At 32.4% G+C, this 72,089-nt stretch overlaps 1 protein-coding gene across 4 annotated transcripts; it reads left to right on the top strand.

The window, feature by feature from the left end:
• Nucleotides 1–37,995: 37,995 nt before the first annotated feature.
• Nucleotides 37,996–71,414, top strand: LOC149410686 (serine proteinase stubble-like). 4 transcript variants are annotated; one of them, XM_089647841.1, is made up of 6 exons: nucleotides 37,996–38,014; nucleotides 58,795–58,972; nucleotides 62,414–62,566; nucleotides 63,689–63,804; nucleotides 65,916–66,071; nucleotides 69,086–71,414. In XM_089647841.1, the coding sequence occupies exons 1-6, from the start codon at nucleotides 37,996–37,998 to the stop codon at nucleotides 69,244–69,246; spliced, it is 783 nt and encodes a 260-aa protein (XP_089503967.1). In that variant the 3' UTR covers nucleotides 69,247–71,414. The 4 variants fall into 4 exon arrangements, with proteins under 4 accessions (XP_089503967.1, XP_089503965.1, XP_089503964.1 ...); XM_089647839.1 differs by lacking the exon at nucleotides 37,996–38,014 and adding an exon at nucleotides 46,761–46,929 and having other exon boundaries at nucleotides 57,791–58,972; XM_089647838.1 differs by lacking the exon at nucleotides 37,996–38,014 and adding an exon at nucleotides 46,761–46,960 and having other exon boundaries at nucleotides 57,791–58,972.
• The last annotated feature ends 675 nt before the right edge of the window (nucleotides 71,415–72,089 follow it).

The following is a 72,089-nucleotide window of genomic DNA, read 5'->3' as shown; positions in this document are numbered from 1 at the left end:
CACACATCGCCGACTCTTTAAGAACCCACCTATGCATCATGTGGGCACAGTAGCTGTAGGACGAACTTATCCGTATTGATAAATCACTTATTATCGACCCTACCTTAACGCGGCGCACTATGCTACATCGTCTCAGTTATTCTGACTCTTGACATGACCTGACTCAAGTATTTGATTGACTAAATTCAAGTAAATGAAAATGTCATTACTTATTCAAATAATTGGGTATTTCCACTGTTTTCCATATATCATAGCATCATTGTAGCATGTCTGTGGAAGGTAGTTGGCTGGCTGTACCGCGGCAGGCATCTCCGGCAGAGGTCAGTGCTCTCAGGAACTAACGGGACTTCGAGGCATCATATCTCTGGCCTGAGAGGCTGCAGTTCACTACGCAGTCCACCGCGCAGATTGTATTTTGTGATATAACTTATTGATATCAGCGGTATGTAATAAAAAAGATGGAATGCAGGAGAAGTTCTTGCTTATCCCAATTCAATTCAAAATTGCCAACAACTGTAAAAGTCGCTGAGTAAAAGCTGAAAATAAATGTTACTATTATTTATATATTTATTTTGTAAGAAACAAACAGCTTTTATATAATATACAATGATAGATATAAATATACAAGTTAACTGAAGTCAAGCCACAGAAGTTTCTTATGTCAAAGTGCATTAGAAATGAAGTTTTAGTATCTTAAAATTAATATGGTGTTAAAGGAAGGGGAGATGAAGAGGAAAATAGGAAGAGGATAGGAGATGCTGCCGATACATTCCAAACTCTCATATTAATAATCGATCATACGCATTACTTCATATCGATATTTCTTTAGGTTATTACCAAAAATGTCAATGCTGTATAATTTTGTATTATATTGTGCACATATACGAGTAATTGGGGAATTTCTTCGAATGTTTGTTCTACACAAGGGTAGATAAAATAAATCAGATTGTCGGGTTTATTATATTTGACGTACATCTCAATAATTAACAAATAATTCCAGGTTACGAATAAAATTACAATATTTGATTTTATTAATAATTCACTTTTTAGGGACTTTTACGCTGGAATACATAGCAAATATTATACGTGTACAATACATAACTGATCTGCATCAGAAATAATGTTTTGTATTTATTTTGTGATAAATTGTCAAATTATTATTTTTATATTTTTAACCCCACTTAAGAGGCTCAGAAGGAAATAATTTCCCTCGGGGCCTATGTTATCTTTTGAGATGCTGTGTGTGAGGTCTTTTTTAAGGAAAAGAAGAAGAGGAAGTTTTGGGAAGGTAAATGGTATGAGTTTTGAGAGGTCAAAAGGTCTCCCTAAAGGGCCTCAGCTTCACGCAGCTGCCGAATACATCTCACCCGATGAAGCCAGGCACCTCTGCTAAGTGACCAAACATAACGAACCACTTGGGGTGACCTATGGCAGAGGTGTTGGTTATCCAATAAATGATTCCCTGGGCGGCGGTACCCATACCCGCCTCCCAAATCGCAAATGTTGTTATTAATTAGAAGGTTGAATAATTGAATAACGCACATATTAAAGGTCCCCATAAAGACATCAACACCAGAAATCTGACAAAGAATCGAACACGTCACATGATCATACAACCAGAGCAAAGTATCAAACAAATTAAAACACAAAAAACTACATTAAGTACATCAAATCTTGACTCAAAATATTATTGGAAAAATAAGTGATTGGTATTTTGAAAAACGTCGACATAGAAGTTACTGAAAAAAATTTACCCAAACTATGAAATCGTACCATAGTCAGTCACTGAAAACCCTACATCCAAAACCTGGCCCTCAGCACAGGTTTTCCTTATAAGAAGGATAATCAACTTTTTTATGCGTGAATTTAATATTTATTTATTTATATATACGCCTAAAAAGGCTTTTCAATAAAAGTGATACATAATGCAGTGTACATAGGAGAATATCTGTATTATACAGGAGATACTGACAGTAAATAGATGTAATCCATTGTAAAGAAAAACAAATTCTTCTTTAAATATCAAAACTATAATAAAGTATGAAATACTTTATAACTGTCCAGGAGGAATGGGATTATGGCACCCCAACTGGAGCTATTGTAAAGCTGGGAAAGTTTGGGAAGTGCCTGACTTTTCAGATCTAGTCCATTAACATGGTTTTTACAATCTAAAGCATACGGAGAAAACTTATTGCTATAAAATATTATTGGTTTATTAAAAATCTGGTCAAATTTTCGTTTTCCTGTTAAAAATTGGGCTAAAACAACTGATGATTTAACAAATTTGTGATGAAGTCGGGACACGGGTTCTTAAAATAAATTATAATAGTTTTCCACTTTCGTGGACACATGCTCAAATATATTCTGAATGACTATTTTTTTACTGGGAAATATTTATACACTCACAATGATGATCTTGAAAAAAAAAGCCGTACTCTTTTTTCTCCGTGCACTGATTCTAAACGAATTCTTCCACCGAGGCGATGCCCAGAATAAATTAAATAACTACTAGCGCAAACCCGTGAAATATCACGGATAATCTGAATTCTCGACAAAATAGTTTCAATTTTTTTTCAATGTCATATTTTAGGTGAGTACTTTATGGGATGTTTAAATTCTCCAAACAAACACTTCTAATTTTAAAAATGATACTTAAATTCAAAGCAAAAGTTCTATATATATTTAAGTTACAGACAGATAGATTTAATCACAACCAAAATTATTATTTTTATTATTTTTAGAGAGATCATTATTCGGCTGTGAAAACATTTTCAATGGGTTCTTTAAAGTTATTTGTGTATCGTTGTCAAGCTGTAGATACCCATGAAATGCTTGTAATGTGTATGTTTTACGTTGTCTTGACAACTGGCAAGAACATTTTTTCCCTGTTTATGTACGTGTATTATATTGGACCCTGCAATACATGAACAAAAAAATAACCAACGTAATCGTTGAAAGACTGTGAAAGCGTACTAGGGAATAATTAGTATGTTTTATAATCTAGTTTAGTAAAACAGAAATCATGCTGGTACAAAACATAAGTACTTGAAAACATGATGTAGCATGATTTGTGAAGTAGGTATTCAGTTAAAAGGAATAAAATAAGGAATATTAAAAAAATGGTTAAACTTTTTTTTTTCTTGAATACCGCACAAGAGTTCAACCAGAGTAAAAACAACTGTCCGGAGATAGTCCGACTATAACACTCCTTACTGGGATATATTTTGAGGCTGAAATACTCGTAAGAGGAGAGGGGAAGTCTTGGTAAAAAAATATACAATTTATTGATGAATATTTGCAGGTTTCGCGCTTGACCTAACACACAAGTATTTTAGTGCATTTTTTATGGAATTGAAACGTTTAGTATATTTTTATTGCTATTTACCAGTTTCTTCATATTAACTGTAATAAGATATTTTTCAACCGAATCTCTTTCCATAAAAACCTCTACAAGAACAAATTTACAACATTTCCTCTACATACGAAATAATAAAAGTTTTCTTAATGTTTTTTTTTCTTTTTTTTCAGATATCTTAATCCTGTGATGTCCGTCTCAATGCACTAAGAACATCTTAGTCAAACATTACCATAAAGATGTATTATTGACACAATAATATAATCAATCACATAATCTACCCTTCAATAAGGGTGCCAGAAGACATCATGGAAAAACAACGACTGATGAGTGACGAAGAGGAACACTTTTTAGTTAGAAACGACATGAACATGAGAACGAGAAGTGAGAAATCAAAGGAAACGAATAGACAATGCGAAAGAAAAAACAATCAAAATGAAAATAGTCATAGTTCATTCTTAGAAGGAAAATCATTAACTCCTGAACATCAAAAGCAGCAGAATAAATCAAGTAATTTTATGAGTGCATTTAGTGACTTTTTCGGGCTGAAATCGTCCGCTAGCAAAACCAACGGTTCTAGTAATTGCAGTAGTTTGGTAGTCAGTGTTTTGATGGCTTTCCTATACGTGACTAGTGCAGTGTTTCTGTCTAATGGGTGTGAAAGTTCAGTGGTGAGTGCCACTCCAGTCAGTTCTGGGCGGCAGCCTTCTATGTTTCATTGTAAGTATTTTTTGTTATACTAATTGTTTCTTTTTTAAATCTCATAATATGTAGTAGGGCTATCGTTGCTGGAGATTTTTACTTCTCATAATCTGTTGTACGTATCATTCCAATCGAATTCCGACACAGAGAAAGACATATTTTCTTTCACTGATTTCGATATTTCAACAATTTGTAAGAAGCAAATAAGCCATTCATTAAAAGCTCTTTCTTGTATTAACAAAGGAAACGTTCATCATTAGAGATAAATAATTACAATGAATGCATTTCTTAAGAATATGTCAGTACCGCTAATAACTTATCTTTAATGAAAAGCTCTTCCTTCTATTTAGAATGGAAATATTTATCAGTAGAGATAAACGATGACGTTAAATACGTTACTTAAGGATATGTCATTACCGCGGAAGAGCAACTGCCTGGAACCATGGCATCACCATTAAGAATATGTTGTAAGATTAAGGGAGTTGCGGAAGAGTAAAAATAGGTTAGATTAAATTAGCCTGGCTATTCAATTCTTGTCAATAAACATGGCTGAAGCCGTTTTTGAGTGGCGTTTCAATAATTATAAATGATGGTCTTTCAGCAAGGCGATGCTGCGAATATCTAACACTCTTAGTATTTGTAAATGTTTAATAACTTAGTGAAAACCCTCAAATTGTGATGTTTAATTATTGAAGAGAATATTAGCGGGTTTTCAACAAAAAATTTAAAAATAAAAATTAGGATAATATACGGTCGCATGAACCCAGGACCTTTGCATTGCGGGGGTGCTGCTATAACAAGGCTAACCTGAACTAATATATCCTATTTCCTTCGGTCATGTTAAACTGTATCAGACTTCGAATAAGAACTACCAACATTATCTAAGATACTGCTCAAAGCAAATTATTCAACACACTTGTTGTTTAATCGCAGGATCTCTGCTAAAATGGAAGCTTTGTGAGAAAATACAAGTAATCAAAACAGTGTCAGTTCCCTACAATAATCGATGCTTGCATGCTCTTAAGCAAACCTGTTCAGACATGCTAAGAGTAGGCCCCCTTGCACCCGCTCCTCAGAAGGCATGCTACCGTTAGCATGCTCACAAACTAACCGACTATGGATTTGTGAATTCTAGTTGATTCTAGCAATGCTTTACATACACATGCTACTAAGCAGCAATTACTCTACAATAGCAAGCTTTCGTGCTACTAATGAGCATATCTGTCCGTACCATTAAGCATACTCCTGATTAAACATGCTCAAAGCAAACAATTAAACACACATGCTTTTTAAAAGCGGCTTGGCCAAAATGGAAGCTTTACAAGAAAATACAAGCGAGGAAAAAGAGTGTCAGTTCCCTACAATAATCGATACCGATATACGATAAGCAAACCTATTCAGACATGCTAAGGCTGGCCGCATACATACGTTTTCCATATTCAATTTCCGAATTCGTTTTCCGTATTCGGACATCCGAATGCACGGAATCAGTAGAAAATACATTAACTGCCGCACACGTTCGTTTTAGTTCCGAACGGAACAAATTCCTTACGCACGTTCCGAATGCGAGCCGGCGCGTTCGGAGAAACCGAATGGAAAAAACCTAATGACGTCATGTGGAACGCAGCTATTGCATACATTTTGTTTGTGCCGACGCAAACGTTCCGAAATTTCCGTTCAGTAATTCAGTGTTGCCAACGGATCTTGACCTAATATCGCCGTTTCTCTTACATAAGGTAGCGTAAAGTAGCCGAATTTGCTGTTAGGTGGGACATGTTTAAAATTGATGTTTTTACGTGAAAATAAAAATTTCGTGGGGGGGGTGGCTAGAGAATTTCAAAAAAATAAAATTTTTCCCCAGAAAATAAAAAAAAATCATGGGGGGGTGGCTAGAGAATTTCAAGAAAATATAATTTGTGAGTAGCCTAAATGGCGATATATCGCCCTTGTTGGCAACACTGGTACTGACGTTTATACATTCCGAATGAAGAAAAACGAACGTTTGCGCTAGTCTCACGGAATTCCGAATACGGAAAACGAATTCGGAAATCGAATACGGAAAAAGTATGTATGCAGCCAGCCTAAGACTCGCACCTTAAATAGCATGCTTAATACCAGCAATTTTTATACTAAGTATCAATTGCTCAAAACAAACATGCTATCATGTTACCAATAAGCATGACTGTCCGTAGTTTTTCTTCAAATTCTGAAACAAATAAATTAATTAGATAACGGAATATTTTTTCTTTTAGGATCTTCGTTTTAAACAATAATTTATACAAACTTTGACCTAAAACATTGATTTATCCATCTAGCCACATTTAAAGCAACAATGCAAAACAGTAGTTGTGATATAAAGTTTAAAATTTTAAAAAATATATATTTATCACCAAGAAATGCAAAACATATTTTTAATACGACTTAAGACAATAATAACGGGGATTTGCTCGACGCTCAATTTTTTTTTTTTTTTTTTGATGAACGTATTACTAAAATCTCAAATGTTTCTAAAGGGACCCCCTACGGATTTAGAATATTTATATTTAGATTAACGGTTTTATTTTTTCTAGACGATGAAAATACTTACCTATCGGTTATTATTTACCTATTTTATTTAGTTAATTTATTATTGATACTATACATATTGTAATTGTTAGTATGGTTACCCTATGCTTGTGTTTGATAAGCCAGCACAGGTACCTTGTACTTTAGTTAACGGAAGAATATTATTGTTGCCAACTTACTTACCAATGCTTCTTTTTTTGAAATTTTCGTTTTTATTTTTCGTACATTTGTTACTAAAATTTTGTTTTTTTGTCTACCGGTCTCGAAACGACCGTGTCATAAACTTTTCTTTTTTGGGTTAAAATTTAATATTATTATTATATTAAGTTTACATATATGTATTTTTTTAAATTATTTAACTGTAAAGCTGCACATCTTGATACAGGAATGCCCTAGTGAGATGTGCAGAGTATGTTTTTTTATGTTGAAAACTGTTTTTTTAATAAATAAATAAATAAATAAATTAAAGAAACTCCTCGAGAGATCCCTCCAGAAACCTTTTAAATTTTAGTAACATGTTCATTAGAAATAATTAAAATAAACACGGTAAAATGTTTTTTTTTGTTTTCTGAAGCCAAACTGCATCATTAAATATAAATTATTGCATATTTTATTATCAAAACGTTAATGGTGAATTTAACGGTTAATAAAACCTGATCTTAATTATTTATATTTTTTGAGTTCGTACATTAAACCAGTGTCGTTAATTTTTAAATCGAGTAATATAATCAGAAGCCTTAAAGAAATTCGCATAGTATAATTCACGATACGGATTTTATACCTCAATTTTCAACATTACCGGTTTTTAAGAACGATTTTGATGGCTCCCGTGCTCAAATTTTATTTGATTAATTTGTGTTATTTCACAAATTATTGATTTAAAATAAAATTTAGGATATTTGCGGCACATTCCAAAGTGTAAGATACTTTCATTATCGGCCTTGTTTAAGACCACCATTCAGAATTGAAATGGCTCTAACCGTGTTTGGTGACCATAATAGCCGGGTACTTTCCCACCTTCCTCTCCCACATCTCCACCCCCCCTCTCTCACTACCTTCAGCCTTACAACATACCCCAATTGGGGATGCCATAGTCTCAATGGCTTCAGACGGTTGGGAGCAGTTGGGACTCTTTTCCGGTTTCACAATAAAAAAATAATAATTCTAAACGAGTGTATGAACTGCTCCCTGTACGACTATTTCATCTCAAATAGGGAAATATTGTCATGTTTAAGAGTGTGAGAAAGGGAAGGAGATGGGGTGAAGATGAATATGTAGAAGTACCTACTATTATTCTAGTCATAAAGCACTGCAAAAACCATTTCAATGCAGCAAAAACACTAATTTTTGTCCCAATGGTCGAGTGGTTAAGACCCTGTCCCGGTGAGAAAAAAGATCGAGAGTTCGATTTTGTTTTTCAATCGTATTTTTTTATTTTCTTTGTCTTGTTCTGTTTCACGTTTCGTTTAGATTTGATATTATTTGATCATCTTCAATAAAAAAATATACATTTTCGCCCGCCAGGACTTGAACCCGCAAACTCCGAATTACTTGTTTTGATTTTTAAAAATGCCTTGAAAAAATCCCTATTGTTTTAAGACAAATGCTAGTTTTTTTTACGAAAAAATATTACTGTGTTTGAACAACTATATTTTTTAATATTATTGTACTTGCCAATTTCGTAACATTAAATATTATTTTTATTATTAGTACTATTTTTTTCTCTTTTATGAAGCAAGAAAATAACAGGAATAAATAGTTAAAGTTGTCTTTGTTACTTTACATATCTTATACCATGAGTTAAGAACAGGTTCTGGTATTTGAAATAAACATAGATATTTTTTCCCGTTTCATAATCAACACACCTTACAATAATAAATCGGCTTGCGTTTCATAAAATCTTAAATTAATATCGACGCTGAATCATGAGTCCTCCCACGCTGGTGACACACTAACCTAACCACATCCTCGCTACACTATTGTCTGCGGAAACTGTGTCGAATAACATGACATGTTACATGCCTATGATATTTTAAAACCCATTCCCAAATTTAACGCACTTGAATAAGTGTTTTAAAGGTTAGATTTGCAAAATACCTTCCTTAATATCTCTGTTAAATTGCTATCAATTCGATTCTGTTCTCTCGAGCGATGGGTAATAATATATTTTCTCAAAATAAAATTACGGAAACATTTAAAATAAATAATGCAGTTTAAATCCAATGACCTACCGTTTTATCGTGTATCCCATGTTTTAGGTTATTTTTAAATTTGGAAAATTATGGCCAGTGATCACTTAAGACGTTTTGCAATCTTGCCATAATATGCCCACAATCTTTCGAGTGGATACAGGAGACAACGAGAAAAATAATTTCTTTAATGGCCTATTTCATCTTTGTGAAATTAAAGAGAGGGTTTTGAGAAGGAAAGGGGTATAAGGGCGAGTAGGAATATATTGTTCGGTGTTTTCAGGAGTGACGGATGTATGAATTCATCTCTCTGAGAGATGGGTCGAGAGAGACCAGCTGCTCCAAGCAGTTGGTGGGCAGTCCGCTCCCAAGACCTGAACACACCTCACCTTATGAACATGAGCAACCCTGCTAACCAAACGTCAACAGACGTATCGCACAACTTGGGGTTACTTACGGCAGAGGTGTTGGTCATCTAACAAATTACCAGAAAGAGGATGAAATAATTTAATAAAAAGAAATATTTGGGAATCCAGCAGTGTTTGCACACCTGTGCTGTTGCTGTATTCCCAAATATTTTGGAATCCTAAATATTTTGGTTATTCCAATTCTTAATGAATCATTTTTGAACATTATAGAAATTTAAATGGGTGGGGATAAATAAAATCATATAAATAAATCGTCGCCGTGTGGACATATCCACAGTTTGATAATGGCCTCAAAAGCCGAAAAAGCTGTCACATTAAAAAACTGTAAAAATAACAGAAATACTTGCAGAACTTAATAATTATTATAAAATTATTAAATTTGATTTATTTTAAATTTATTTAAAAAAATTAAATGGAGTTCTACGAATTAAACACCAAAACAATAAATAATAAATTTTGCTTACTTCGTACAATAATTTACTAATTAATTATGAATACTGTTGTAACTGTGGATTTGTCTAACAACTCTTTAAATAAAACTCCGGGTCAGTAAAATCTTTGGAAGTTATTGTGATAGATACAATGAGCTTTGATGGCTTATTTAGCAGGCAGTGGAAATAATTCTGGACCTCGACCTAGAGGTTCCAATGGTATTTATTATAGACTCAATTCCTGCATTATCGACAGCTATGTGCCATCTAAGAGTAAGCTCTTAAACTACTCTGTATGATATCACAAATACCATTCTCTGTTGTTCGTACTGTTAAGTACATTGCGGATTATAGAAATGCTTTTTTGATGCAAGTCTAAATAATTGAAGTCAAGTCATTAATTTTTTCGGACTTTATGTCCGGGTTAAATCTTCCCCACAGGAAAAACTAAACCCTTACACACACTTTTCCATAAATGATCATCTATTCAATCCACATTATGCAAGTGCATTACAAGAACAACACGTCAAATCACCAGAGATCAAATGGGAAAATAATTCACCGACTCCAGATATTTTCATATCAGAGGTTTCGGCTCGCTAGACCTCCTAACTGGACCTATCAATCCTACTGATCCCTCAATATAAATATTTAAAAAATCTTTCGTAATCCTACATGTATTTAAAATGAGTGATTTTTGTATTTTATATGTATAAATTATTTGACATTTGACATTTTGAATGAGGTATAATAATATTTATATCAAAGAAGTTAATAATATTTTAACAATAGCCATCTTTTAATATGACTTATACCATGGACCCTGTCAAAACCTAACGTGAATAAACCTTTCATACCAGCGACCAAATAATTGTGAAAGTTTAATATAAACAGATTTAAAAAAAAAACAATCCAAGATTTTCAAAAAGACAACCCGTTAAACAGAGTGTTTTTTTAATTATTTGAATCTTCCTCCCCAGAGACTGAAGTCAACGACGCTAACACCTGAGCCAAATTCTAAATGGACAGTGCCAACATTAATTTAGTATATTAACCGCTGTAAATTTTTTTTTACTCTCATGCAATATCATAAAAATGCGTGTTTGCATGAGTGCCACCAAGACACGGAGAAAAATGAGTAATGCTGATTTATTGAAAATCTCTTCAAAATATTAGTCATCCTGATAAAAACGGGAATGTAAGCCGCTTCCTAATAAAGTGTTAAATTCGTAATAATATCGGACCACGTCTACGTTAACTAATACTTAATAATATATTAAGAACTTTTATGAACACGTGTATGGACATCGTGACAAAACATTGGTATTTTACTTTGGGATACCTGTCACTTCATTTGTTAATGGCCTTGCCTCCCATTTTTAACAGAAAATTAAGAAATTTTTAAAAAATTTGCAATATTCTTTATCCTGGAGTTTTCTCCGTGCAGTTGATGAAGAAGTAGGTATTTAGCAAATATAAATCAGTATTTAAAACATAAAAATCTATAAAAGATATCTGCTAGAAAAGATTGCATTTCGTTGCCCTGGACACAACACCAGATCGAACGACTTATTTATAACACCACACTGTAAAGCCAAATATGCGCAAAACTCTTTAACAGGACGTATCTGTAAAACTCACAAAGCCTTTAGAGATGTAGACATTTTCAAGTGTAACTTGAAAACATTTAAAATGCAACTCACTAAACTTAATTTTTTATTTTGTGAAATAATCCTATCATCTTAGTTTATTTTATTGTTTTTAATATATTCATTCGCAAATTGTATTACTACTAACTGTCTTTAATTGTTTTTATAACATTTTGTAATTCCTTATAATGTTAATTGTTTATATTTCTTTGTCATTTATAAATATATTTTAAAGGTGCAAATATTGAATCAACGACTAGAATTAATGGAACATTATTGGTCTAACATTGTAAATAATTGCTGTTTATGCTAAATATATAAATGACTATTTGTTTCCTAAATAAAATAAAAAATACAAATTCATGTAAGGCAAACAAATTTTTTGGTCGACTTTTTTACGATTTGTAATACCTACTTAAAAAATAATTCGCCCGCTGGTATGGAGGGCCGTTGAAAGCCCCGATGATGAACATTCAATAATAAATAACATTATCTATATCTTCTACCTATTTCCAACGTTTACATTCCGTGTATCGTGAATCACCGCAGATTTGTGGATGAAAACGGGCTCTAACAGTTGATAGAGACAGAACAATTTATTTGCATAAAGCCAAAACATTATAACGGTACTACTGGTTTGATTTGACATTCACGATAGACGAATTGTATTCTTTAGCTAATAGTGTTCCTACTTACACGCCAAAAAGTTTAAATAATGTGAACAAAGGCCACATGAAATAATGAGTTTCGTGATGGCATTGTCGGGATTGTGGGTTGTTTTCGTGATCCTATTGTACCGAGTGGAGCTACACGGGTTTTTTCAGGAATATTGCTTTCTATATACACACTCAAGCGATTTTTGGCACATTATGGCTCAAGTTTGAAAAAACGTTTTAAGCGACCACTTGTATGTACATAATATGCCAAATTTATAAAACCTAAAACTATTGGATTGGATAATTCTATTTAAAAATATATTCCAAATGGTTGAGTTAAATTCTAACTGGATTCTAATCTTAATGTATTAAAATTCAGTCAGCCGTATGCTTTTTTTTCATTATTTCTGGCTTTCGCCTTTCAAGGGTGTTCTTGGCAATCATTTAAAATTATTGAGAAATGAAAGGTGAATTTAAATATTAATTTTATTTAAATAGGCAAATTTCAAAATTATAATGAAAATTGGAGTCGAGTTCAGATTTAGAAGAGATGAGATGTTGAATGGAGGGGAGGCAATTTTAGATAAGGCTTAATAGAAGAGAGGATATTTGTTTAGAGAGGGACAACCAAAAAATATATGATCTAAAATTTATTTTAGTTCATACAGCCGAATGTTTGTTCTCGCAAATTTCTAATAGCAGTCAAAGTTTGTTGTTATTAGTGCCAGAAATGTTTAGAGATGTTTAATTGATAAAAGAAGTCAGGTAGGCCTGAGGAATACTTAATACGCTATATCTCTGCACTGTCATTACATTATCTCATTAGATATGAAGTTGAATTAAAGTCGATGTAATGTAGTTTTTTAACAGTAACATTGTGGTGTAAAGTAGTGAATGGTGGAAGAAGTAGGAGGCGCCCGAGAAAGATATTAACAATAGCGAAGCATTGCGAGGGAACATATATACAACAAATCGCTCGAGTAAATATGCTTCGACATTTTATATTATTTTTTGCTGAATTTTCGTATGTAAAACTTACACAATCTAATTTAACTGGCCATAATTCTTAATTTAATTTTTTTATTAGTATTTAAATATATCTTGTATAAGTTTCCAAATTGTTTTGATGATTTTATCAATGTCCGGAAAAAAGGGTTTCGCTGCCCCGGGAACTATTTTTTGGATAACCAAAACCTATGCTATAGGTCATCTTAAGGGTTCGCTACGTTTGGTGACTTTGTAGAGGTGTCCGGGCTCATGGGGTGAGGTTTGTTTAGATCTTTGCGGCGTATGTGTCTACCTACTTACTGCGTGGCGGCCCAGATTGGGAGAAACTGATTGAGGGAGACCTTTTTACCCAGCAGGACTCTCTCGACCCATCGCCCTGCACCGCAGTGGGAGGGATGGATTCATATATACGTCACTCTTGGACACACTTTGAACTCCAGATTCTTACCTATCTCTCTTAACTTTTTTCTTCCCAGAACTTCCTCCCTTTCCTGTCCTCTTCAATTTAAAAAATATGTCTGTTTTATTTATGACGTAGCTAGGTGTTGTTGTTCGTATTTCGATTAAAAACGGGACTGCAGGTATTTAACGAATGTATTGACAGATTTCGTAACAATGTTAAAGCACGAATATGTTATGAGGAAGTAGAAACACGTGTTATAATATTAATATTTTCGCATCTCGTCCATTATACTTATTCTGACAAAGCCATATTCAAAAAAAATAAAGTTCAGACATATTCTGAATGACTAATAATTTATAAGAAAATAGTCATGCAGTCAAATTTTTAACAGAATCTTGATATAAAAAAGCCGTACTCATTTTTCTTCTGCTCTAAATAGTATAAAATAACGTAATTGTGAAAAGCATTCACTTTGTGGCTCATCATAATTTACAATAAAAAACACATAAATTTGTTTTTGACCACTATAGTTTTATCTTCACTCTACCGGTTTCGGAAGAACCCTTCCTTCGTCAGGAGAATATTAAAAACTCAGTTTTGTGTAAGTATTAAATAATTTTGCTATCCCCGTCTGTCTGTTTGTGCGCTTAGTTCTTCTAAACTAGACAGCGTATTTTATAGGGTTGTCACTATCATTTTGATAATTTTATACGTAAGGTTTATATATATAATACATGCATATTATATTTATAGAAAGTAGAAAAAAGTCGATGTTTTTTAATCGATTCGTAAAAAAATATTTTCGGGCACTACATTGCTAACACTGGCTAAACCTTATGAGATACATCAGAATGATTTACTACGGAAATGTATATCTTAAAAAGGCCTACAGAAAAGTAGACCAAGGTATATGTCTATCTCCTAAGATAACCCCAGCAACGCCGGGTTCACGAAGCTGGTACTGATGTAAAATATTGCTATTTTTATAAAAAAACCTGGTCAAATTATTCGTGTTTCGGTTAAAACAGGACTGCAGGTCTTCAACTAATTAATTGATAGATTTCCTAACAAACAATCAGCATAACACGAATGTGTTATGATAAGAGCAGCTGCCTGAATACGTATTTCAGAATGTACTAATATTTTGTTAGGAAATGATCTGCTATCATGAATTTAACAGGATTTTATAAAATCAGCCATAGTCATTTCTCTCCGTATGTCTAAAGCTTAAGTATCGAGAGATGTTGGTTTTCTTACATTGTTGTAGTTGGTTTTCATACACTTCTAGGGATTTTCTGTTCACCCATCATTGGATACTTTCTAGTCCTTATCAAAATACAGTCAACTTGACCTCGATACGAAACGGTAACGGGTCAATATTTGTCAATCGTAGCTATTGAATAGAACTAACTACTGTTACTCGGTTGGGGACCGAACCGCGGATCAAAGCCATTATTGCCGGCACGTTACCAGTTACCACGCAAGGTCGTGATTGTGAGTATAAATCGTGATTTAACTTACAAGTAGTTATTATCTATAGTCCTGAAGGCTTAACTGGAGTTTAAGTTAACTCTCTGATAGCTGGGCGTTAGTTATTTAACTGTCGGATAAGCAATAACCGTTTCGGTCGGTGTTTAATCTTGAGATTTAATTATTCATAAACTCGAGGGTTATAGATGACGCTAATTTAATTGTTTTAAGAAAAAAAGAATTTTGCAAGTTATGCTTCAAAATATTCAATTGAATAATTGTTTGTTTGTGCCTGTACATACGAAAAATAAATAAATAGTTTGGTTCATATTCTTTCAAAAACATAATATTGTACAGGTGATTCAACCCAATATTGTATTTGTATGTCTTTCTTGAAAGAATTGAGTTTATATAAAGACAAAACTATTTTATATTAAAAATCAAACAATTCATCTTAATATTAAAGTATAATTTACGAATAGTGTTTTTCCCAAAATAATTAAATAATTAGATCATCTCTGAATGCGTAGATTGTAACGTACCTAAAGTTTACCCTTAATCTTTCATACAGATCTAGTCACTGAACACAGCTGAAGCCATTTCAATCAACCTTGTGATACTGAGAGTATATTCCACTCTGTATAGTATCTCAAGCTGACGCCATTAAAGCAATTATCATGTATTGTTTCATAACGCCTATAAACAAACGATGTTAGAGAAAAGGAGATTTGTCATTTGTGTCATTTGGTAACTGAACTATTATTATAATTAGTAACTTCATTTTCTATAACTTAACAACTCGGGCTATGTAGTGCTATTTTCAGTTACCAAATGACACAAATGACAAATCTCCTTTTCTCTAACATCGTTTGTTTATAGGCGTTATGAAACAATACATGATAATTGCTTTAATGGTATAATTAGTAACTTCATTTTCTATATAATAATAATTAGTAACTTCATTTTCTATAACTTAACGTTACTAATTATTATTATATAGAAAATGAAGTTACTAATTATAATAATAATTAGTAACTATAGAAAATGAAGTTACTAATTATTATTTTTTTTTATTATTATTAAATTAAGTAATAGTTTTATGAAGACGTGTTATTTGATAACGTGTATACGACTACATGGTCCGAGTGGTTTTATGTTATAGAAAAGGAATATGACGAGTTTTATGAAGACGGTTATTTGGTAACATGTATATTAGGGTGTATCGATTTTTAACTTTTTTTTTGTTTTCAAATTCTAAGTTGAGAAAGAGTTGCTACTAGGTACCACAACTTACCACAAAAAGTTTAGGATTTTTTAAAAAATGTTTAGGTCTCCCGCACAAGGCTTAAAGTTTTAATTTTTTTCAAAAAATATTTAAAAAAAAATTTAATTTAAAAAAATAAAATCGTAATTTTTGTGTTTTGAACTCATTTTATGCCTTCTGTAAGAAAATTAAAATTAATTCCGGTGGTTTAAACTTTAAAAAAAAACATGGTTCATATATGTACACAAAATTACAAAATTTCATCAAAATTAACAAACTTTAGGGCTTGTGCGGGAGACCTAAAATCCATTTTTTATAAAAAAAAATCGTTTCCGACTTATTTTTATGCCCTAATATTACTGTTTTTTAACTTGGAATAAACACAAAAGTTACGATTTTATTTTTTTAAATTTAAAAAAATTGGATAAAAATTAAAACTTTAGGCCTTGTGCGGGAGACCTAAACATTTTTTTAAAAATCCAAAACTTTTTGTGGTAAGTTGTGGTACCTAGCAACAACTTTTTCTCAACTTGGAATTTGAAAACAAAAAAAAAGTTAAAAATCGATACACCCTAGTATACTACTACATGGTCCGAGTGGTTTTAAATTATAGAAAATGAGATATAATCAGTTTTATGAAGACGTGTTATTTGGTAACATATATAGAAACATGGTCCGAGTTGTTTTAAGTTATAGAAAATGATATATAATGAGTTTTAAGAAGACGTGTTATTTGGTAACATATAAAGGACTAATGGTTTTAAGTTAAAGAAAATGTGATATAATGAGTTTTATGAGCACATGTCATTTGGTAACTAATAATAGCACTACATGGCCCGAGTTGTTTTAAGTTATAGAAAAGGAGATATAACGAGTTTTATGAAGAGGTGTTATTTGGTAACATGTATAGGAACATGGCCCGAGTTGTTTTAAGTTATAGAAAATGAGTTCTATGAAGACATTTTGTTTGGTGACAAACATCACGAACATCAACATCAAACATCAGAAAAGAATATGAACGAGTTATATAAGGACATCCTTTGTTCACTTGGTTCATTTGTCATTTGGTGACAGATATAGCACTACGTGGTCAGAATGGTTTTAAGTTTTAACCTAACTTGGTAATGTCTACATAGGCCGTTTATATAGACTATGCATGTACAGTTAAAATCATTTTAATTGTGATTTTATGATTATTATATACCAGTGTATTGTAATTACTCTGCCGGCGACACGGAAGGCCTGGATAGCTGGAAGTGACTAGTAATGTACCGCTAGGTTTGCTGACCCATTGCTTCATTTCTGGATTGCATAATGCGCAAGTATAAGCAAGGCGCACACAAGTTTACGGGCAAGGCCGGACCGGTAGAGCTAATAACAAGTCTAACATATCTATCTAACTTGAATCAAGTTATATTATTTCTATTCAGTTCTGTTTGGTATAACCACAGACCATAACTGATATTGTAATTCGATGGGTACTCCTATTTATTATTGGATAACGTGGGTTATGTTATTTCTTGTTGTTTCTTAACTTATTTAAATTGTTCTTATGATGTGTCTTAATTTAATTAGACTGTTATTATATTGTGTCTTAATTGTTAACTAAATTAAACTCCCCGAAGGCTGTGTCTTAGCTGCAATTAACCTGTTCTAACTTGATTGAACTGTTATAATGCTGTGTCTTAGGTATTAACTAAATGAAAGTCTTCTAATGCTGTGTCTGAGGAATTAACTAAATGGAAGTCTTCTAATGCTGTGTCTGAGATATTAACTAAACGGAAGTCTTCTAATGCTGTGTCTTGGGTATTAACGAAATGGAAGTCTTCTAATCCTGTGTCTGAGGTCTTAACTAAATAGAAGTCTTCTAATGCTGTGTCTGAGTTATTAACTAAATGGAAGTCTTCTAATGATGCGTCTTGGGTATTAACTAAATGGAAGTCTTTTAATGCTGTGTCTGAGGTATTAACTAAATGGAAGTCTTCTAATGCTGTGTCTGAGGTATTAACTAAATGGAAGTCTCCTAATGCTGTGTCTCGGGTATAAACTAAATGGAAGTCTTCTAATGCTGTGTCTTGGGTATTAACTAAATGGAAGTCTTCTAATGCTGTGTCTTGGGTATTAACTAAATGGAAGTCTTCTAATGCTGTGTCTGAGTTATTAACTAAATGGAAAACTTCTAATGCTGCGTCTTGGGTATTAACTAAATGGAAGTCTTTTAATGCTGTGCCTGAGGAATTAACTAAATGGAAGTTTTCTAATGCTGCGTCGTAGCCGAATTTATCTGTTCGAATATTGTGTTATCTTCATTTGACTGTTCTAAGGCTGTGTCAAGTTTTAACTAAATTAAATTCCTCTAAGGCTGTTTCCTAGCCGAATTTAACTGGTCTAATGTTGTAAGACTTTTCTATGGTTGTTTCTTAAGGCTCTGTAGTAAGTTTTTAAAAGAAAAAAATATGCTTTGAAATTTAATGCTGGAACTTTCCACAAAAACCACTTAATTTTATTTTAATAATTTTATAGTGAAATACAACACATGCCAATAAAATAAAATAATTTTTTAGTGAAATACAACACATGCCAATAAAATAAAATATTTTTTTTTTGAAATACAACACATGCCAATAAAATAAAATAATTTTATAGTGAAATAGAACACAGGCCAATAAAATTTAATTTAATTATTTAATCATTGAAGACAATAGTAACGACTCTCAAACGAAAAATGTGAATCGGAGAAGACAGAAAAAGATTCAGTCGCATCTAGGAATTGAACACGGACCCATCTCTTGCCATGAAGTGCTCTGACATCTGAGCTAATTCGACCATATCAACTTTCGTCATTCTTAACTGTTTTTTTACTTTGACTGTGAGTTAATATTAAACTTCCGATTTTATTGTCCGGGTTAAATCTTCCCCATTGGAAAAACTAAACCCTTCCAAACACTTTTCCACAAATGATCATCTAGTCAATCAACATTATGCAAGTGCATTATATAAGCAAAATAAATACAAAACAATACAAGAACAATACGTCAACCCACCAGAGATCAAATGGGAAAATAATTCACCGACTCCAGATATTCTCATATCAGAGGGTTCGGCTCGGTAGAACTTCTAACAGGCCTATAAATCCTACTGATCCCTCAATATAAATATTTAAAAAATCTTTCGTTATCCTATCCTATCCTACATGTATTCAAAATGACCGACTTTTGCATTATTATATATAAATTTTTTGATGGATCTAATACGCCTAAATGTTTAATGAGAGAGCTAGGTATAATGCCAGTAGCAGAAATAACGAATGGTAATATTTTTATAGTCTGAGAATGCCAAATTCTTTTATTTCATTTCCTAAATCTGTGTATTTTCTTATTTTTTCATTAACAGATTTTTGAATATTACAGGAATTTGGAATAGCCACATCAATGATATAAGTTTTTTTTTTAAATTTTGTTATGTAAAACTATATCGGGTCTATTATGACTAATCGTTCGGTCTGTTAGTACAGTTTTATCATAATATATTTTATAAAATTCGTTTTCTAAAAATGAATTTGGTTCGTATTCATAATATGGTACTATATTACGGCAGTCAATCAAGTTATGTTTAATTACCAAATTTTGGTGAATTATTTTTAAAACTTGATTATGCCTAAATGTATACTCAGACGGTGCTAATATAGAACATCCCGATATAATATGTTCTATAGTTTCCGGGAAAGCCAAACATTTTCTACACAAATCATCAATTTGATTTGTATCTTTGATTATATGCTTCCTATAATTTTTAGTATTAATGACTCTATCCTGAATGGCAAGTATAAATCCTTCTATTTCTGCGCTCAACTCTCCAATACTCAATCATTTGTGTGTCGAAAATTTGTCAACATACGTTTGGTTGAGATAATTGTATAAATATATATAATAATATAAAATATTATCTTCATTTTCTCACATATTTTTATTGGCAGCAGTATTTATGTATGATTGCAAGATTTTTAGTTGTTTGAGAGTAGTTAATATTTTCTTCAATGGTTAAATATTAAGTCGAGGTTTTAATCATTAGGTCAAATAAAAAAATACATATATTTGCGCAGCCCGGTTCCAAACGCACAATCTTTAGGTCCGAAGCCAACCGAATCTCAATTGCTCAACCACGGAGTGATCAATAAGGATAAACAACCTTGAAAGCCGGACAAAGTCGGGTATTACCTAAAACCATTTAAGGTGATACCCGACCTAATAACCTATATTTACTAGAGAGAAACGTCTTGGTATATCGCAGGTATATTAGGTACAGTATGTAATTAAAGCATTAGTAGGTTAATGATTTTCCATTTACATTACTGTCTCCTTTGAGGAGTAGACGAAATAACACGATGAGAACTTATTAATTCTTATCTTCAATATATCAACATGGAGGTTGAGCTGGTTACCTGAATCCAGACAGGTATGCTCATCAAGCGGTGTTGTCTTATCGTGTCGAAAATACTTAAAGAAAATTGCCAGTTCTTAATTATAGTGATTACTTGTTATTATTTTTTTTAAATTTTATTTTAAATTAAATAACTAATTTTGGATAACTGCACCAATATATAGTCAAAATAATCGATGTTTCAAAACCAATGTTTTTTGTCAGGATTATTTAAATTATCGTAAGTGAGAACTTTCGATTATTTTGATTAAACAGTATTGTGTACAAAGTTCTTTATTTAATTTAAATTGAATTGCTCTGTGCCGCCCTGGTTTAAGGCCTCCCTTCAGAATTGAATCATTACTTGAGATGGCTTTAGCTGTGTTTAGTTACCAGATTTGAATTGCTAGGTACTTCCTTACCTTCCTAGTCACTATTTCCTTCTCTTCCCCACCACCCTGAGCCTCCAAACATACCCCAATAATTGGGGATGCCATAGGGATGACAAATATGTTGTATAACCCCGCTAAAACGGCTCTATTGGTCATAAGATATGGGCAAGGCCCGAAAAATATTCCTCCAGCTACCTTGAACGGTGTGAACTTGATGGTGACCGAAGGAACTAAATACCTTGGACACATAATCACCAGTAATCTGATGGACGATGATGATATTGATAGACAAAGACGAGCTCTCAGCGTTAAAGCAAACATGCTCAGTAGAAGATTTCGCCTTTGCAGTACCGCAGTAAAAAGGACGCTCTTCCTTTCGTTCTGCGCAACGTTGTACACGTGCGAACTATGGGCAAACTACAAAAAGAGTAGTATAGAAAGACTACGGGTCCAATACAACAATGCCTTCCGCACATTGTTTTGTCTCCCCAGATACTGCAGCGCTTCCCGTATGTTCACGGAGGGGCGTGTTTCCGGATATGCAGCCATTATTAGATCCAGGGTGGCAGGAATGAGGGAAAGGATAAGAAGCTCTGGAAATATCCTCACGATGGAAGCCTGCCTCACTCCATCCTCCAGCATTGACGCACACTGGAGAAACTAGCGCCTAATATAGTCACGGCTCCCTAAAGGCTTCAACTTTCTATTATTCTATTTATTTTATAAATTTATTCGATTTAATTTTCAATTTATTCTGTTTTCTTTTCTTTGTTTTTCTGTTCTATCTTTTTGTTTTTGATTATATTTTTTTTGTTTCTCTATATGGAATGTGTGGGACTGCACTAACCTCCCCACATACCGGAATAAAACCTTTTATTATTATTATTATAGTCTTACTGTCTCCTGACGGTTAGGAGCAGCTTGTACCAATCTTGTGCGGTATTTACTTTTCATCCACCCACCATCCCCTTCCCACTACCTTTTGCCTCACAACATACCCTATTGGGGATGCCATAGTCTCACTGGCTCTAGACGGTTGGGAGCAGATCGGACTCCTGTCCGGTTTTACATAAAAACAAAACCAAAAAAATTATGATTCAGTTGAGGATGAATTGACGTAAATGCGTTTAGATTTGTTTGTTTGTTCAACTAGCGAATATATGTAAATTTGATTAACAAAAGAAATGTAAGGGTAAGTGAGCTTCATTTAAAAAAATTGCAATTAATATCTTAGATCTTTGATTAAATTGAATTTGATCGCTATTGTGTCGCATCAGTTCTAGTCAACTCATGCGCATAGGTCATTACATCAGGCTATAAACTATTGACTTAAATTTCACTTATTTTCTTGTCTTGTCAGTCTGACCGACATATTCCAACAGTAAACAAATAAACGTCCGACTATCGTAAAAATGAGTCACCAGAACTGTAAAGAGCGCTCGTGTCGTGTCTCGGTTTTATTGTGTTTAGTGCTTAGGTCACTTTCTCAACGGTTCGACTGAATTCCATAATATGTGTTAAGCGTTGAATCTGAAAACCATAATATTTAATTGTTCTAAAATTCTGAGGGACCAATTCTTCGGACGCTTTCTATTTTCATTGTTTTCTTTATCATTATTTTTTTTATTGAAAAATTACGTTTGAGATGTCCATTTTGTTTTATTATTACGTTAAGGCATAATTTTTTTTTAAATTTAATTGACGTTACACCGTTACGTTAGTGACAGTTGTCTTACCAGACATTGGCGTGTTCTATTTCATAATGACGTTGTGGCCACTTGGAACCTGCGGTTTTAGATCGTTTCTGAAATCCATCATTCTTAATAAATGTTTAAATTACATTATTGCAGTGTGACAATCATAATCAGAAAATAAACTTTTACACATTTTTAATACCCCATGAAAATACTCCATTATTAGAGAATGTTTGCGAAGGGATTGAGGAAGAAAGAAGCAAGGGGAAAGGTAAAGTCCCAAGTACCTGGTTGTTTTGATTTGGTTACCAAACATGGCTAAAGCAGTTTAAACCCACCTTTTATCAAATTGTAATTATCTGTTAAGCAAACCAACCTTAACATCTATTGCTTTTATTCTGTTAATCTATCAATAAATGTAATATATTATATTGTGTAGGGTTTCAAACACGTTCCAATGCCCAAAATCTGACATTATTTTGTTTACTTCTTTACAAAATAACTACATTGTATTGGTCACCATGAAGCGGGCAATTGCTTAGTATGATGATTAAATATCTTGTAAATGTCAATTAAATACCATATATTTTATAAATGGATAATTGACTTATGAAAAATCACGGGATAGTCTGAAGTCTTGTCACATCAGTTCCAATTTTGGAAATGACAATTAAAATAATTTTCTGGTTAAACATTATCGAAAGGTAGGCACTTTAACGCTTGTCTGAATTCTTCACATAATCAGTTCTAATTTTGTAAACGCGATTTGAATTCAAAGAAAATTTGAGTTCATTTAACCAGATTTCACAGCATTGACAACTGAAATATTATATCATTGAAGAAGACGATAATACTAAAAACTCTAAACGTAACATGAAACAGAACAAGACACAGAAAAATAAAAAAGATAACGGTCACAACTTGGAATCCAACCCAGGATCTCTTGTCTTTATATTATTTATGTTTAAAGTGATAATTAATAATATTTATAAAATTTTTGAAAATGTCTCATAATGCGGGTAATTTTTTTTTATTTTTGAAAAAAATTGTCTTCTTTTTAATAACTGAATTAACCATTATATTAGCGACTGTTCTGTGATACCGCTTTCTCTTTCTCTCGACATTTTCTATTACTTCGTCAAAACAAATCAGTTATTTTATGTAAATACCTCACAAGAATCCCAGCTGCTTCCTGGTAACCGGAGCCAGTGAGACTATGTCGTCTTCAATTGGGGAATATTGCGAGGCTGAAGGGTATGGAAAGCGGAAGGAGATGTGACAAAGGAAGGTGTTGAAGTACTTCGCTATTTAGATGTGGTGACCAAACAAAAAGCCATTTCAACTATGGTTTTGATTCTGAATTGTGATCTTTAACCAGGACTTTACTAAGATAACAAAATTTTAATATAATAAATCAATGTGATCAAAAATAATTTTGTAGCAGAATAGACCTGACAGCAGATACAGTGGGTATTGTATATTCTCGTACGGAACACAAATAAGGAGTAGGTAAGGAATTTGGTTCCGTTACTTTCGTAAAACGGAACCGTTCCGTTCGTTACTTCGTTGGTCGGTTCTTGGAATCGAAAACAGAACGCGACTCCTAAATCGCGCACACCTGTCAAATTCGGAGAAATGCAGTAATTAATATTACCCTACACACCAGCAACCAATAAAAATTGAAATGGTAAACTTTCTATAGCGCCGTTTAATGATACAATCTCTTAAAAAAATATTATGACTCTTCAGACCCAAGTGTTGTTTCTCAATAATTAAAATCCAAATTTGTCATCAACATTTAAAAGGTCCCCGGTAAATGCTGACTTCAAACCTTTCACCTGAATGGTAATTTAAGAATTCTTGAAAAGTAATTGAAGTGTGTTTCAATGATTGTATGATACACTAGCTGACCCAATGCTTAGTTATTGCTAATGTCTTTCTCTAGCATCTCCGACTTCCTTCACCATTCACTACTGTATACCACAATGTTACTGTCAAATAACTACATTACATCGACATTAATTCTACTCCGTATCTTATTCCGGTGCAGAGATATTGCCTTAAGTATTACTAGGGCGTCCCCGACTTCTACCCATCGAACAACTCTCTAAACACTCCTGACACTAATAAGAACAAACTTTGATATTTTCAGTGATATCGGCGAAGAACTTTCGGAGATTTAAGATTATGATCAAACGAACATTTTTATTTATATATAAGATAAGATAGAAGATAGAAGATATAAGATAAAAGATAGAAGATAGAAGATAGAAGATAGAAGATAGAAGATAGAAGATAGAAGATAGAAGATAGAAGATAGAAGATAGAAGATAGAAGATAGAAGATAGAAGATAGAAGATAGAAGATAGAAGATAGAAGATAGAAGATAGAAGATAGAAGATAGAAGATAGAAGATAGAAGATAGAAGATAGAAGATAGAAGATAGAAGATAGAAGATAGAAGATGGAAGATGGAAGATGGAAGATAGAAGATAGAAGATAGAAGATATAAGATAGAAGATAGAAGATAGAAGATAGAAGATAGAAGATAGAAGATAGAAGATAGAAGATAGAAGATAGAAGATGGAAGATGGAAGATGGAAGATGGAAGATGGAAGATGGAAGATAGAAGATAGAAGATAGAAGATAGAAGATAGAAGATAGAAGATAGAAGATAGAAGATAGAAGATAGAAGATAGAAGATAGAAGATAGAAGATAGAAGATAGAAGATAGAAGATAGAAGATAGAAGATAGAAGATAGAAGATAGAAGATAGAAGATAGAAGATAGAAGATAGAAGATAGAAGATAGAAGATAGAAGATAGAAGATATATTATTTTACATGTTCCTATATTTACTTTGTTTCTGATTCTGTTAACGAACGATTAATTTTTGCAATTTTTTAAATTGTATAGTTAGCAGTTTTTTTTAAAGTTCGGCTTTGAATCTATAAAGATAAAGAGATATAGAAGATAGAAAATAAGCCCTAAAGACTCTTGGCTTTGTTTTGAGAGCTGCAAAAGATTTCAATAATTTAGGAACATTTATTTTTTTATATAAAACCCTTGTCAGATGCCAACTTGAGTATAACTCCACGTTATGGTCTCCATTTTTCAATATTCATTCAGATTACATTGAAAAGATTCAATGGAAGTTTCTAAGGTTTATAAATTATAAATTGCATATTTCTATACAAAACATAAATTACAATTACCTCTTGGATAAAATGTCTCTATTGAAACTTTCAGAAAGAAAAATAAGCACAGATTTAATACTGTTACAAAGAATACTTCATTTTAAAATAGACTGTCTCGAATTACTTCAATGTATCAATATCCATGTTGCCAAAAAATCATGCCGACATTTCTTACCTTTTTACTTCAATAACACCAGGACACTAGCTTACCAAAATTCTCCGATTCTTCACAATCTCGGAAACAAATATTCTGATCTGGGTGATATATTTCATTTGAAAACTAATCAGTATAAATGTTGTATATTCTATCACTTTTATTCTTCTAGACACAAATAGACCTATGTACCCATATAACTTCTCCGCTTCTACTATTTTGTTTTGTTGAATCTTTTAAATTCAATTATATGCGTGAGGATTCATTTTCGCCATTATGTTTACATTCTTCTTTATTGTATTAATTTTTATGTGTTTACTCTGATACAAAATGATTGTATTTTTTTAAAAGAAAAGCCCACTAGGGCGTGTAATAAATAAATAAAGATATCGTGTGCTGTAATTAATTACACAGATAGAATTCGAAGACTTTATAAAGTCGATCAATCTGAAGAATGCACTTTCACCACTGATTGAACTGCATTACAATCTGTAAACCTAAATCTATATTCATATTTTACGATCCTTCCGAGCCACTTATTCCATTTTAGGCAGCGGTTGCCCTCAAGGTTTCCTTTCTTGCCCTGATGACCCAGATTGTGGATAACATGTATTGTGTTTGTGTTAACTGGACTTGTTTCTTATTACTTCCTATGTTGTACAAGTGTTAGTGAACTACAATATCGTGTAGTTATGTCTAATTAGTAATGCGTAAACATGTTATGCGTTAAGCACGTGTCTTGTTATGTTTTGAAAGAAGATTTTTCACGTTTAGGCTTCTGAAATACAAGACGAATATGCCTATGTTTATTACGATAGATGCATTCAAAAATAAATTTGGTTTGGTCTCTGGATGAAATTTAGAGTGAGCTTAGATGAATATTGAAGTCAATAAATTTTTTATGGTAAGAAATAATAGTTTCGTATGATTGTCATCTTCTTTTCACAATTTTAGATATTTTCTTTAAGGCGATGCACTACGTCGCGTAGTATTTTAAATTGAGCCGCTATCTATAACAACCCCTACGTAGATGGCAATAAGGTTTAAATTCCAATTATGCAAGAAAAAAACATGGCCAAAAAGTGCCTTTTATTTTATTTTGTGGATGTTCAGGCATAAATATTTTTTTTTTCGATCATTTTATAAATAACTTAATTTTCCACATTATACAATAAAATCATAACCGAAAATGGGTTCGTAAGTAGTAGATTTTGAATTTTAAAGCAGATTTCATGGGCCTTATACATAATTTTTTTCTGGGCTTATAAAAAGACTTATCTAAAAAATACTCAATTATTTCAAAGTCCAAAATGTATTCTAGTCGCAGTATTTAATTAAAGCATCTGAAACATTTCTAGGCGACCAAATTTTCAAACCAAAAACACATGATTTTGCATTACTACGTATGGCATCGCCTTAAATTCAGTAGTAGTTCTCTGTTGAAATTTTCTCGTAAAGAAAACCGATAACTATGTTTTGTATTTGATTAATACCCCGCGCTCCGAATTTTCATCGACATGTACCATACTTACCTTGAAATATTTTAGTTTTAAGTTTTTTTTAATAATTTCTGTACAAGTATTTGCCGATTTAAAAAAATAATAATGACACTAAAATCCATTGATGGAAAGTTAAAAAAAACACACACATCTGGATGTGTTATTTATTATGGTATCGGGAAATTTCACAGATTTTATTTAAATGCTACATAAGATATTTATCGACAGATTTTTGCGCCAATATAAAATTAAATATTTTCACAATAGTCGCTAACAAGAATTCTTTTATTACTCTTTACGATAAGCTTATGTTTGTAAGACAATGTTTCTGACGCACAGCAGAAAGGATAGGAAATTATGAGCAGAAAGGATAGGAAATGACCGGTCAGTGGTTGAGTGGGCATAGCGCTTGGGTCTCACCCGAGCGTCGCGTGTTCGATTCCTCGGCTGGCTAAGTCCTTCATCACAACACAAGCAACATTTTTGGCTTTCTGTGGTGGTAGTAGGAGATTTTCAAACATTGTTGGGTTATTCGTAACCCGGGAATGTTTGTCTTTCTTTTTAAAAAAAAAAAAAAAAAATTAATATTATAAGCAATAATTACTCGTCTGAAATATCCATACAAATTGAAAATACCTCCGGAGTAAAAATAATTTCCCGTCGGCGGCATTTATTTTTACTCGGGAGATATTTTAAATTTGTATTGATATTTCAGGCGACTAATTATTGCTTATAATAATTTGTTATCTTTTCAACAAATCTTTTATTTACAATCGCTTTTTAATATCAGCGCGCTCCCTCTAACATTCGTATAGTATCTCCCTTTCAAACCATCTTCATTAATCTCCTTTTTCCTTTTTTTAAAAAGAGAAACAAAAATTCCCGGGTTACGAATAACCAGGTCATATTTGGATTATTTCTATTACCTTATTTTTATGAACGATAAATGTTGCTTGTGCAATTATATAAGACATAACTTTGAAGAAGATTGATCTCAATACTCCGGTGGCTAACCGGTTTAATTATAAAATAATATCATCACGCTCTGGCATTTCTAGCTACCATTTAACTTAAATTTTTCCACAATTACTTTGTACAAAAGTTCAAAGTAGGGGGTTTTTATTAAAAGTAGATGGTATTCAAAGTAAGGGGTTTTTTTATTAAAAATAGTGGTTATTCAAAGTAGGGATTTTTAATAAAAGTAGGAGGTTTTTATTAAAAGTAGGGGGTATTCAAATATTGTTAGGATAAATGGTGAATTTTTGTATTTCTTTTAACCCTTCAGGCCTCTGACATATTGACCGTTATTTTTAAAGAAACCCTCAAAAAGTCGGTTTTTTAAATATATATAAAACATTAAAAGATTTTAAAAATGTCTCACCTGATTTTTTTCGTATAAACACTTACTAAACTAAAATTACTGAGAACACAAATCTCAAATTGCGGTTGGAACCTTTGGTTTTACAGAGGTGTACATTTTAATTATGATGTCGTTAACTTCTATAAAATATATTTATATAAAGTTTGGTGTTTTTTCTTTGGTATACCGTTTAGTACACATTTATAACCATAACTCTAAGGGAGATATAACGATTTCTATAAGACCACATGAGCCATCCAGAAGAGCGAACTTATGCGTTGTTTGTGATCGATTTTTCAAATAGATGAATCAGCTGTAAGCACGATGAAAACCGGATTAAAACCACCTCAAGTTTTTTAAGATGTTTTACAATCGGTACAGATTTAATTGCTTTCTTCGATTGAAGCGAGCACTTACATTTTATTAAAACCATTGCACGTTTCGGTTTTTCTTAGCATTTAGTATCCGAAGTCATTTTTGTAACCATATTGACAACTAAACAGAATCGATACGAAAAACTGGCGGTTGACGTTTAGTTTATCAATATCCCTTTGACGGCCTCCGTGGTCGAGTGGGTAAGGCTTTCGACAAGCAAGAGGTTGCGGATTCAAATCCCGGCGTGCGCAAGTAAATTTTATTTTATTAATGTTATTTCTGAATTTACTCATTAAAAATAACATAAAGAATATTTGCGGTATGTTCCAGTATGGAAGATACTTTCAGTATCGTCTTGGGGTTAGTACTTTTCCACCTTCCTTTTCCCCATCTCCTTTTCCCCCCTACCACCTTCAGTCTCATAACACACCCCAATTGGGGTTGCCATAGTCTCAATGGCTCCTGACGGTTGGGAGCAGTTGGGACTCTTGTGCGGTTTTACCTCAAAAAAAGCACGCCTCAAAGCTGCTTAGGTACTTTACAGATAAAATTGTCCATATCGGTAAAATAATCGTCCTATGATGGCAATACTGTCACATTTTACCTGTGGGGTGATCGGCTGTTTATCGATTCTAAACTTCAATTCAACAAAATTGATTGTATTGCTTATTTTAGATTCCATTACTCTTGTTTATAAATTGTAGTTATCATGAATATATGCGATGTCATGAATAACTAACTGTTAACCCTTCGTTTACGCAAGTTAAAGTTAATTTCTGTTAATCAAAAAGCAATTTTTTTTTACCGCGATGTTTTTTGACATCTAGACAAGCTTATCGAGGGAGCGAACGAGCTTGACGAACTAATGATATTTTAGCCGAGACAGCTGTCAAATGTAATATTGTCGTACTCGCGAACGTCGACTAATAATCGATATAGTCGATAATATAGAATTTTATCGTATCAATGTTGACTTTAATACTAGAGTTTTACTTCAATCCAACTAGCACAAGATAGCAATTGTCTGCGATTCGTCTACCTGGGAAGTATGGCTACTATCCGAATGCCTTTTTTTGTATGCTAAGATTAAAACTTCTAGGGGTACGAAAATATATATACATTGCTACACATTTCTTCAGACTGATTCGTGGATGGTTTAAAAAGTCAGCTATCATGGAGAACATTCATTTCTATATTCCCAATGGTTATATCCGTCCCCGACAGCATAGACTGTTCTATCTCCTTGCCTGCAGGACTAACTTGCCAATGATCATGCCGATAGCATGGGCAAACTTGATAATGAACATAATCAATTCGGATATCGACATATTTAGCATAAATAAAGCTGATTTTAAAGGCAACCTAGTTGCTGCAAGTATAGTTGATACCTACTTTCAGATATATATATATGTAATTCTGCTGTATAAACGTATATAAAAACGGTAAAATTAATCATTTTTACTTAATGCTTTCGAAAAAAAAAATCTTTATTCATAATATACAATTTATGAGTTACTATACATTGTTTTTCACGTACTTTTCACCTACCATACTGGACACTTGCCCGTATTATGGTTGTCTTAATTTGTGTTTATAATTATATATAATTTAATATCTGTTCATTGTTAATATAATATTTTGTTAAATACAACGTATTGGTATTATGAAGAGTTCTATAATTGGTCTCTCAGTCAAGCCAACTGCACATGTATAAACTGTTGTTTTCCCTAAATGAAATTAAATGAATAACTTAACTTGTTGAAAGAATGAAAATAACGATTAAAAAAAAATAATTATGAAAGAAGCAAAACAAAACATGTCATTTTTTTAAATAATCGATTTTTAACCATTATGTAAATTAGTCAGGCTGAGTCACAAGCGAGTTCAATCTGATCTAAGCAATGCAAAAACCCAACCACTTTCCAATAATGATTCACGCAACAAGAAAGTCTTTCCATCATCATATTGTTATTACAAGGAACTTGCCGGTACTGTGTGTCAAAACAAGAGCAAATTAAACCTTTCCAAATCCTGGAGAGAGATTGTGAGTCATTCTTCGAACTGTCATCTGAAAATCCGGCAAAAAAATTCTAAATTCTAATTCGAGAGATTCTAGTTATTTAATTATAATGACCCGTTAGTGGCTGGGTGGACAAATGTTTCGAATTCTCACTCAGTCTTCGTGAGTCTGCTAGCTAAGTTCTCCATCATTGAAATGTCCTATTAATAGCTAAGTCCTCCATCATCAAAATGTCATATTAATAGCTAAGTACTCCAACATCGAAATGTCCTATCAATAGCTAAGTCCTCCAACATCGAAATGTCATATCAATAGCTAAGTACTCCATCATCGAAATTTCCTATCAATAGCTAAGTCCTCCATCATCGAAATGTCATATTAATAGCTAAGTACTCCATCATCGAAATGTCATATTAATAGCTAAGTCCTCTATCATCGAAATGTCCTATGAATATCTAAGTCTTCCATCAATGAAAAATCATAATTGTTCTACTATAGTGGTATAATGTTTATCAAAGTATGAAGATATCTGTGCAAAGGTGTTAACATTCAGAACAGAAACAAAATAAATAACACTGTCCCCTATGCACATATTATAAGGATAAAATCATGTTATATCTACACATGAATTATTATTATTACTCTGTAAAGTATTTATTTTTAATTTAAAAAAAAGTATTCATGGACTCGTTCTTTCTTTCAACAGCGCGGCTACGGAATAATTTTCTGAGTTTTGTGTTTGCTCCTTATTTTCTTTAAAAACACTCTCCACTAGTTTTCAAATTATGGAAACATATTATATACCCCCTGATTTAATGCCGCGCTAAATAAATCAAGATTTATTCTCTAGACCTCTAGACCTAAAATCTCTCCACACATCACAAACTCAAATAATATGTAGTATTTTAAATAATAATTTTTACACGTATATTATTACACATCAAATAAACAATGAAAAATTACGATGCTTACCTAACTTATCTTTTATATTGGAAACATGAAAGCAATTTCCACAATATTACGTAAAAATTAATTTCTCCAATGATTGAATTTGTTGTAATGTATTTGTGTTACATTACCTACTTCATATGAACTAAAACTATCAATTTGACTGTCCTGAAACGGGAAACCTTCCTAGTTGGACAGTCAAAGATTCACTATTCTGTAGTTATATTTTCAGTATCTAATAAATAAATTTGTAATTTCAATTAATGCAATAATATACCTCTCTTTTCCAGCATCACCCAGTGCGAGAAACATCAGACATCTGCCCTGCATCTCTCGGAGGACCAAGGAAGAGGGCATCTGCATGTTCGCCATAGATTGTCTTAAGGCCAATGGAACTCATTTGGGAACGTGCATAGACAGGTAATGCAATCCTTTATACTTTGAGGTGACACAAGGGGGTTTGCTCGAGGCATACATTTTAATTAATTCCGACGAATTCATATTTAGACCGTAAGCATCCGATTTTATTTTTCTAGACGATGAATCAGTAATTTTCTGAAGGATTCCTCTCGAAACAACTGCAATTTTAGTAACACGTTCATGAAAAATAATTAAAATAAAACCTACGGAAAGATCAGTTTTCTAGTCCTGCTAGAAATTGCGAATTCGACCGTAGGTCTTTCCATTACGCCGGGAGCGCGCCTAATATTGTTTTGATACTACTTCATCACTTATGTCGTTAAGATTCCAGCTTTATTTTAGAGATTTTCTAGAGCAAATTCAACCGTCTGTCCAACACACCAGGGCCGCGCGTTGCGTATGTTGACGCATTGCTTCTTCACTAGCGTCGTTAAAATGCCGACTATATTTTAGAATATTTTCTCGTCTTAATGCAGCAATAAAGTTATTTAATTTTTGTGAACATCTCTTTCTAAATCTGTGCAGTATTTTTCCATATTTTTTGATTATCAACGTGTTTTGAAAATACTAATTAACTACCTCTTATTTATTTAATTTGCAAGTTCACGCTGATGAGACGAGAATCTAGTTTGACTCATAACTGAAAAATATTAATTAAGCGAGGTTATTTGTACCAGCACCATTTAAATGATCTATTTTGTCCATTCCAGGTTCTACTTTGGGTCGTGTTGTCAGATGCCTGAACAGCTAGACCCTATCTCCACCAACCACATAGAAGACAACAGCATCTTTGGGCAGACGTTCCTCAAACCCAAACCTGAGAAGATCGAACCTGATGACAAACTAGACAGCATTCTTAACTCTCTTTCTCCTCTACCATCGTCAACCTTTGCTCCTAAACCAACAAGTCCCAAATCTGCAGTAAAAGTTCAATCTACTACACCAACTCCAAAACCATCCACGACGACTGTAAAACCTAGTGTAAAATATACAACAACTACTCAGAAACCTAAGCCTCAAAGTCTAAAGCCCAGTTATGTTAGCCACAAGCCAAGTGTTGCATTTAATAAGCCTGCAGTAGCTAATCAAAAGTATGGAGGACCTTCCCAGAAACCAAACACTACTCAAATTCATAGCAAACTTCCAACAACTGCTGCCCAAGGAACAAGGAGACCACATCCCTCAACTGTATCACATTTCCATACCAAGAAGCCCATCACAACTGGCGTTGTAGTCAACAACACATATACAAGTAAATTACCGTCAACGTATGTGGCCAAACCTGAGGTAAATGTGACTAAGGAAGAAGAAAAAATAACAAAACCAGTAGATTTAAAAGTAACAAAACCGGAAGAAGTTAAATTTACGACACCAGAAGAAGAAAAATTAACAAAACCAGAAGAAGAAAAGGTAACTAAACCAGAAGAGTCAAGTATTAAACCTGCAAGAAACGCAACTGTTGTTCAAACTTCTGCAGCGCCACTTTCTACTACAACACAAAAGTCTACATATATCCCGACAAGACGCGTATCTTCCACCAGCACTACGGAGACGCCATCTTCGACTGCCAAACATGCTTCAATGACTGTGATCGTAAATGATACCACGACAGCAAAAGCAATCACTGTTGATTTACACAGGGTTGCATCAACCACAACTACGTCGACAACACCTAGAACACCTGAAACAACAACTCAAACATATAAGATTTCGACGTTCCAGTCAGTGCAAGGTGGCCAAACTCAGAAAACTACCCGGAGACCAACTCAGCAACCAAGCAGCAACAGACCAATTACTACCAAAAGGCCTTCCGCTCCAGAAAAAGAAGACATTGGTGCACAGCTACCATTCGGTACAAGACTACCATCCACAACAGCTAGACCAGAGAAACCAACGGTACCCCTTAATATTAAAACACCCACCACACAAATAAATAGAGTAACGTCACAATCGACACCAACAGCCTCTCCTGCATCGACTACTCAAGTACCATCATCTCAGCGTCCAATCCAAAGACCAAAGCCAACATTCAAGCCTGAAAGACCAACACCAAAACCAAGTGATCCATCAACAACGACAACCATTCGGCCTCTCATACAGAGACCACAAAACTCCACTTTGTCCAATAGACGAACCACCACTATAAGACCGACAACTTCAATAAAGAGACCAATAGTACAAACTCCGCCTAGTCTAAATGCGTCTTCAAGTGAGGAGCCAACCAAAAGACCAACTACGATAATCTATCGTCCTTCTATCGAGACTAAGCCATCATTGAAACCCACTTATATCACGATGAAACCAGCATCACCAGCAACTTCTGTTCATAAGCCGGCAAGCACAGTCACTCAATCTCCAAGTCAGGCTACAAATTTCACAAGGAAACCTGTAATTACAATGCAGATTCAAAATACGACAAGAAATGCTACCACTCAAGCACCTGTCAAGGTTTCTGAAAATAAAACGACAACTATTGCTTCTTTGATCAAAAAACCTGTAGTCAATATTACTGAAACTGTTACGGAAAAACCTTCAACTGGTGCTACAATTCCGACATCATCTTCAACTGCTATTCCCTCTGCTTCCGAGAAAGCTACAACTGCAAAACCAGCTTTGTCCCCAACAATAAAACCAATTCCCTCTTCAACAGCAAAACCTGCTTCATCTACAACAATTAAGCCAGTTTCAACTTCAAAGGCTCCTCTTATTCCATCGAAGCCTTTAGTTAAGCCTTCGCAAGGTTCGAGTATTATTTCGGTAAAGCCATCAGTTTCGACCCCAGGCCCTACTACGGTTCGCCCTATAACAAATGAGGTTCCCATAACTAATGAGGTTTTACAGGATAACTTTGCGCAGACGCCTACCGAAGGAAGCAAGACTCCATCAGCGACAACGCAGAAGATTGGTCTGGTCACGTGGAGTAACTACGTGGATACAGCCCTATCTCAAAATTCTACTTCCAGCACTACTGAAAAAGGTTTGTTAACAACATGCGAGAATTCCTCATGACTCTGTTATTATTACCACTATATTATTTGTGATGTTGGCAAAATCATTAGAATCAAATTAAAAATATAATACATTTTAAAATCTTAATGATGTTTTACTAATTTAAATGTGATGAGAAACATTTCTTGGTGAATTCTTCGTAAGTTATCACAATATTGTTATTATTTTGCTTACTGTTTTTGAGTTTTTATGATTGTATTCAAAACCAAAGGTTTTTTTACATAGTTTTGATTATTTCTTTTCTATACTGTTCATATACTGTACAAATAACCAAACTTTTTCAATGTTCTCTTCTTTCCAGTATTTTTTTTTCTAAAAAAATATTTTGTCCTTTTCAGAAGAAGATTGGTCTCCTATAACACCACCAGCTGAATGGGTTCTTCTGCAGACCATATCATCAACAAACCTCACAGGACCAACAGAATCACCTCTTGCTATCGTTGCTCCAGCAAAGAAGCCAATATTTGACAACTCTAGACCAAAACCACCTACTCCGATACCTTCATCAACCACAGTTAAAACAACTCAAGCAGAATCAGCCAAAAAGCCAGTAACAACACAATCTACAACTGAATCGACAACAAAAAGAGTAGTGACAGCTGAATCCCCTACCAAAAAACCAGTAGTTACTGAATCGGCAACAAGGAAACCGGAATCTGAGGCAACTTCAACCAAAAAACCACCCACAAAGCCAGTTTTCACTGTCCACATCACCACAAAACCAGCAATAAAGCCAGCCGCAACAGAAAATGCAACAACAGGGAATCTAACACTCGAATCAAGCACAATTTTGTCCATTTCTGGTGCACCAACAACAACTCTGAAGCCAGTTTCCACAACGACTAAGACAGGAGCGGGTAATACAACTAGTAGTGATGAAGAAGAAGAAAGTACAACTTTGGAAGATACAACCACAGTTGAAGAGGAAAATGCTACAACAGTAATGGGAGGTAAAGAAAAACATATGGATTTTATACAGGCAAATGGATATTAACTAACATTGGGAGGCGGGTATGGGTACCGCCGCCCCGTGAACAATTTATTGGATAGCCAATACACCTGCCATAGGTCACCCCAAGTAGTTTGCTACGTTCGTAAATAATTGATTCCTAGAGATAAAGGAACTATATTTGCCCTTTTTTTTAAAAACCCTTTCAGACCCGAGATTCGTTGATAAATGGTTATTTTTTTTATTTAAATAATATGAATAAGGCAAAATATGAATCAATTTTTTTTTGGAAAAAGAAATACTCACAATTGTGGGTACTGAGTATCAACAGTGCAAAAATAAGGTATTGGTAGAACAAAATATTGATAGGTGAATTTGAACAAAAATTATTGATTATTTTAAATTTCAAAAAACAGTTTATATCTTTTGACAGACAAAAGTGAACATCACATTTTATTCTCTTTGAACATTCCTTTAGTCATATATAAATAATATTTTTTAAGTAGCTAGCCATGCCCACAATCGTTCGAGTGCGGTCCCAAATCTAAGGAAGCATTTGCATCATCCGGAATTAAATATTGAAATTACCCTCACAATGGTGAGCACAGGGTCCGGAAGGGTTAATAATTATGCAATTCAGTTCATTAACCTTACCGTAACATGAACCATAAAAAATCAAGATGTATACAATTAATCTATTTTCATTTTTCGACCTAGTTGCGCTATTTCTTGGGCCGGCTAGTAGTCAATTTTAAAGAAAACAAAAATAGATATATTTAAAAATTGCTCTGTGACTAAATTTGCTATACTTTTTAATATGCCTAAATTGAGTTAAGAAACATTATAAATACTCGTACCTTATTTAAATAAATTATTTTGTTGCCCTTTTATGTTTGTTAAGATGTGCATTTTACCAAAGATAATGCAAAGAAGTCAAATTTGTTGGAAATGCTTTGTACTTGTGCATCCACAAGTGATGATTACATTTACGAGAGTAAAATTACAAATAAGATTTTAGCTCCATATTATTCCGCCATCTATGTGTAAAAATTCAAAGCTTGTGAGAAACTTTCTTGCATAGATTGGTTCGAATATGTGATTGAGATGACCTAAGTAAATTAGTTTAATAAATTCAAAAAGCTTCTTCATTCATTTATAAATTCTTCAGGACAGCATGGTTAACTAAAATAATAATGTAGGTGTAATTTTTTTTAAATCATTTCTAATATACTATTTTTTGTCGCCAATAATATATTTTTTTAATAATTTCAATCTTATTTAACCAATAATTACTAACGTCTTCTTCTTCTTTCATTCAGAGTCGGGCAACAACACGACATCTAGCGGCGAAGCGGGCGGGGCTACCGACAAGTCTACTGTGTCTCCGATAGAGGGCATCACGTCTTCAAGTTCACCCATTGCCAACATAGACTCTCTCAACATGTCCGATTACAAGGACGGTGAGTTAATTCAACAATCTGATGATGAATATAGAAAATTAGTAAATTACATGCGAAATAAAAGTGTAGCCATACGGCAAAAATGACCTGGGTGGAGTATGAACATACTCGGCCAAACGAAAAACAGAGCTGGAACAATGTTAATTTATTATGGTTTTTAGTGGCAATACATATTTACGAAGGGAAAACATATATATATATATATGTATACGAAGGGGTTCTAGGTAGGTAACAATGTTCCCAGTAATAATATTCCTTGAAAAATCAACTAGAAACAGATAAAATGTCATTATTTGCATAGAATAAAGAATAACACAAGAAGTGACTTTAGTTCATGTTTTGTGATATAATAAGCCCAATTTTGGCCTATGTTTCCATACAAAACTGTGTTTCACCATGATTACGACATTCAAATAGGATAGTGATATACAATTTCAGGCAAGTGTAAGAGAGACCGCGTGCTAAATGGTCTAGAACCGAAAGATACTAAGTCAGTGACACATTTATTTCGGTTCAAATGTGTACGCACGGTACTTGTCGTTTTCTTCTTTATCCTATGTTACACTGGCGCAGCCAATCAGCAGGCTCAGTAATTTCTAACCTTATTTAACCTCACCGACTGTGGGACTATTATTAAACAGGAAAATTTTGGCCGGGAACGTTTTTACTGGGTACATTTTTGCAGGGAACATATTAACTGGGAACATTAGTACACGGAACATTATTACACGGAACATTATTACAAGAAATATTACTACACGGAACATTATTACCGACCGCGAAACGAAGTGTCACATTTATTACTTGGATTTCTGCAAAGGAAGTCAACTCACCAACTGTGGGACTATTATTAAACAGGAAAATTTTGGCTGGGAACGTTTTGACCGGGTACATTTTTGCAGGGAACATATAAACTGGGAACATTATTACACGGAACATTATTACACGGAACATCATTAAACGGAATATTATAACACGAAACATTATTACCGACCGCGAAACGAAGGGTCACATTTATTTCTGCAAAGGAAATTACACTCTCTAGCAAAAGTACGACGCAACTTACATTACTTTCGTAAAATACACATATGCTTACCTACAGAATTTACATCGATTCTCAAATCCTCACGAAAATAACTGATTTTTGTCGTATTGTAAGTTGGTAAATAAATTTGCTGTAATTAAACTAACTTTATTTATGGCATTTATAAATGTTTACCAATTTACAATAATAAGCACTGGAATGCGGAAATATTCATAATGTTTCTTGCCATCTACCAATATAAAACATAAACAGACATTTGATATAATATTAAGTGAGTAGGTACATAATATATTCTTTAGGAGTTTTCTTTGTGAATTTTCATCTCATCATTTAAAAATTTTAAACTTATTTTTTATGTTTCTTTAAAAAATGTATTAAAAATCTTCAAGGAAATATAATTGAAATAAATATCTACTTAAGGTTAAACGCGAGGCTCATTAAATTCTTAGTGTTCATAGATGGCTTTAATTAATTTATTTTATTTAAAAAAGCCTTTTAAAGGGTAAAGCTTTACATTCTTAAGAAAAATTATTTGCACACACGCCATATGAATGTGAATAAATAGTTTTGTTCGTTTAATATCTTAATGTTTTTGAGAAAGGCATACAAATACAATATTGTACAGATGATTCTTTTTTATGATGATTTCTTTACGGACAAAACTGTTTATTCATATTTATATTGCGTATGTACGGGCGCAAACAAATAATTTGTCTTAATATTGTAAATCAATACCTTGCAAAAGGCGCATTTTAATAAAATTAATTAATAAACGAATTAATTAACACATAAAAACACGTAAACCTTAATTATCAAGCTTGTTTATCTTATCCCAAAGATGTTGCGCTCATCACGAAACTATTATTGGAAGTTTTATATATTTTGTTAAAAAGCAAAAAAAAATAATAAAATACAATGTTTGAATAGTGGGGTATTTTCACTAAATATAAATACCGTTAAAAATGTGTGGAAGATTTAAATTTTATTTTTATGTTTATGATTATCGTACTAAAAATACGAAATTTAAACATTTTCTTCATAATTATGATTCCAAAAACGATCTAAAACCGTACATTTCGAAATGGTTCCAATTGGCAACAACATCAGTATGACATAGAAAACGCCAATGTCTGGTAAGACGGCTGTCACCAACGTCACTCGGAGTGACGTTAACGCCGCCGAATTCACGAATAAAAATGCCTAATGTTATTTTGGCGGCAAATCGGAAATCGCACATTTTAAATCGTTATAGATAATTTATTCATAAACATAAAAATAGAATAACTTCGTTTTTACATTTACACACCCTATTACATTTCTTTTAATTATTTATAGTACGTATATCGGTATTCTCTGCGTAAAAACTGTTAACATATTGAATTAGCCAATTATTAAAAATCCATGCAGACGCAAAATAGTGTAGGTCCGCGACTGTCGTAATTTACACAGTTTTCACGGTTTGGTAACTTTAAACATATTCGTATGTCCTCATATTCCTGAGACTTTGTTTTCGGCAGAGTTCAAACTCGTTTAGATTTCAACAATGGCGAGGTTACCGCGTTCAATTCTCACGTAGAAATCAAAAGTTTGACAAAACTTCCGGAAACAAACGTTTTACGGCAGAACAATGGCTATTTCTTATTTGCCGAACCTGTCGGGACTCGAATGTAGATTTTATTCGAGCAGAATTATTAAAATGTCGTGAGGAACTCGTGGTAAAAATTCCGGATTTTATAATAAATTGCATGCAGTTCCGCATTAATGGAGAAATGCTCATTAAACGTTGAAGTTTTGAATACAATATGAGTTAAAGCGACACGAAATTCTGGCAACGGGGGTTTGCTAGAAGCTCACGTTTTAATTAATTCCGACGAATTCATAACGATAAAATGCATATATTATTAGACCGATCCCTACGGATGTAAGTTTTGTATATTTATGATTAACAAAAACAGAACATTTCCATTAAAATATTTTATAAATCGTTTTTCAACTACAAAATTAGCGGTAAGCACAAGATTTGATTTTTGTAGATGAATTAGTAACTTCTCTAGGGATCCGTCTAGAAACATTTGAAATTTTAGTATCAGAAATAATTAAAACCAACTCAACGGAAAGATACATTTTCTAAACCTTCTAGGGCAATATTGTTTTCACACGATTTTATCACTTACGTCGTTAAGTTTTCCACAATTATTTTAGAGATTTCCTAGGGAAAATTCAACCGTAGGTCTGTACAATACACCAGGGCCACGCGTCACATTTCTGTGCATCGCTTCTTCACTTACGTCATTAAGATTCCGACTTTATTTTAGGGTATTGTCTCGTCTTAGTCGAAGATTTAAGATATAAAATGACAAAATATCAGTAACATGAACTGCACTACCCGACATTTAAAAATATTACCTATGGTTTTCATTACTTACATTTCTATTTTATATTAATTAACTAAGTACCTTTAAATTAAGATCTTAAATTTACTTTATACTTTCATGACGTCAGAGCTTAACATGCTTAACATGCATTGCGCATAAACTAATAATTATAAATAAATCATTTTTATATCCAACAGAACACATATTTTAAGAATTTAAGGTCAGAAAATTAAATACTAGATTTATAGTTGTTGTAGTTGTAATAGTAGAAGGTTACCACTCAGAGAACATCCCCAAAGATTACCCCTGTATGAGATCTTGCGATCTCCGGCCCCTTAAGTTGTGTTGTAAAACCTCATGTTTTGTGACCTTCACTTAAGCGTGGATTGAACTCAAAACCATTTCAATCAACACCAATGACCAACCTACTGCACACGTGGACTCATTCTATCTAAATTCACAATAATGCAATATATGCTCGTAATTTCCATAAACTTCACACAATTCAAATGAAATTTCGACCAGACTCAAACCTTCTGAGAATCTGGCCCAATCTTTGATTAATCATTTGCCCCAAAATTGATTTCTCTCGTGTAAACATCTCGCTGAAACATACTTCATAATAATATATTGTTAACTTATCTGAGAGTACTTTCGTCTGCAAAATTATCCTATACAGATTTTACTTTATGTATAACTAGTAATCGACTCAGTATTTTTTATATATTTTTATTTAGGAAGCAAACAGTCGTACAGTAAAAAAATATAACAATAAACATTCATATATTCTAGACCAATTAAGTTCCATTGAGTTAAATGTTGATTTAGTATTTTTTTACCTACACAACATATTAAATGGCAAAAAAATAAACATAATAAAGAAATACATAATATTAAAAACAAATAGAAAAAATATAACTCTTCGCATAGCTCTACTATTCACTACGGGTGATAATAATGTCATTTTCACAACAAAAAAAATCGAATAAAATAAAAAGTAAAGTAAGTAAAGTATTTTAATTTATTAAGCTCAATTTTATATAATATCAAGTTATGGTTGAAAATGCCTACATCTCGTAAGGCATTGTGAGTTTCACAGATACGTACTATTACAGAGTTTTGCGCGTATGTGGATTTACAATTTTGTATTCTAAATAAATCGTTCGATCTGGTGTTTTGCTTGGGGCAACGAAATGCAATCCTTTCTAACAGATATGATGAATCAACAAGGCAGTTCACGATTTTGTGTAAGAATAATGCATCAGAGATTTTTCTGGGTTTATATAAAGTGACAGGAACAAATCGATGGTCACTAAAACGATACGATAGGTGTTTCATAAATTTGTTCTGAATATTTTCAATGCGATCAATATTTGTTTGATATTGAGGATTCCAAATTACTGAGGCGAATTCTAGTTGTGATCGTACATACGACATATATAACAGAATTAGGGTGTGTGCTACCGTAAAAGGCTTTGTAATGCGAATAATGAAACCCAATTGCTTATAAGCTTTTTTTAGAATATTTTCAATATGATCCCTAAATAATAAAGTAATCTCAGTATCACCCTGGTTAAAGACCACCAATCAAAAATAAAACATCCTCGAAATGGTATAGCCTTGTTGGATGACTTGATCTGAATATTCACCTTCCTCTTATCCATCTTTTCTCTTTCCTACTCAACTCAGCCCCACAATGTTCTTTAATTGGAGATGCCATAGTCCCATTGGCTTGGAACATTTGGGAGCAGTTGAGACTCTTGTGGAGGTATTTACATCTCTAAATAGTATAAAATAATGCCGCTATCCGCGTCTGTCTGTTTGTTCACTGAGTTCTTGTAAACTACGCAAGAGGATTTTAATAGAGTTTTCACTATTCTTTAGAGAATTTCTCCGGTTTACATATATAACACATGCATATTATATTTATAGAAAGTAGAGCAAAACATATATTTTCAGGCGCTTTCATTGGTAACTCTGGCTAAGCCTTGTGAAATATATCAAAAATAATGTACTACGTAATTGTATATCTTAAGGCGATGCAATACGTAGTAATGCAAAATCACGTGTTTTTGGTTTGAAAATTTGGTCGCCTAGAAATGTTTCAGATGCTTTAATTAAATACTACGAATAAAATACATTTTGGCCTTTTAAATGATCGAGTATTTTTTAGATAGGTAAGTCTTTTTACAAGCCCATAAAAAATAATGTATAAGCAACGCCGGGTACACTACTGCTAGTCAAATAAATATTTGTTTTTAAGCTTTGCACTTCTTTCGAAAGGAATCGACTATCACGCGTCAATAGAATACTTTTAAGAGCGAATCTTTAATATCTCATAATCGTTTGATTTTTTTCATATTGTAGACAGTAATTATGCTGCTAAAAGTAGATACTTACTTAAGTACCTACTTTTAGTTCGATCCCCTGACGATCAAGTGTTGTATCTCCCTCCCACTCATTGTGAAGTTGACCTTCCATCCTCGTCAAGAGGGACGCTCGAAAGGTGTCACGCGTGTGTATTTTTATTTTATTTTTGTGGTGAAAATAATATTTATCACTTATTGTGTTTCTCTGATTCGATTTATAATGGAAATGGTAAGAAGCGTTCAACAAGTTAATAGAGTTTTTTTCTTTCTGAATATTGGGCAATTTTTTTCATGGAACTATCAAATATTCTTTATATGATAAAATCAGTTCTGTTTTAGTTCTTGGGCAATATCAGAGGGCCTGGTAAGCCATATTGATAACTAAGAAGAATCGATAGTTATTTTATCAATTGTTTTAATATCAGTATAAAGAAATCGCCCATCAATGGGAACAATTTTACCGATGGCGTGTCAGCTGTTTGTCGTTTTGAAATTTCAAAATCAAATTAGGTAGGTAGCTCTTTTTAAAAACCGATTCTTATTAATTATTTTAGGCACTTGTCAATTGTTTTCTAATCAATGGTAGCTAACAAAAGTCGCCTAGTCATCGATAATGTAGATAAACCTTCGAGGCTTTCATTTGAGACCACCAACTACTAGAAATTGAATGAATAGAAATGTATCTAAAACTTTTTACGTAAACGCCGCATAAAAGTCTCAACTGCCCGAAGCAAGTAACCTACGGCTTCCGCAATTGGAGTACTTTGTGAAGCTAAGTGAGGGAGTGGGTATTGAGGATATGAGGTAGAGGAAGTTGGGAAGTACCTGACTCTTCAGACCTGGTCAACAAACACGGCTTATGTCATTTAAAGCAACGTTTTATGGGTGGTCTTTCACTATACTAAAAGTACCTACCTCTACTGTTTAAACATCTTACTCCTGAAATTCTTAAAAGTGTTCAATTGTAGGGCATATAATTAGTGTTTCGCGATTAAAAGCAAGCGTTTCCAATACATTTTAGAGTGATACAAATAATTAATAATTCTTTCAAACACAAAGAACGACGAATAGACAATAAACAAGTTCGTGCAATAAACTAACAGAACGCTCCTCGCGAACAACAAGTCCGCGGGTAATATCAAGATATAAAAAAAGCAAATATGACATTGGATACTGGAAACAGGAGTCGACAACCTTTTCATTATTTAATTTTTAGTATTTTAATAATTTTCGTTGTTTTGATTCTATGTCGGCCTGCTTGAAGAGAGAAAAATATATGGGTTCAAATCCTAACTTACTTTGAAGTACTTTTTTAGAAATATTAATTTATTTAAATTATTGCTAACGTTTTACTTAATTCATTAAATGTACGAGTAATAATAGTGAATACCGAACACACAATAAGAGTCCTAACATCCCCGAGCCAGTGAGACCCATTTGAGGTATTTTGAAAAAACTGAAGCCAATGGAAAGTGGAAGGAGTTGGGGAGAGGAAGGTTGGGAAGTACCTGACTATTCAGATCTGGTCACACAATATGACTAATATCATTTCAAGAAAGCGTTGCAATGTTAAGATTCTGAATGGCGGACTTTGCCAGAACGATATTGAGAGTATCTACCTCTCTGAAACGTGCACGTCGTATTGTATAGGGTTTTCCAATAAGAGGTGTTATTTTGATATTCAATCGTAAAAGTAGCGCCGTTTTGGTAAAGTAAACGTTGTCCAAATCAATACCATCTAATTCCGGCCATAAAAAACATTAATCATCTCTCAATAGCGCGATCCATTCACCGTAACTATTGCTCCAGCCTCATTTTCGAAAGAGTAAGGTCCAATGACTCCGCCGGACCATAAACCGCACCAGTCACACGTTGAGGATAGAGAGGCTTTTCAACAATAACTCTTGGGTTTTCCGAGCCCCAGATGCGACAATTTTGCTTGTTGACGAAGCCACCGAGGTGGAAATGGGCCTCATCACTCAAGATGATTTGCATTTGATTCACTCAAGTGAATTTTAATAATTTCAATGCGTTGTTGAAGCCCATTTTTATTAATGGCGTAGTTTTTACTTGTCAAATGTCAAAAATTGACAGCTTCAAAAGTAACATCTACTGAAATAGCGGGCTATTCAAAATAACATCTCTTATTGGAAAACCTGTATTATCTAAATATGTGAAAAACTCACATAAATCAATAAAATTTGCCCAAGCCGGTCTACATCTAGTGGTCTGTAGCTGAGTTGGCTAATGCGTCAGGTTTGTCTCAGGCATCGTCGTGAGTTCAATACGTCTGCTAGCTACGTCTTCCATCATTTCTCAAGCAACACACGGAGAAAAATGATTATTGCTAATTGATTAAGAATTTCTTAAAATTATCGAGAATCCTGTTAAAAACTGGATTGCAGTCCCTTAACGATTGACTTGATAGGTTTCCTAGTAAACTTTTAGTGAAACACAAATATACTATCACGATGTCTAATATTTTCGCATTCCGTCATTAAATATTAAATTATCAGGGCAAAGGAGCCGCAGTTCTACTTAGTTAAACACATGAAAGGGTAATGTTATAATCTTTAGCTAGTTAGAGGATTACGAAAGAATCCATAAAATCAAAATCAAATGCAGGTGCATTGACAAGTGTTCCGATATATTATGAATGTACTAAAAATTTACTAGGAAACGGTCTTCAATCCCGTTTTTACCCGGATTACCAAATTTTTTAAGAAATTAGCAATACTAATTTTTCTCAGTGTATCTTCCACTTATAATGATGCTAGTGGGAGATTTTCTAATATTGTTCGGTTATTCGTACCTTGGAATTATTTATCTAATTGATAATTAAAAAGATAAGCAATCAAATGACATAAATATATCTAACTACCAATGGTTAACGTTACCTCTCCTGACAATATCAGTCTGAACCATTGTTATTTTTCTTCAGTTCGCAGCAAGCTCTTTATCTCATTGGAAGTCTAGTTAACTTATACCTTGACCATCGCTAAAGTGCCACCAGCCACAGTTAACAAACTCAGTTCAAGTTAATCAGTTAATTATTAACTGGCAATCTGCTACAGGAGTTTATTTACTAACTATTTATTAACTTCAGTGACTTAACTAGTATTCAAAGTACCGACAAGTTCTTGTGTTGAAAATTCATGTATTAATAATTGTATTTTATATGTTCTTGTGTAAAAGGCTAGGTTAAAATTAATTCAGTTGACTTGAATTCTAATTGAATCATGACGTTTTAGAATTGAAATCAGATTGTAACAACTCGTTTTAAATTTGAATCAAACATGATTAACCCTTTCAAACCGTGCGTATATTTGAAAATACAAAGGTTTCAGATTTGTTTCCTCACTATCTAGATCAAATAAAAATTGGCAGTTTTCGGTTTCCAATTTCTGGTATAATTGGCTCTGAGCCCTATTTTTTGTATTGGATTTTAGCTACGAGTTCAGGCGGTAGCCATTTTTTAATTTTTGTTTTTAATCTAGACCGAAATTTTTTGGGATGTCTTTTTCAGTGTTTAATTTTTATGTATTTTTTTAATGTGATAAAATATTATATTTTTGTTATAAAGTATACGTTTTGTCAATTTATGTTAAACACACCCTTTCCAAACAATTGAAAAAAAAGTAAGTAATTTCAAATACCTCTACCAATCAAGCATCAAATATAATGTTCCACCTCTGCCAGTTTTAACTCAGGTATGAGAGGGTGAATAAGGGTTTTAGAGCTTACCATTTTGAACCAAGTCATTTTAGAGTTGTAAGAAAATTAAATTATCCCGTTTAAGAGTTGAATTCAATTTTAATTTTCTCGTTTGGAGTTGAAATCAATTAGTAACATTTTCAATTTTGAGTTAAGAGTGTATATTCGTTTATAAAATACCCAGTTAATGGTATTCCATACTAGCAATCAAATTCTTGTTGTTTGTCTTGTTTTGTGTCATTAAACCTGAGATTCATTCGAAGACCTAACGCAGCACGTTTTTTTTAATAATTGATGTGTTTTATGTTCTAATTTATTTTCGCTAACCGCCTCATATCGAATTTCTTAACCGGCTACACTGTGAGGCGATTCAATGTGCACATGATAATGTAATTAACGAATGTGTATTAGAAATTAAAACATGGAAACTGAAATGCATTTTTGATTTTTGAGATTAATAGAAACGTAGATTTCATGACACTTTTACAAGATTTAGTTTAGTTACAAGAGGGCGGTTAACAGATTAGGTTAGATTCTTGTATTGCTCATAACTGTAAGAAAACATTTACTGACTCGTTTTCAGTATGAAAACGTCGATAACGTATACCGTAGTATAAAAGTACTATTCAAAATATAAATTTGGTTTATAAATATTTATTAAACTTTTCTGTAGTTTGTTAGAAATATAAATATTGTTGTATTACTCCTTTACGTTTAAATAACACTATAAATATAGTTGTATTACTCTTTAAGTTTAACTAACACTATACATATAGTTGTATTACTTCTTTACGTTTAACTAAACTTTTCTGCAGTTCGTCATAAATATATTTATACCTATTACTCCTTTACGCTTAACTAAACTTTTCTGCAGTTCGTTATAAATATAAATATAGTTGTATTACTCCTTTACGTTACTAAATTTTTCTGCAATTCGTTAAAATATGAATATATTTTTATTAAACCGGTTCGTTTAACTAACACTATAAAAAGGTTTTACCAATAACAACTAGATCGTGAAACTTTTTTTTGGGAAGCTTTTATTAATCGTGTTTCTAGCAGTTTTTGCATGCATTTAATGGGATCAATTATAAGCAAATTAAGCAACAAAAAACTATTATCATAACTAAAAATCTTTTATGTTTTATATTGCACCTATGTACTCAATAATTATCGTTTTTTACATCAAAATATATAAATGGATTGTTATATCGGGATCAAAGTGTACGCTTTGCAAAGGAAAGGCATCACATAAAAAAATCAAACCAGTGCTAAAATTCTTGTAAAACTGCGATACAATCGATGTGATCTAAGCTATAATTTTTTGTGGGGTAGATAGGTATTATATATTGTTAACCAAAAGTTTTTTAATTTGTTTTTAAGATGAATGTTTTGTGATTTATTTAAATGTAATTTTGCATCATAAAATTGCAGTTATTTTTATTTAGACAGGTCAATCGAAGTTCATAGTTCATTTTTTCAGTGAATTTTATACATATTATGTTTTCCATCACGAGCGGTCATGATTTTAAAAGGGTTGATCTAAAAATTTCAAACAGAAAAGTTACACTATTTTCATATTGTCAAAATTCACCGAGTGAGAGACTTTACTCTTCCACACACAGATTTTTGTTTATGGTTAAGGACGTTAGTAGACGAAAAAAAATGAACGAAATGTGACAGTATTATTATGTTTAAGAACACGTGCTCCGACTTCCTCATAACACATTCGTGCTTTACTTTGTTACGAAATTTGTCCATTTGTCGTTACTGGCCTCCAATCCAGTTTTTAACAGGAAAATGAATAATTTGAGCATATTTTTTATAAATTAACAATATTTCAATTCGGTAAGTTTTCTCCGAATAAGTACGTACATACATACTTTGCATTTAGAAATTAGATTGTTTGACTGTATTCTGCATGCATCTTTTCTTTATTTGAATGCTGTTAAGGCGATGCACTACGTCGTGTAATATTTTAAATGGAGCCGCTATCAATAACAGCCCTTAAGTATATGGCGATAAGGTTTAAATTCCCGCTTTACACCATCCGCCTATGCAAATGCTGTGTAATTACTGCAAGTTAGTATATTATGATTATTATTTATTATGTATATTTTTGATCTATATATTTTTTACTTCAAAAATCTTATAGAATAATTCCCCGACACCCTGTATATTATTATTTTATAATATTGTTAATAATTAATACATTATTATTGATAATTAATACATTATTATTAATAATTAATACATTATTATTAATAATTATTTTTTCCGATGTTATGTCCGGGTTAAATCTTCCCCATAGGAAAAACTAAACCCTTCCACACACTTTTCCACAAATGATAATCTAGTCAATCCACATTATGCAAGTGCATTATATAAGCATAATAAATACAAAACTATACAAGAACAACACGTAAACTCACCAGAGATTAAATGGGAAAATAATTCACCGACTCCAGATATTTTCATATCAGAGGGTTCGGCTCGGTAGAACTTCTAATTGAACCTATAAATCCTACTGATCCCTCAATATAATTTGCCAAAAAAACGTCGTTGCTCCGCACATTAACGGCTTTTGACCTTGTTTTTTTATTCTCAATGGATGTCCAATTAATATGATTCATTTTCCTCGTCTTAAGTGTGTGCATCCTACTTGTGCTGCAGGTTTTTTTTTATTTTTATCAGAAATTTATGAATACGAAGTGGGGCAAAAGTAATGTCATAATGTGAATGTGCCATAATTTTTGCAAATGTCATTGTGCTTTGAAATATGTTGTTGTTGACAGATAGAGAATTAGTTGACAACAAGCAATAGAGCGATGCACATTTGAAGAACGCGGAATTATTGTTACTGCTTATTTGACCAATTTCCCGTCTGTTTCTATTTCCGGCGCTTCCTAGAAACACGATTTGTGAGGCTTAGTTTTAGTGGCGGCTCTCCATAAAGGAACGAAGGAGACAGAACTTCCGAGATATTAATATTTATGAAAGAAAAAAATTCGATGCCTTACACCAAAATTAATTAATTCTATAAACATTAAAGCAATTAACGTTAGCAGAAATATAATATAAAAAATTGTTCCGGAGCATTTTTAGGCGACAGGCGTCACCTCCGCTCATAAATAAACCAATCAATACATCGATATGTTTGGGCTTCTTGTATGAAACAATTTGGCCCTGAAAAACCATAGATTTGCCAATATATAGACACTACAATTCTCATTCGGAGCCTACTTATTATTTAAATTGGTCCTAAAAAAACATAGATTTGCCAATATATATTGGCAGACATATATAGATAGTACAACTCTCATTCGAAGCCTACTTATTATTCATATCGGTCCTAAAAACCATAGATTGGCCAATATATAGACAATTCAATTCTCATTCGGAGCCTACTTATTATACAAATTGGTCCTAAAAAACCATAGATAATAATAATAATATTTGGCTAATTTATATAGCGCCGTTTTCATGAGAAATCGCCTCAAGGGCGCTGATATGCCAATATATATACAATTCTTATTCGGAGACTACTTATTATAGAAATTGGTACTAAAAACTATAGAAATGTTAATATATAGGCAGTACATTTCTCATTCGGAGCCTACTTATTATCAGAGATGTGCAAAATGGGTACCCAAAACCATTTGAAATGCAAAATGGAAATGGGTCAAAACTTTTCCATTTGAAAATGCAAAATGCAAAATGGTTTTTAGAAAAGCATTTCAAATGCAAAATGCAAAATACCTATTTTCAAAATGCATTGAAAATGCAAAATGGTTTCTCAGGTCAAGCAATTAAAATAATTATAGAATTTTTAAACAATTTTTTCATTTAACAATGGACATCAATGTAGAACATATTACATGATGGTAAATCCAAAAACACCACGACTACAGATTATGAAACCACAAAAAATTTGCGCGGGACTAATGTTGCCAACATAAAAACATAGAAACTGCTATCTAACATTTAATACTACAGCGTCATGGCCATGTTCAGTATTTGAATCAGTATTTTTTGTAATGGTATCACTCAATTACCAGGGCTCCTACCAGGGAGCAACTTGACAAATATAAATTATCTCTCATAGCGAGGTTGAGGACCGACTGATATTTGGGGCTGATGAGTGGAGATAGTAGGAAGAATGTTGCAAAAAGCAGTTAAAATTTATAAAATGCATTGAGAAAAGCATTTAAAATGCAAAATGCAAAATGGTTTTTAGAAAAGCATTTAAAATGCAAAATGGAAAATACCCATTTTGCATTTTGCATTTCCATTTGAAATGGATTTATTTGAAATAAAGCACATCTCTGCTTATTATACAAATTGGTCCTAAAAAACCCTGGATATCCCAATATACAGGCATTACAATTCTCATTCGGAGACTACTTATTATAGAAATTTGGTCCTAAAAAACCATAAATATGCGAATATATAGGCAGTAAAATTCTCATTCGGAGCCTACTTATTATACAAATTGGTCCTAAAAAACTCTGGATATACCAATATGTAGGCATTAAAATTCTCATTCGGATACTACTTAATATACTTAATATAGAAATTTGCTCCTAAAAAACCGTACTGTCTATATATTGGAATATCTGAATATATAGACAGTACGATTACCATCGGAGCCGACTTATTGAAAAAACTCTGAAAGCTTCCATAGAATTTCAGAGGTTTTCATTGATGGCAACATATGATATTGTCACAATTTACCCCCCTGGCTCCACGTCTTGAAGCTTGCTAATTAGGTATTAACTACAATTTATAGCATATCTCTCGCCATGCACTACCAATGGGAATGTATGGCAAGCGATATGCTGTCATAGGCCAAGCCACGAGAACATAGCATGGTCTGTCAAAGGCTTAATGCAACAGTTCCACTCTAAATGTAGGCAGAGAGGTTGGACTGCTACACAATTCTGTCGTGGCACGTATTCCTTGATTCATTCGAATTCGTACATCGTATCATGAACTTCTACACTTCTCTTTTAGAGGCTGTTTAAATGGCCTGACTCAAGTATTTGGTTCACTTGATCATGCCATGTCTTTTTCGGCCGTATTAAAATTATAAACTTCGGTCGGTGGCTGAGTTGACATCGCGCTTGGATCCCACCCAGGCGGAGTGTGTTCAATTCCTCGGCTGGCTAAGTCCTACATCACAACACAAGCAACATTTTCCGCTTACTGTGGTGGTGGTAGGAGATTTTCGAATATTGTATATATATATTTTTGACCGGTCGGTGGCCGAGTTGACATCGCGCTTGGGTCCCACTCGGGCGTAGTGTGTTCAATTCCTCGGTTGGCTAAGTCCTCCATCACAACACAAGCAACATTTTCAGCTTACTGTGGTGGTAGTAGAAGATTTTCAAATATAGTCTGGTTATTCGTAACCCGGGAATGTTTGTCTTTCTTTTTAAAAAATTAAAAAAAAAAAAATTTAAAAAAATTGTCAGGTTATTCGTAACCCGGGAATGTTTGTCTTTCTTTAAAAAATAAAAAAATAAATTTAAAAACACTGTCTGCATTCCGAATTTCTTCCGATTACTTTTCTACACATTTCTCATTAAGTTCCTAAAAATTGTGTGTTATTTTTTAAGATAATATCTATACATTTGTAATTCCGAAACGGTAATTATAAAAAACTGCCTCGATAGAAAAAAATCTCAAAGTAAGCGCCGAAAATTATTTAAAACACGTTTTGCTCTGTAATTTAATGTGTTATACTCGTGGGTATGAAAAAAATCACAGTGTATCTTTAAATGCAACTCAAGTATTTATCATGAGATATTTGCTCTTCTTCAAACGAGTAGTGTTTTATCAAATATTTTCACCGTCATCTTAATTTTATCGATTTTTGATATTAAGGCGTTGCCATACGTAGTAATGCAAAATCATGTGTTTTTGTTTTGAAAATTTTGTCGCCTAAAAATGTTGCAGATGCTTTAATTAAATACTGCGAGTAAAATACATCTTGGCTTTTGAAATAATCGAGTATTTTTTAGATATGTCTTTTTATAAGCCCAGAAAAAAATAATGTATAAGGCCTATGAAAACTGCTTTAAAGTTCAAAATTTCCTACTTACGAACCCATTTTCGATTATGATTTTATTGTATAATGTGGCAAATTAAGTTATTTATAAAATGATCGAAAAAAATTCAATATATATGCCTGAACATCCACAAAATAAAATAAAAGGCACTTTTTTGCCATGTTTTTTTCTTGCATAAATCAAAACAAGCAGATAGTGTTAAGCGGGAATTTAAACCTTATCGCCATCTACGTAAGGGTTATTATTGATAGCGGCTCAATTTAAAATATTACACGACGTAGTGCATCGCCTTGCTTATATGACTTGAGGATAATAAGAAGACGTCATGAAGTGAATAAATGTATTGATTATTGATGACTCCACGTGTATAAAAAAATGATATTTTATTAAACAACATCATCCTCATTGACAGTGTCCTATAAAAATGTAAATCAAGTTTTAAAACAACTTACGTCAGATTGGAAACTCCCCATATTTTAAATAACAACAATATAAATATTAACCACCTCTACTTTAGACTACATTGTCGTGAAAAATAGCATCAATGTAAATGGATACCTTTTCAATCGTGAAGTATTGACATCAATCGACAATAAAACACAATAAATTTTATTTATTAACTGCAATAAAGTAAATAATTGTTTTTAAAACTGTCAAATAATTAAACACTCTGTCTTATTTAAAAACACGTGTTGGTTGATGAAGCAATAACAATAACAATAACAATGCTATATTATTATTTTATTTATTGATATATTTATATTATTTGTTTTGCACGTGCAATATGAGGAATGCACATAAAATTTGCATATCTTTAGAAGAATAACTCAAACTAATAATTACAATAATTTATTATATTATGCTTGTAGTCAGTAGGTACCTTGTTAAAAGCACTATTTTTCTTAAAGAACAATTAAAGAAGTGCTATCAAAAGGGAACAAGTGAAATGAGAATGATATTTGTTAGGAAATCGCATATAACCGTTTTCATTAATATATAGTTCAAATTAACTTAATTTAGAATAACACGGAGTTTAAAAAAACCACTGAAGCTTCGTTATTAAAAAAATCATTACATTATGTTACATTACAACATGGAAATGTTAATTTTTTTTTTGTTTTGAATAAAATTTAAAACGGAAACATAGGCTTATGATCTTTTTAGTGTTTATTAAGGATGGGATATTTCATAGAATTTGAACAATTCATGAAACTTCAACGTTCATTTCCGGGTACTGTAAATGTCCTACTCAAGTTCTGTTTTTGTATCATTATAGGCCAGTTACTATACATAAATCAAATATTAACAGAACTTGAAATTTTAAGAATTGTTAAAATTCTCTGAAACAACCCGTCCTTATAGTTTGCTTTTTCTAATCAACTTCATAATTCGAAGTTAAATAACTATCACTAGAGTTGTACCAAATACTGAAGAATAGTTATAACACTTCTAACTTTTTACATTGTTTCATACATTAAGATGGCAGATGCTAGACTAGCGCCTCTTAGCAACACAATGTGTGAGGCTTAGTTAATAATAATGACAATAATATACAGGGTGTATCGGCACTAACCCGACAAACTTTAACCAGCTATTCCTTAGCACATTTGGAGTAAAAAATGTTATGGGCACTTTGCTGTCCGGTAGCATTTTTTTTTCAATTAAAAACAAAAAAATTTAAAATTTCCACACTACATCACTGTCATTGGCATTGCGTTTCGTGTTAAACAGCTGTTATAAGCAAGTATGTCAAAAAGCGTCTTCGCTCTTTCGCACACACTAAATAATAATAGTTAAAAATGAGACGAATGGTGCCGTGCTATTTCGTTGTGACTGTAAACGTGCGCCAATATAGGTACACACGTGCATTATTCAACGGAATTCGAATAAAATATTTGCCAGATGGGTTTTCAAACTTTGTCAAAGGATAAAACAGTGGTGACATGTGGTGAAAATATGAATAATAAAATTTTTATTAAAAAAAAACGTTACCGGACAGCAAAGTGCACATAAGATTTTTTACTCCAAATATGCTAAGGAATAGCTGGTTAAAGTTTGTCGGGTACGTGCCGATACACCCTGTATATAATATCTAATCTTAAAATTATTCCACATCAAAGTAAATTAAAATTTTATTGAAGACGGACCCGGGATCTCTGTCTTGCCGGGACAACATTTGTAACTACTAGACCATTGGGACCTAATTATCATACGTCATCTTATTATCCGTTACCATATTATATATTTTTTAATTTTTCTGTATCTTGTTCTGTTTCACGTTTCGCTTAGATTTATTAGTATTATCTTCTGCTTCAATGATATATTACATTGATGAGTGTAACCTTCAAAATTTAGAAAAATAAAAAATAAATAAAAAACAAAATAACGAAAAAACTTTTTTGTTTACTAATTTACTTACACATTCTTAACACTTTTTTATATATTTATAGTCCTCATTTTTTAATTTCATCTCCATAATTATTTATAAAAACGCTATTCAGATCTGTTCACCAAACACAGCCAAAGCCATTTCAAGTAATGTTTCAATTCTAAATCGTGGTCTGGCGACACTGAAAGTACTCTGGAACGTGCCGCAAATATATATTATTTAAAATTAGTAAATTGGTAAAATAAAATATATTAATCAAACTAAATTTACTTGCGCTCGCCAGGATTCGAACCCTCGACATCTGGCTTGGTAGTCTAGAGCCTTACGCTTTGACCACGGAAGCCGTAAATTGTAGACATTTAAATATTTTCGATTATTCATTAATTCGAGTGAAGCAATCGATTAGATATTTTATGAATTTGTTAAAGTTCTGCGGTATAACAATAATGACTTAATTAGTTGGTATTTCAGCGTTCAGCGTACACAATAATTATAAATATAATTGATATTATGAGGATATATATAATTATTACAAGTGGCATTGACCTCTGTTCCGTTGCATTGTGAAGTTAACTGAAGTAGATTTGTGTAAAAACCCGACTTGTTCCGTTACTTCAATTCCTCAGTTGTTCTTTTTATAGAGCTTGTAATTTAGTGTACTCGTTTTTGGATACAATGACACACAATAAATAAGAACAGGTATTAAAGAAGCACGAAATAGAACAAATCACTTTTTTTTTCAAAATAAGAGTAACAATTCCGTCCACAAGAACAAAACCCAACGCGCTGAGTCTTTTTCCCACTACCAAATTAGCGAAATAAATTGTACTTGTCTTCCTATCAATGTTTAAGTATTTTTGAACCAATGAAGAAGAAAAACTACTGTTTATTTATTTATTTGTTTTAAGGCGATGCCATACGTAGTAAAGAAAATTTGGTCGCCTAGAAATGTTTCAGATGCTTTAATTAAATACTGCGAGTAGAATACATCTTGGCCTTTGAAATATTCGAGTACTTTTTAGATAAGTCTTTTTATAAGCCCAGACAAAAATAATGTATAAGGCCTATGAAAACTGCTTTAAAGTTCGAAATCTCCTAGTTACGAACCTATTTTCGGTTTTGATTTTATTGTATAATGTGGCAAATTAAGTTATTTTTAAAATGATCGAAAAAAAATTAAATTTTTATGCCTGAACATCCACAAAATAAAATAAAAGGCACTTTTTGGTCATGTTTTTTTCTTGCATAAATCAAAACAGGCGGATGGTGTTAAGCGGGAATTTAAACCTTATTGCCATCTGCGTAAGGGTTGTTATTGATAGCGGCTCAATTTAAAATATCACACGACGTAGTGCATCGCTTTAATTATTTCAGAGTATATTTTGAAAAATTGACCCTTGACGCCAACTACACGAAAAATAATGAGTATTGCTAATTTGTTAATAATCTCTTTAAAATCTTGATAATCCGGTTAAAAACGGGATTGCAGGACGTTTCCTGATATTTTTTTAGTTAATTCGTAATAACATCGGAACACGTTTTCTGTTAGCATTTTTCTTGATAATATATATTGAACAAATGCGATAATGTTGGAATTTTTCTGAACATCCGTTCTGACATCGCAACAATATATTGGTATTTATTAAAAGTTTGCCAGGAAAACAATCACTTCTTTCTTTAAGGTCCTGCAATTCCATTTTCAATCGGATTCTTAATAAATTAGCAATACTCATTTATATCTATGTGCATTCGACACTAAAAAAATAAATTAATTATATAATATTTTATCCTAAATGATTAACTATTGTTCTAGCTCTGTGATATTAAAACAACTGCTGTACAGTGTACATTGGTGAGAATGTATTATTAAAATACATATCTTCTTTATTTTGAATTTTATGTTAAAAGTGTTTTTAGTGAAATTCATATGTGTTTTACCGACGTCCTTATCGATCCTAAAATTCTCCAAACCTTGTTTCATTCCTATAATCATATCACTGCCACCCTAGCATCCCTCTAAATCCTCACCTTCCTCTACCCCTACTTTCTCCCGCTCCATAAAACCTTCATGATTTTTCCTCCTCCTTCCCAAAACTTTATACATTAATATCTCTTATCAGCTATAGCTTTATTAGCATCACCCAGAAACAATAATCTACCACACTAAAATCTCACATTTTGTCATCTCTCTCCTCAACCCCACATTAAACTCTCCTATTTCTCACTAAAACATATTATAATAAAAATATCGCTATAAAATTCACTATTAATCTCCCTAAAACCTCCATCACTTTTTCACCCATCTCCCTAAAACAGTGATACAGTCTCTCCCATCTCCCTAAAACGGTAATTCATTATCTCCCAGCTCCCTAAAACCTCCATTACTTTCTCACCCATCTGCCTAAAATAGTGATACAGTCTCTCCCATCTCCCTACAACGGTAATTCATTATCTCCCATCTACCTAAAACCTTCATCACTTTCTCACCCATCTCCCTAAAATAGTCATACAGTCTCTCCCATCTCCCTACAACGGTAATTCATTATCTCCCAGCTCCCTAAAACCAGAATATAATATCGCCTGCTCAGTTTAAATTCTGTACTATGACAATGCTTTTCGCTGAAAAACATTAATTTCTCTCATATCTCCCTACAACATTAGTTTAAAATACACTATTCTACCTAAAACCTCCAAATATTCTCTCCCATCTTCCTAAAACACTAAAACATCGACACATCCGCCTTCATCTCCCTATTATAAAGTCCTATGTGACAATGCTCCTCGCCCTAAATTCGACGATCGCGTTGCTCGCTGCAGTTTGCGGGAGACGGCTGTGGCCAGAGGCGCGCGTGGTGGGCGGTTCCCGCGCCAACTTCGGGCGCTGGCCCTGGCAGGTGTCCCTCCGCCAGTGGCGGACCAGCACCTATCTGCACAAGTGCGGCGCGGCCCTGCTCAGCGAGAACTGGGCGGTCACGGCGGCGCATTGCGTCGACAGGTAACGAACACCTTTTTAATTATTTTACTAGCAAATATATTATTTTTAAGTTTGAAAAAGTTGTGTGGATAGCTTTTGTTTTGATCCAAACTGAAACCTTTATTAAAATACCATTTAAATTTTAAATCTAACTAACAAACACTAAACTAGTTATTTTCTTAAGAGGAACGGCTGCACGGTCTTCATCATAAAAAAACTTAAGCTTGGATTTAAGACCAAAATACCCGACATAACTACAAATTATTTTTTTCATCAAAAGGTGTAACAAAATTCTATTACGGATGTGTAATACTTTATTTATTTACGTTTCAAATTATACAGGGTTTTCCAATAAGAGGTGTTATATTGATATTCAATCGTAAAAGATCAATGGTTTCGTTGCTTGTGTGGCACGTAGCGCCGTCTTGTTGAAAGTAAACGTTGTCCAGATCAATACCATCCAATGCCGGCCATAAAAATCATTAATGTTACTCCAGCCTCATTCTCGAAAAAGTAAGGTCCAATGACTCCACCGGACTATAAACCGCACTAAACAGTCACACGTTGAGGATAGAGAGGCTTTTCAACAATAACTCTTGGGTTTTCCAAGCCACCGAGGTGGAAATGGGCCTCATCACTCAAGATGATTTGCATTTGATTCACTCAAGTGAATTTTAATAATTTCAATGCGTTGTTAAAGTGTGTATCGTTCCATTTTTTTAATGGCGTAGTTTCTACTTGTCAAATGTCAAAAAATCACAGCTTCAAAAGTAACATCTACCGAAATAGTGGGCTATTCAAAATAACACCTCTTATTGGAAAACCCTGTATAATATAGGCAATTAATTAACTCAATTTTTCATGATTTTGAATGCAACTTTGGCAATTATTTTTGAGGTTATGATAATTATTCACATATTTTTTTAAATATTTATTTTAAAATATTATGAAACATTAAATAAACCAAATAAAATTTCTGCCCAAAAAAAAATTTATTTTATTTTTCATTACATCGTCACAAAGCAACATTTTTTTTAATACTACAAATTGCCGAAAGTGCCACTAAAATCGAGCAAAAATTCAATTCGTTAATGGCCTGTATAATACCACGTTTTAGAACACAAATAAATAAAGTATCACATACCTATTCGTAGTGGGTATTTGATAAACCTGTTGATGAAAAAAATAATTATATGGTTTGGTTAACACATTGTATATAAGTATGTACTCGTATGTAGTAGTAAGTACTAGGCAATATGAATAAGTGTGTACATTTCCAATATGACCTATAATCGTTTCAACACAAAGCAATAAAACCTTTCCTAGTAACGTTCCTTCCTATCGTGTTACAACAATAGAATTAAATCTATTAACACGAACTTATCAATAGTTTCCTCTTATTACAAATACGTGTAATAGATAATATGCATAATAATTTATGGTTATTATACATTTCAATTGAATCCACGATAATTTCTTCATTTTCAATGCGAAGGAAAAATTATTATGCTATTCAATGGATATTAAAAATTATGCCTTGAAATTTTAATTGTAGCTTTCGTGTGAGCTTCTTTCTAGTTTTTGTATGTGATAGCTACACAAGATTTCAATTTTTTATGTGAATGCTACACAAGAGTTTTATTTTTTATGTGATAACTACACAAGAGTTCATTTTTTATGTGCAAGCTACACAAGAGTTCAATGTTTTATGTGATAACTACACAAAAGTCCAATTTTTATGTGATAGCTACACAAGAGTTCAAATTTTATGTGATAGCTACAGAAGAGTTTTATTTTTATGTGAAAATTACACAAGAGTTCATTTTTTTAAGTGCAAGCTACACAAGAGTTCAAATTTGCGCGGAGCTGGTCCATGGTACTCTCAATATTTGCTCGGAATTGTGATTGGTTTGGATTAAAGTTTTGAGTATATGAATTCTAATGTTCCTGAAAATTTAATCCATTCATAAGATGGAAATAATATTATTATTAAGAATTAATAAACTTTACTTTTTATAAGTGTTTTATTGTTTCACTTCACTGTGCCATGTCTTTCTCGGTGCCATGCCTTCCCTCGGGAAGAAATGTTTTATGAGTAACTATGTGTATTTTACGATACTACACGAAGTGAATGGTAGAAAAGTCGGGGAGGCCAGTGGAAGACATGAACCAATTAATTATTTGTGGTAAAAAAAGGCGCATGTGATGAACGAAGAAAAATGTATAAGGAGAATGTATGAGCAAGTGACACTTTATTGTAAGCTTTTAAAGTGTTTAAAAATATATATTATTTATATCTTAAAAATGTACCTCAGCTAGCAGTAAACAAATAAAAATAATATATGATAATTTATGGCACCCGCCATCACTTATATATTATCTTAAGGCGTCTGTGATTTATTATAATATTGTAAATGCTTAATTCTTCTCTCACGCCGATTACAGTAATGTTCAGAAATCATTTTCCACTTTGTAGAATAAATTGTTACTTTTAATTTATTGTAAATACTTTCCAATTATGTTTGATACATTGTAGCAATGTGTTTTACTGAGAATCAATAAGCAAAATAAAAACACTTTAACTGAAATGTATCACAAGTAAACAATAAATACGTAACGTTTTCATGATAGCGTTGCTACCTTTATCTATAATTTCTACATTGGATAGGAAACATATGGCTTTTTTTTAAATTTGCTGTCTCTTTTATTCTAGTATATATCTATTCTATTAAAGTGATATCACTTACAGATAATTAGCTACCTAACATATGATTTGAGATGTAACAAAGGTTGCAACCAATTACCGCAGTGTTTATATTAGTTTTACCATTATAAGATCTTTGAGTAAAGGATGGTTCATATTAACCTCGCTCAAAATACATTAATTTATTTGGCTACCAATTTCCGTTATTTTTGGGAAATTCAGAATTCTTGTCCTTTTATCTATTTATCGCAGATACGCCGGTTTTCCATTCCGTATATCCTTTCGGTTGTGTTATCTATGATACATATTATAATTGTTAAGATGAATTTATAAATTACGTTTTTCAATTTCTACTCGTACTTATTTGAGTGTAAACATTCCAAATCCCAAAATTTTTAGTCTATTACATTTTTAGTGCAAGCCGTTAGAGAATAAATATAATTATGGAAGAATTCCGTATGATATTTGGTAAATATTCAAAATTACTGTTTGAAAACACTTCGTACCAGTTGCTTTGATGATGTAATGCTCTCCGAAACCTTGGATAAAGAAAGAGGTAGCGCAATACGGCATACTACCCCAATATATTTCTTTTGGCCGTGAAAATCTTAAATCATATGTTATACAAAGTGTTTTTAACCACTGGACCTTATTTGGCCAATTTTCAAACGCCCGCGAGTTCACGCTGGTCAAAATGTGGGCAATTGGGATGAACTTATAACCTTTGTATTTAAATACATGTTTTGTTTTTCTTGCAGCGTCCCTCCATCAGACCTACTATTGAGGTTAGGAGAGCATGATCTGGCATCTGAAGAAGAACCTTATGGCTTCCAGGAGAGGAGGGTGCAGATAGTTGCCTCTCATCCCCAATTCGACCCACGAACTTTCGAATATGATCTCGCACTACTGAGGTAAATATATACATAAATATTTATTTTAACTCGTACATAATTCAAAGAATATACGATTTTTAGCACATCCCAAACCAGTTTCCTTTTACGTAATTACCGCACAAATTGTATAAAGTCAAATAAGTTCTTCCATTTCTGAGTGTTTTATTTTTGTTTTTTTTTTTATAAACCTTTTCGTTCTGAGTGGAATATCATGGGATGAATTCGTCACGAGTCAGTTTAGTATTATCTAGTTCTGAGTGTTTTTTTATTTTTATTTTTTTACTTTTCGTTCAATGTGGAAAATCGTGAGTTGAATTCGTCACAAGTCAGTATTGATCTAGTTCTGAATGTTTTATTTTTTCATGTTTTTTATCAATCCTTTCGTTCTAAGCGGAAAATCGTGGGATGAATTCATCAGAAGTCGTAAATATCATTATACTTTTTTTTATTTTCTGTGGAAATAATTATATTTCATGATGTTTTCCTCATTGGGATTTCCCGTGCTTTGGAATACATTTTCCGAGTTTTAATTTATTTTATTCAATTTAAAAATTTAAATGCGTATTTAGGCATATAAACAAATAAATATCTATTTATTTTTTAATTTACAATATAGTGTAATTTAATGCCTATTTTTTAATGTGATTACCGCATAAGAGTTCCAACTGCTCTCAACCGTCTGGAGCAAGTGAGAATTATTGTTTTTTATTCTTTCAAATATAGAATTTGTTATTAAAATAATTTTCTTTTAAATAAATATTGTAATATTACTACAGGAACGTACTATATAAATTAATGCCAAAGAAATCTGGTAAAAGTATATTTTATTGAAGGTAGGTAGGTACTTTATCGTTTTATTTAATCGAATCCATTCGGAGATAAATGAGTATTGTTGATTTATTAAAATCCTGCTAAAAAGGTGATAGATAGCCATTTCCCCATAAACTATAAGTATTTTAATAATATATCGGAACACGTGTTCATGCAACTGGGTAGGTCTTCAGTCTTGATTTTGACAGGAATACGAATAATTTTAAGAGATTTTTAAAGAAAAATTACAATATATTAGATCAGTAAATTTTCTCCTTGAAATATTGAAATGACGATTATATTGAAATAAAATGATGATTTTTGTTCCAGATTCTACGAGCCAGTTACTTTCCAACCCAACATTCTCCCAGTCTGCGTGCCAGCTAATGATGAAGGATTCGTTGGGAAGACAGCCTACGTCACGGGATGGGGAAGGCTCTATGAAGGTACTAATTTTATGATTATATCGATATTCTTAATAATACTCTTGTGAAATACCGAAACGAAGTCAAGCGTACGACCACAAATGTTAATTAAATTAATGCACAGTTATAGAAAAGGTACAATATGAGCATCTCCTGTCCCCATCCCATCTTCCTCTGCCTCTTGCCCTTTCCTATTCCTTCTTCCTTCTAATATATTTATATGATTTTTTTTTCTTTTCTTTTTTGTTAATTTCATTTTCAGTTAAAGGTTATAACCAATTACAATTTTGTATTGTATCATATTAACCAACATTAGCATAAGAAACTATTTTGGCTTACCTCATATTTAACCTCTTGTATAACTCATCCTGTATAAATTGCTGTTTGTTTATTACAATAAATAAATAAATAAATAAATGATATATGTCCAAATAGTTTTAAGCCAAAACAAAAACAAAAAGTATTATAATTTTTTTAGATAGCCGTTATATGTGAAACATCGAAATTGATTTGTTTTATATAAGTGAAAATGGAAGTAAACAAGTATTTTTATTTTTGACAGCAAAATAATAATTTTATTATTTTTAAAATATACACAGTTAAATAGAAGGTGTACGGGGGTAAAGTGCGCTAACTTTAGGAGATGATTCTACATGATGGTCGAGGTAAAAAAAAAATAATTAACTTTTTTTCGAAATTCTAATGTTTATTTTCCCACACAAAAATATTTTTCCATTGAAGAATATTTATTTTCCCATAAAAAAAAATTCAACTTTTTTTACATTAAAACTACCTTAAAAGTTGGAATTTCAAAACCGCGAAGTTAGCGCAATTTACCATCGGACACCCTGTATATTACAAAATAAATATTCATTATCATTCAAATCACCTCAAAGTCACTTTATTCACTGTAAAGTCTCTGTAAAGTCACTGAATAGGAGTTATATAGTTCACATGATAGGGCACTCTGTCTCTGAATAAACGAGACAGAGCGAGACCGGTCGGTGGCCGAGGTGACATCGCGTTTGATTTCAGTGGTCCAATCTGAATAAGATAGAATAAGAGGGTACCAGAATCTATTTGAAAACACCTTATTACGTATTTTAATTGTGTTAAATAAAAGAAACTACACTCAATTATTGTCTTCGATGGGTACTGTAACCTTTTGATCAATTTTCAACGCTTTACCAATAGGCCAAGGAGAACCTTCTTTGCAAGGTTCTCAGCTATTATCGAACCCAATTAGCAATAATTAGACCTTCCTAAACTGTGAAATCACATCTTAAGGCATTCTTGTGTATATTTTAAAAAATTGTACAGGTATTCTGCTGATTTGTAGAAATGTGTCATTCATTTTTCTGGGTTATTATAATTGAACAATTTTTACAGCGAAATTTAGTACATCAACAGTATCACTTCAAGGAAGCTTAAAATAATACCTATTATATTTTTGATATGGATGTTGAATTTTTTTCGGTTTGCTAAATCAATTATTTTATTTGATTAATCAGTTAACCTGAAAACTAAATTGCAACAATATACGTCAACACTTTTGTAAGATTATTGATTTCACAAAAGAACACTTATTTTCATAATTGTTGAAATGATGACGCACTCCATAACAATTTTATGCAATTTCACTTTTGCTAAAACAATGTTATAAATAGCGAAATTTTAAAAGCCTATATCATTTTTATATATCACTATAACTGTTTATGTTTGTTTTGTCCCACGATCTCCATCTAATGATAAGAACAAACTATATTCTTCTTTGTCTTCCAAAGATTCAGATTTTTTTTAAATATGATGTTCCTAAAGCAAGTCTTTAAAAATAAAAATACAGCTAAGACTGGCTGACGGACTAGCAGCTAGTTCACTTCTCTCTGCGACTGGTTTATAATTTGCCTCTAAAATACGAACCAAGGAGGCAGGAAGAGGAAGTTGCAGGTTTTTGTTGAAGACGTCCAGTCAATAAGTCCAGTTGAGTGATTTGATAAAAAAAAGGCTGATAGCTTAACAATTTCTCAATCATAGGCAGTCCCTTAGTTCAAAAACCTCGTGTTATACCATTACATACAATAAATTTTACATCAATTAGCAATTACTACATCATTTTATTTCATATTTTTCAGACGGACCTCTCCCAAGTGTTCTGCAGGAAGTCAGCGTCCCAGTGCTAAAGAACCAGGACTGTGAACAGATGTACAGATCAGCAGGCTATATTGAACACATTCCTCACATCTTTATCTGCGCCGGATGGAGAAAAGGAGGCTTCGACAGCTGCGAAGGTCTGTATATTTATCTTATTTATAAGACTTATAAGGGCAAAGATTCTTGATTATTTGACTACAAAATGTGGTGTTAGAGAAGGAATACATGGACTGCTACAAGCAGTCAATATTGACGGTTTCAAGCAATGCCTGTATTAACAATCTACAGTTCTCATTGAAAAAAACATTACGAAACCATATACAAGTCCATACATTTCGATTCTTTCGGTTCCATGATAACTCAACACAGTGACAATTTTACATACTTTTAAAAAGAGGTATAAAGTCGTTAGAAACAATGAAAAGATGTGATGAATTATCATTATCATGATTTGTCCGGGCACCGATTCTTTCTGCACCGTCCTTACGTTTACGGACTAATATCCAATTATGAAATAAACACAAAACGAGAAACAGAAGAATTTATAGAAAAAGATTAGGATATATACCTTACGCATCAATAAAGCTATAGCACATAGATATCAAAAAATTTATTAGGAAGGTAAAATCAAAACCTGAAGACATCTTTGATGGACTTCATGATTGAATTGATATCAATAGAAAACTAAAAATAGTTTGCATAAGTACTGGCGAAATTCATTTAAACTTGCACCAAAACTTCAAGATCTCAACTTAAGTTGACAAGTTTAGTGTTGACATTCTGGACAATCAAAATGGGTGATCTTTTCTTTACACCAATGTTTCAATATTTTGTGAAAAAGCACATTCAGCTATTTTTGAAGTGAAACTTCTTTAGGCGCGTAATGAATTTTCTGGGACGGAGTAAAACCGAGTCAGGATCGACACGAAAATGCGGGTACCCCCACCACCGCTCACCGTTCACTGTCCCTCTCTCACCATATGCGCTTGTTGAGGTGGGGGAGCCGCTCACGAACGTTCTCTCCCGACACGGGACAACAATCGATGCAGTTTTTGCACGATTCATTAAGGATTTAAGTGCTCATGTATATATCTCGCACTTTAGTTACCATAACCCAATTATCACGACATTAGGAAATGATATTCATGAAATTGACAATGAAAATGGCACATGATTGGTAAATTGTCATTGTAATTTCTTTGTAATTTTTAATTGTAATATTGTTATTTATGTAATATTGTATACTTGTGAATAAATTGAAAATTTTTGGAACTATACATTAATCGAACGTCATTCATCTATAAGAAAATATTAGAAAAAGCAAATCCATGCTTCGTCGTTGAATTATTTAACCTCTAATTTTCAAACTAACCTAAGAGAGAAAATAGAGATGATGAAATGAAAATAGAGAGAGAGGAATACTAGAAGTTTCACTTCTGTCTTGCGTAGGCTTGACACACCCACTTTTTTTAGAATATGCCATGCGATTTAAAATATGTAAATGACCCTGAACCGCCTAAAACATGTTCATTAAAAAATGGTACAAAACATTCGCGTGATATAATTACTATAACCTTGAGTTGATATAATTGTTAAACGGTGCTGTACAAAATGGTTCAATAAAAATAATAATTTAAAAGGCCTTGACATGAGATAATATCCAGACTATCAACGTACTTTTATTGAAATCAAACTAACTTCTGAACATAGATTTACTAACTCTTTCTCTTACTTCGCCTTTATGGGAAGAAAGCTCAAATAACTGAGAAGTTTCGTACTATAACTAGAAGACACCGCCAAACACCCAATGACAACTCTAGTTAACTCAAATAAAGATATTGGACTGTGCCGAAAGTATATGATACATAGAGACACCTATTCATAGCTTTAATTATTGAGAAATGTAGCATTCATTATAGAAAAAATAGCTTTAATTTTGGTATTTCATAGCGTTTATAGCTAAATAGGATAACGTCAAGGAATGGGAGTCGGCAAGAGGGGAAAAACAATTAAATTAGCAAAATCACTTGAAAAATGCTTATTGTATTATTGATTGAAACTCAACATGGCACATGTTTCTACAGTAAAGTGTGTCATGTTCGTTCTACGATCTGTCAATACAAGATTATAGTGACAAAATTTTTTTCTGCGTCAACAATATTCACAGGAAAAACAACATTTATCGCTTTAATTCGCGAAAATATCGTTTATGCTATAAATGGGTGTCTCTAATGATACATGTATTTTTTTTAAATTTATTTATTTCATCAAAAAATTACAGAATATAATATATAATATATCATTAGTAAGTTGTATGTCAGTTAGAAACAATGAAATTGTTGAAAGAATAATGTTACAATAATACGGCAGTTTCTAATATAAGAAAAAATATATATGAATGTAAGAGTGTTATATAGAAATGGCATAATATACTATATTTTAGGTTGTGCATAACCTGCCTCACTAGGCGAACCTGTATTGAGGCAGAATGTTTAGTTAATTATTTCTCCATTTAGTCTATGGTTTGCTAATATGTAAATGTTTAATATGGGTTCCCATACAGCAATCCATTATTTTAGGTTACATTATTGTTTACATATTGAAGATACAGATAGAATAAGTTTAAACACAATACATACAATAATAACTCACTGTGACAAGGCATTTGGTTACTTTTCATTATTGTTTGCATTTACACAATACGTATATAGTAAGTTTTAGCACCGTACATACTGCAATAACTGTCAATGACAAGGCGTTTGTATGAAAACGCAATGGGTTTGTGGCCTAAATTAAGGGTCTAATCCCAATTGTTTTAAGGGTGGGAGCTACTTTGACCCTAGTTTCATCAAAAGCTACTTCTCAAAAGAATATTAAAAGAATTTTTGTTGTTACCTTTCTTAGTTCCTCAAAACTTTGATTAAAACTACTTTTTCCAACGACCAGGATGTAATTTTCTCATTCATGGTTGTAAATTTATATATAAATATATAAAACAATTTTCAAAATTCATAATCTTAATTGTTGGGATCGACCGAAATTTGCTCCGCAATTGACCGGTTGGGGCACTTGGCCTTAGGTTTTCCACTCTTGTAAAGATTACTCGAATATTTACACAACATATTCAATCCATGCCCTCTTTATCTTCCAGGTGACTCCGGTGGCCCGATGGTAATCCAGAGGGATGACAAGAGATTCATGCTGGGAGGAATTATTTCCTGGGGAATCGGATGCGCAGAGCCCAACCAGCCAGGAGTATATACCAGGATCTCGGAGTTCAGGGACTGGATCAACCAGATTCTTCAATTTTAAGGAGAAATGAACAAGTGATATAGCAGAAGAGCAACACAATAGAAGATAATAGCAAGTCCAATAGAAGATAAATAATAACAAGTACAATATTTTAGGTAGCTTTTACCAAGTGAATAACAAAACCCACGATTTAATAGTTCAACAGTAAAGAAAGAGTTCAACAGATAGAAAAATAAATAACTTGCAAGAATTAGATCGTTTTATAGATAAACCAGAAACAACTTAAATATATTTAAACAGTTTAGGACTGACAAGAAACAAAAAGAATTAATTTATAAGCTCTAGTGGCAAATAAACAACCAGTAGACAAGGAATAATAAGGTTTGGGCCAATGAACAAAACATTCGTATCCTGCAGTTTTACAAAGAAACTATCAAGGAATAGGAGAAAAACCTTGTTGAAAGAACTGTTCAGTAACAGTGGTACCTGAGCAACAGATTCTACAGATTCGAGAAGGAGGTTCGATCAGCAAAATCGATTCAAAATATCAAATTTCATATTTTTAGGCTGACACTATCATCAAACTGGCATAAAAGTATCAATTTCATACTTTTATGAAGGCATATAACAAAACTAGTAGAAAAATATCAAAATCCACAGTTTTAAGGAGTCACAATCATCAAACCAAAAGCAAATGATCATATTCCTCAGTTCTATGGAGTTATAAAAAACACTTTGGCATCAAATTATAATTTTTCACAGCTTTAGGAGAGAAATAATCAAACTGGTATCATAGCATCATGTTCATAATTTTGGGGCAGCACGATCATCAAATCGATTCAAAAGTATCAGATTCCACAGTTTTAGGGAGGCACAATCTTCAAACATGCATAATATTATCAGATTAAACTGTTTTAGGGAGTCACAATCGTCAAACGTGCATAATAGTATCAGATTCCATAGTTTTAGGGAGGCACAATCGTCAAACATGCATAATAGTATCAGATTCCATAGGTTTAGGGAGGCACAATCGTCAAACATGCATAATAGTATCAGATTCCATAGTTTTAGGGAGGCACAATCGTCAAACATGCATAATAGTATCAGATTCCATAGTTTTAGGGAGGCACAATCATCAAACATGAATAATAGTATCAGATCCCACAGTTTTAGGGAGGCAAAATCATCAAACATGAATAATAGTATCAGATTCTACAGTTTTGGGGAGGCATACTCATCAAACGTTCATAATAGTATTAGATTCCACAGTTTTAGGGAGGGTAAAATTAATCAAATGGCAACCATTTTACAATTTTTAAAATGCCAACGCCAATTCATAAAAGTCTCATGTATTCGTTTCAGTGGCATATAGATTAAATAACATTGAAAATATTTTAAGAATTTAATATATATATCAATGTAGGTATTACTAGGTACCTACTTTCTTTTTTCAAAAATATTTTGACTTTATCTATGTAAATTTTGTTCTCAGACTAACGATTTTTTAATGAAAATCATCGGAACGAAAACAAAAGGAAATAAATATATTTTTTAATGCAAAATGATAATAATGCTGTAAAAATCAGAATTGAACGTATAACAAGTAATAATTAGAGCTTACTGCAGTAGTTACTTAAATACGTTTTTTTAAAATAGGCTACATTTTTCTAGATATTATTAAATCAATTAATACACCAGTGAATATGTTGTAGTAATTATGTTTTTTTTATTTTTTTTTATGGGATCCACGATTATGTTGGAAGAGAAACCGGTTAGCTATGACCTTTCGAATCTAAATTCAAATTTCCGAAACATCAACGCTGGAAAAGCAAAAGGGCGTAAGTGACAATTTTCTCAAAATGAGTTAATCATACTTTTTTTATTGGAATTTTTGCTTAATCAAAATAGTATATTAAAATATTTTTTTACTAAATTGTCGCTTACGTCCTTTTGCCTTTTCAAGCATCAATATACGTAAATTATTTTGGAAATACTGTTAATTTTTTATATAAAAATAATATATTTGCTTATGTATGTAAAATATATAATTACAATATATATATATATTTTATATAGATAATATATATATATATTATCTATATAAAATCGAATGTGATTAAAAATAATATTTTCCCTTTGTGACCTTTATTATTCATACATAAAATATATACTTATATTCGATTGCAATAATATTTTTTTTATATTATAAGACATATTTTTTGTATTTTAAAAATTAATTAAATAGTATATATTTATGTTTTTTTTATCCTTATAATATTTGGTGCTAAGCAGTTGTCAAAAATTGTAAATTTATTTTACAATTGTCATTTGAAAAATTGCGTAGGTACTTATAAATATATTACCTAGTAATTAATTAATTCCAATATTTTAAAATATCTTAAACTACTTAAAAATTTAAGAAGACATCAAAAACTTTAATTTAATTAAAATGTTAGAATTACTCTTAGGTTTATATAAAGGTTTATTTTTTTTAATGTTGTCATAATAAAAATTATACAACGAATTATTTTATATTTGATCAATAATTTATGTGATAAGTTAAAATTGGTTTACATTAAAAATGTGTCAAATCTTTTATTTATTTATTTAATATTCCAGTGGTGACTTGTGGGAGGGTTATTGGGCTTTTTGTGGGATATTTTACCTATTTCATTTTCCTTATCTTTTAGATATTTTTTAAATAATATTCTTCCACGACCCGCCACTGGTAGAGATTTTGTTAACCTTGTAAATATTGATATACATTATTTTATACTAGAGAAATAGATAGGCCATATTTTTTTTAATATATTAAACGGTGATTACGAGAATTATACACATTGACATCAATAAATAATTTTATATAAATTTAACGTACTATTTTATTTATTTGCTCATAACAT

Source organism: Hesperophylax consimilis, chromosome 27 (genome assembly GCF_061612785.1).
Source record: "Hesperophylax consimilis isolate HC1 chromosome 27, BYU_Hcon_1.0, whole genome shotgun sequence".
NCBI classification, from domain to species: domain Eukaryota; kingdom Metazoa; phylum Arthropoda; class Insecta; order Trichoptera; family Limnephilidae; genus Hesperophylax; species Hesperophylax consimilis.
This window is presented reverse-complemented; position numbering and strand designations above follow the sequence as displayed.

What these genes read in the sequence shown, in the direction of transcription:
- LOC149410686 (XM_089647839.1), top strand. Translation starts at nt 58,752, where the DNA reads ATGCTCCTCGCCCTAAATTCGACGATCGCGTTGCTCGCTGCAGTTTGC. An exon ending in ATGGGGAAGGCTCTATGAAG is followed by an intron (nt 63,805 to 65,915) that starts GTACTAATTTTA and finishes CATATTTTTCAG; the next exon opens with ACGGACCTCTCCCAAGTGTT. An exon ending in AGGCTTCGACAGCTGCGAAG is followed by an intron (nt 66,072 to 69,085) that starts GTCTGTATATTT and finishes TTTATCTTCCAG; the next exon opens with GTGACTCCGGTGGCCCGATG.